At 41.1% G+C, this 72,089-nt stretch overlaps 1 protein-coding gene across 1 annotated transcript; it reads right to left on the bottom strand.

The window, feature by feature from the left end:
• Window positions 1-17,932: 17,932 nt before the first annotated feature.
• On the bottom strand, window positions 17,933-38,582 carry LOC147889284 (uncharacterized). Its single transcript, XM_087392031.1, has 12 exons — window positions 38,457-38,582; window positions 26,592-26,696; window positions 26,317-26,400; window positions 26,110-26,225; window positions 25,846-25,947; window positions 24,754-24,870; window positions 24,563-24,607; window positions 24,292-24,358; window positions 24,054-24,107; window positions 19,141-19,215; window positions 18,554-18,589; window positions 17,933-18,411 (listed from the first exon to the last, which is right to left on the bottom strand). Exons 1-12 carry the CDS (start codon window positions 38,580-38,582, stop codon window positions 18,310-18,312), a joined length of 1,029 nt encoding a protein of 342 aa, XP_087248157.1. The 3' UTR covers window positions 17,933-18,309.
• Between the last annotated feature and the right edge of the window lie 33,507 nt (window positions 38,583-72,089).

The raw sequence follows: 72,089 nt of genomic DNA on the forward strand, positions 1-72,089 counted from the left end.
TTCCAGTTTCATCACGATTTTTTATTAGGGACCCAATTTTGTATGATTTCACCACTGCTATGAGGGTCTTTTTGGATAAACTGTAATGTACCAAGGAGGCAGTATTTTGGAGTAATACGGGTCTCTAGAGTGCTAAGTTCTCCACCTTCCTATAGACAGGAATGAGAATAGATGTCAATTTCGGAACAACTAATGTTTACTTTCCAAATAGTGTGGAGCTATTTAGAAATCCATGAATTTATAAGCTGCAATAACAGTTTTATTATACATATTTTCAGAAAGTTTGAAATTATCTCTGATGGAATGAATGAGATTGAAGTTACAAGTTGTTGGAAGATTGCATACATGGAGGGATGCAGTGATTTGATTTGATAAACATGTTTATTTCTTGAATTGGATGATTATTGGACAACTCCTTAATTGAATGAGATAATGGACTCTATATGTTTCAATGTTATTGGAATGTGATGAAATAAATATAAGTAGAGATTTAGGTTGAACACACACTAGCGTAGCTGAGATAAGAAAAATCTCTTGACTAATTGTTATGCTTGGCTTTGATATAGCAGGCCTCTTTGTGGCACAAGGATCTGAGTGCCCTCGGGTATGTGGATCCATTGCCAGCTCCATCACTTGGATGCCAGGCCATAATGACAATGCTGAATAAGAGAGTCCATGAAAAGATTATAGCCCTGGATATGCAAGAAATAAAGGAACACCCCGAAACAAACAAATTGTTGGTAATGCAACTGTCCATCAATGATTGATGCAGAATTCTAGTGATCGAAAAGGGAAATACAAAAAAGTTTTGGAAGTCATCAACCAGTTATCTCTGTCTTTGGATCAATTAATGGAGGAAGATAATATTGCCTTATTGGAGTTTACTGAAAAGTCCCCTGACACAATGAGGAACCTGTTTGTGTATTCTAATCTCCCCCCTCTAGCAGGTTCTTTGTCCGCTGAAAATTTGGGTCTGAAATGTTTCTCACTGCCAGAAGGGTCTTCATCTACTACAACTCATCATAGCTTTTGTGATATGGAAGGATTGTCAAAAGATATCCAAGAGACGATATTATCAGATCAAATTAGCAGTTACCCCAAAGAAGAGTTCTATGCACACATATAATAGTCCCTTTTCCCTCCCACATGTTTTAGAAGTGGAGCTGTTGGCTTATGATAATAAAGTCTGGGAACTTCATGACATGAATCTGTTAGCACCTTTTGCACCAGATATGTGGTTCTTTCTAGCAAATCTTATGGGAGCATCTAAACCACTCAAAGTGGAAGCAAAGAGGCAAGCACAAAGCTTTAATATCAACATCACACATAATCATCCTCTATCTAATTTTTGTCCAATGTCAGCATTTGCCACAGACAGATGCCCTTCCCCCATGGGTGTATTTAGAAGTTGTAAGAGCCGCATTTCAAAAACGGAAAGGAGGACACCTAAATATCTGAATGACATCTTCAATGTGGGCAAACCTTATATAAAATGCAGATGCTTGGAGGAAAAGATTGAATGCAGAGCCCAACCATTATGGTTTGATCATGGAATTCGGTACATGTTTAATAATCTGGTAGCATTTTTTCCAAACAGACCACTAAAAGCAGCTTTCAACTCTTTCCTTTTATTTATGAAGGCAAGTCATATGTAATTTTGTCCATTTAATTATTTAAGTTATTATTATTCATTCATGAGAAATGCATTACTAATGTCTTGTGATTCTTTGATTTATGAAGGCTAGTGATATGGTAATCTTCCGCAAGGCATCCCTCACATTGCATTATATGAGGGAACTAGTCTTGTTAGCCCTGTCAAGAATTTGGAAAAGAACCCACTTGCTCCACCCTAACCTTCTCCGGGAGTGATGTCATATGGTGAGCTCATGTTGCAATCCCCTGAGACTTTACCCAACAGAGCTTACAGTTCCAGAGCGAGAAGAAGGTCAATAGGTTGCATCAGGTACACGAGAGGACAAGGACACACTTCATACTATTCACCGAGAGGGCTGTATTTCAGTAAGATGATTGGATGGTAGCCCCCTTCAGAGAGTTCCATACATTTGGATAGTCCTGAGTCATAGGTACGACCTTCGAAGATCTTAAGAGGTAATAAGACCATGTCATATACTAATACAAAAGCTAAGAACTTTCCTGTTCGACATCTGCTTTATGATGACAAGGATTGATTGGTGACAGGTATGTGATGCCCATACGAGAAGTATCTTGGTATTACCACATACTAGGAAAACTTTGTTGACTAAGAAAAAGAATTCTAATCTCTTCATTCATGCACTATAACCTCCTACTTGAAATGTTTTCAATTAAGAGGTTACTTATTGATTTTTTAATCCAATATGGATTTTCAGATTTAAGTGACACATTAAGGGAAATTAATATAGCTTGGAAGTTCTCAGACAACTTAGCATCTATACTCTATAAGCCCGGGGTAACATTTAGAGATGGGGATGAGATTGTATGCCATTGCAATATGAGTACTTTTAGGAAGTTTATTAAACAAGAATGGGGACATGTATGTACTATTGATAATGGGATCATAAATGAGAACATATTAAAGGAATATATCAGGAAAGGTTTAGGACACATCCCTAGGAAACACTTAAGTATTGAAGGGACATTGGATATGTTGGTTATGATTTGGAACCAATTATATACACTGAACCCACTATTATTTGAAATTCTAAAACCAATGGAAGAGGATCTAAAATTGTTTTGCAGAAATCACCTACAGAGATTGGCTACAAGAAAGAAATTATTAATTGAGGAGAGAGAGAATCCCATGAGAGCTCAGAGCATTGAGGGAGAAATCAGAAGATTAACAACTTCCCTCCTCATTACATCTACGGGCAAGTCTGCTTTAACTCCGGCTTATATTTGTAAGAAATTCATTGTTGACCAAGCAATACAGAGATTATCTAGCAAAGACTTCAAGCGGATAGATGACCCATACATCCTAGACCGACTGGTCAAGGACATTACAATCTTTCACTTGAATATTGCTCTTAACTCTCATTCACTACCATATCTGCTGATGGTGGCGACTTATAAAGCCCATAAAAATACTTTCAAATGGATTACTAATGCCCATCGTTGTGTGTTCTTGGAATTGGCCTCTTTAATTACTTTCACATTACAAGCTTGCATTGATCACATCATGGAATTATTGAGGGAGCTTCAAGATAAGATAAGATGTGAAGCCAATATCAATGTCAGTGCTTGTTGGCTAGTCAATTCTATTTACGAAGTTAAGCTGAATTTACCAAAAGAAATCTACTCGGTCTTCAGATTTAAGTGACACCTTAATAAGGGAAATTAATATAACTTGGAAGTTCTCAGACAACTTAGCATCTATACTCTGTAAGCCCAGGGTAACATTCAGAGATGGGGATGAGATTGTATGCCATTGCAATATGAGTACTTTTAGTAAGTTTATTAAACAAGAATGGGGACATGTATGTACTATTGATAATGGGATCATAAATGAGAACACATTAAAGGAATATATCAGGAAAGGTTTAGGACACATCCCTAGGAAACACTTAAGTATTGAAGGACATTGGATATGTTGGTTATGATTTGGAACCAATTATATACGATGAACCCACTATTATTTGAAATTTTGAAACCAATGGAAGAGGATCTAAAATTGTTTTGCAAAAATCACCTACAGAGATTGGCTACAAGAAACAAATTATTAATTGAGGAGAGAGAATTCCATAAGAGCTCAGAGCATTGAGGGAGAAATCAGAAGATTAACAACTTCCCTCCTCATTACATCTACGGGCAAGTCTGCTTCAACTTCGGCTTATATTTGTAAGAAATTTATTGTTGACCAAGCAATACAGAGATTATCTAGCAAAGACTTCAAGCGGATAGATGACCCATACATCCTAGACCAACTGGTCAAGGACATTATAGTCTTTCACTTGAATATTGCTCTTAACTCTCATTCACTACCATATCTGATGGTGGCAACTTATAAAGCCCATATAAATACTTTCAGATGGATTACTAATGCCCATCGTTGTGTGTTCTTGGAATTGGCCTCTTTAATTACTTTCGCATTACAAGCTTGCATTGATCACATCATGGAATTATCAAGGCAATGTCAGCACTTGTTGGCTAGTCAATGCTGTTTACGAAGTTAAGCTGAATTTACCAGAAGAGATCTTCTCGGTTTTCACAGTCGATATTGGTAAATGTTATGAAAACATCCCCTCAGAAGGGAAGTATGGATTGAAAGAAATTCTATCAAAAATTATCAATATGGCTTATGGAAGTAAAAAGAAATGATATCTCAATGTAAATTGGAGAAAGAGTAAAGCTTCATGGAGCAATAGGAGAAGTAAGACCTTGACATCTTGGTCCCAACAGGAATGTATTAAGCTCAATATGTGGCTCCTAGAGAACATGCACCTGAGACTAGCAGGCCAAATATTCAAACAAATCTCAGGTATACCCATGGGATTCTCTTGTTCACCCTTGTGGTGTAATCTCTATCTGCATTTGTTTGAGTTCAATTTTATTAAGAAATTATGGAGGAATAAAGATTGGATAACCTCTCGAGATTTGGGTGCCCCTTTAGATATATGGACAACATATTGTTGATCAATATTGGTTCCCCTGATGAATTCTTCAAACAACAGAAGAATATAGAGATAGACCCTCTTTGGATCGATCCCCTCCAGTTCTTGGAAATAAAAGATACCACAGTGGATAAGCAAGTTGGAGAAGATGGTGATACTATAGGTATAAAAGCTAACTTCTTGAGTATGATCATCACGATCATGAATAGAGCAAATGGAATAGCAATGACAAGCAAATATGACAAGACCGAATCCCTTGATTACCCGATATGTAAGTTTATATGGGCACAAAGCAATAGGCCTTTATCATTTGCAGAAAAGGTTATCCTTTCCCAAGCAATGCCCATATTATACGTAGAGAAGGAAGATTTCAACACTTTTATACAGATTAAGAAATTGATCCAGAATTTCAAAAAGAATGGATTCAAAGGGGGAAAGAGCAGAAAATTAATAAGAAAATTCCTATAGCAGGAGTTCCTCGGATGCAACCTGAACTATCAAAAATTGAGGAAATGGCTGGGTACATATTAATTATGGATCCATATCTCCACTAAATATATATTTTATGTGTTTGTGGGGCAGTAGTCCGACCCATTCCATAGTGATGGGCGGTCTATTACCCTCACTTGGATTGTGTGTTGGACCTGTGGGATTTACGTTGGTGGGACACACACACACACATACACACGATTATACACCCTCCCATTGAGGATGGTACTAGGAAATACCTATTGTATAGGTATTTTACCCGCATAGAGCAATATGAGTTAGAATATCCTTCATACTAAATCCCAGATATGATGAATAGTGATGGGAACTAAAAGTGTAGATGGTTAGAAGATTTGTTAATTAGAGATTTACCAATCGAGAGTCTAGATTTGTGACTAAGGGAATTGTGTGGTTATAGATTAATGCATCCATGCAAGGAATATTGGAGATATATCTATATTCACAATTATAGCTAAACAGATAGAATTAGATATATCTTGACAATAATATGAATTTCATTGTAGGGCTATAAAATTATTTTATGTCGCTATGGGTCATTCGTGATGTACCGAGATTGAGTATTTCCTACTATTGAACTAGGTATTGAACTAGGTAGTATCGACTATACTAATATTGCTAAGGACTAATAAAAGGATAGTCAGGAAGGAACTATACCATATAACTGTTGGGATTATATAGACTAGTTGATGGTAACCATGGAGGTAGTGTAAGGGAACAGTTCGAGGAACCCGCCGATTCGAACCATCGAAGGGTCAAGAAATCCTTATCTACAGGGATGGAGACTTTAATAGCTCCAGTCCAAATTATCCCTCAAACCACAGAGGCGCACCTTAACTGTATTAATAGGAATTATGATGCACAATGCTTGAGCTGAAAACTGGAAGTTTTGCCAGGGACTGGCACTGGCAACGGGACTAGAGGAGAGTCACCAGGAATTAATTCTTTGCAGTATTGAGAGGCAGCATTGCAGAGTATGCCCCATCCATTGCTTGGGAAGGGGAGCATCCAAGGCATATGTTGAGAAACGAGGCAAGAGACACGCATTGCATTGCATGTGAAGTGGGATGAGTCACAGAGTTGGGCTATCCAAGTAGCTAAGGAACACGGATAGAGCTAGAGAACTTACACACTGTTCGGTCACTTCGCCTAGTATCTCTTAGGCTGGTAAACCAGGGAGCGTGTAGCTTACTTACTTGGAAGGCAAGTGCGATGACTCTTTTGAGCTCCTTTGCAGCCTAAGTTTCACAGTCAAATTGTGTGCATGAATCGAGAATACAGATAGGTGAATACGTAAGTCCTTGTTTATACGAGGCAACCACCCTTTACAAAATGTTGGTGCCCATTGGACTAATTATCATTATCAAAGGGAGCTCCAGTGTATATACTGATACCCGGCAGCCCCACGCGATAGAAAAACGAATAAATAGTTTATTGTAGTTTATGAGGGTAGCTTTCCTTTGAGTATGATGTGAAGTTATTCTGAATAGGAACATTGTTATGAGGAGTCTCTGTAATTTTTTATGAAAAAGGAGACTTCACAGTGCTTACTTGAATAATATTTTGAGAGGTCCTGAAGGCTGAGGGTATGATATATGCCCTGTGATAGCCTAGAAGATTGCCTGTAGGAGCCCGAGCCCGTTCCGTCAATTGTGAAAAATGGTTAGCAATGATCATACATATAGTATGTGATCGTTGCACGTGAAGGATATCGATAAGGTATAACCCCCATCGTTGCTGAACTCCTTCGCATAAGAAATGAGAAAACATCCCATATCACGAATGATTTCCCTGTGTGCTACTACATAGGAGTTAAACCCATTTTTTCAATGCTCCACGATGTGTCTTCGACGTATTCTATTGCACCAATATACTAGACTACGGTGATTATGATTGCCAGGTAGTAGGAGCAAAAACATGGTTCTCAAAGGTCCGCATATGAATTATTTGGAGCTACACACAAAGCACGTTATCTAGGCTGAGCAGAAAGAAGGGATGCCCTAGTTAATGATGACTTGTCAAGAAGCTAAGTCTATAAGGCATTCCAATTTTTTATACCACCACTGCGCCATATAGCAATACGTAAGAGTAGTACCGAGGGAAACACTCACTTGAAGTTACGAGTCCTAGGTACAAGCAAATAGTTTCGAAAGCTATTATATTACAGTTAATGGAACATACGATTGATATATAAGTCTCCAAAGATCATGTCGCAGTTTTTGACTATCATGAAGACTATCATGATTAGTCTCATTTCATTGTTCATTATCCTGAAGTGAGTGAGATCTAGGTAGAAAGACTGATACCGACGAATTAATCCCTTGGCTGAAGTGGGATTAAGGAGTGTTATTTGACTTTCTACCTCATTACCATCATCAATATATTAAAAGGGAAGATTTTACTACAGTGATGAGTAGGAATATGTGTGACTAATGGAGATTGAGTCTTTGTATTTTATTCTAATTTAATATTCATGCATTATGTATGGAGAGAATGATTTTCAAATAAGTTCTACACGGACCCCGGATGGAAATCCCTATATTTGGAAGGATTTATTAGAGCAAGATAATCCATCATTAGGGGTTATTTTTGAATAGATTGCTGCTATAAAAGGATTGTTTTATGTTTTTATTACCAATATCTCACTATCTTGGAAAGATTCATTTATAAATGCATCACAACTAGCAAATCAGGATGGGTGACATGGATAACAACTTCGGGTCAGCATGGATGCCTATAGTCCCACAATTAAAGGTTTTAGTTCTAACTTACCCTTTATGTGGATGGATGCAAGTGAGTTGGCACACTTCTCAACCAGATTTGCAGTTGACTGTTTTTGAATATTACAATGATGCATGTTTTATTCTTAGCAAACTGAAGTGTCATTTTGAGTTATCCTATGATACTGATTGTGCTTCAGTATACTACCTTCCAGTTTCATCAGGATTTTTTATTAGGGACCCAATTTTGTATGATTTCACCACCGCTATGAGGGTCTTTTTGGATAAATTGCAATGTACCCACTAGGTAGTATTTTGGAGTAATATGGGTCTCTTGACTGCTAAGTTCTCCACCTTCCTATAGACAGGAATGAGAATAGATATCAATTTTGGAACAATTGATGTCTACTTTCCAAATATTGGGGAGCTATTTAGAAATCCAGGAATTTATAAGCTGCAATAATAGTTTTATTATACATATTTTCAGAAACTTTGGAATTATCTTTGATGGAATGGATGAGATTGAAGTTCCAAGTTGGAAGATTGCATATTGATTTGATAAACGTGTTTATTTCTGAATTGGATGATTATTGGAGAACTCCTTAATTGAATGAGATAATGGACTCTATATGTTTCAATGTTATTGGAATGTGATGAAATAAATATAAGAAGAGATTTAGGTTGAACACACACACACATTCTAGTCCTTACTCCCATTCCCTTTACACTTCCCTAACTATCACCTTTCTGTCTTCATCTTTCTCCAAAATTTCCCCTCTTTGTCTACCTAACCCACCTCTTTCTTCACCTCTCACTCCCACGTTACTTACCTCCCCTCTCTCTCTCTCTCTGTGTTCAATCTCTCTCTCTCTCTCTCTCTATATATATATATATATATATATATCATACATACATACATACATACATACATACATACATACACACACACACACACACACACATATATATATGCATACACACACACACACACACACACACACACACACACACATATATACATATATATATATATATATCCTCTCTGTCTCTTTCTCTCTCTCTAACAATGCCTATCTCTTCTCTCTCTACCCCCTCCCTCTTTTTACCTCTACTCTACCTTTCTCTCTCTATCTATCACCTTTTCTCTCTCTCTATCCTCTCTCTCCTTCTATGCTCTCTTTCCTAATTACACTTCAAATTACACTCCCTAACCTAACTACCCTCTGTTCTACTCTCCTTTACCTAACTATTACCCCCAATCTAACTACACCGTAAACTACATTCCCTTGCTAAACCAAACCCCACCCCCCTACCTCTCGTCCCCCTAAGACTCCTCTCTACCTCCCTGCTGATGGATCTCACGATACCTTTGTCCCAACCTGCCAACTACTTCTTCCTCCCTGACTTTCCCTCTCCCTTTGCGTCGACTCAGTTCCCTTCCCTCTCGACTAAGCCCAACTAGTTATTTAAACCCCCCTCTCTCTGCCGTGTCTTCCACCCCGCCCGCTGCTCTACCTCTGTCCTACCCATTATTGTGTGGTGTTGCTCTGCATTGTGCAGTAATCTACCAATCTCTGATGATGCTCACATCCCATCCTCGGCCGTCACTCTCAAGCCAATCTATTACTTCCATCACTGTCCCTCTTTGGTGATTCGCAGGTACTTCTTCTTTTGACTTGCCTATGTGGATTTCCTCATGCTCTCCCTTAAAATCTTGACACGTGTCACTTATCCCCACCCCCCCGACCCCTTGCCTTTTCTTTAATCCTTTACCCCCCCTTCACTAATGTTCCTCTTACTTCTGTTACCTATCTCACATCCCTTCAACCTCACAAGTTTGCTGCCTAGCCCTCCTGATGTTTTTACTATTCTTCTAACTAACTAACTTTTTCTCTACTTTTCTTTTAGCTAACTAACCCTTTTAGTCTAAATACCCCTTTAGCTAATCTAACTACCCCTCTTACCTCTTGAAAATTTTGGCTCTAATTCTCACCTTCCCACCTCTATGTTCATAAGGCCTATTCTATCCTTATGCCCCCTCTCCCCGTTACATTTAGGGTCATTAACATTCATTTGGCTCTCTACCTTCCTTACCCCTCTACCCCTTCTAATTCACTTCTCTAATGCTTACCCACCCCACCCGATGCATCATCGTGGAATTTTTCTATTTTCCCCTCCATGTTCATCTAGTCCTCAACCTTCTTTATTATATTACACCCCTGAGTATTATATGCTATTAGTAAAAACCATCTTCATTCCACTATCCCTTCCCGCTTTGTTAAAACAAAATAGTAACTTCTTCCCATAATTCTCCATCGATCTCCCCTTTTTTCCTTTTTTTACACCAAGGAATATTTTCTTTATAAAATTCCATCTATATTCCTCCAAAATTCTTTATCTTTTATACAACACGCTTCCCTTAAACACAAACCTGCCCCAATCAACTCCATAATCATAAACTTATGTTAAAGCTTTATAAGTTTGTAGTTAATTGATTAGTTTTTATTGTGGCCTCCATAACAAGGGAGGGTTGTTTATGACACCTATCTTCCCAACTAAGATTTAAGCTGGTTCTCACCATGTTTTTCTTGTTGGATGGTGACAACTCTTCAATAAAAAGCGATGCTTGCTACAACTTATCACAGCTAAATTTTTTGTACAGTTATGCATTCTACAAACCTTTTGCAAATTGCTCACCTCTTGTTCATTTTAGTAGTGTTTCACCTACATGTTGAAACTTTTTTATTAAATTTTGTCGTTTCTCTTTCGTGCTGCCCATTACCAAAATTGTTTTCATTTCATTATGAAGCTGGGTTTTGTCGAGTCTTTCACACACACACACAACACGTGTTTGCATGTGCTATAGAGATCTCTTTGAACAATACTTAAATGAGAATCTTTATTTGTGTTTATGGATTGGATTGGTATCAATCTATATAGTTATTAGATGAAAGATTCATTCTATATGTTTCGAGATCTTCAACTTATTACTACTATGTTTTCTCTTAGCAATACATATATAGGAAATTGCAAAAATCCCTAAAATACCATGCATTAATACAATAGATTCATCCATACGGCCATAGAATAGAGACACATACATGACTAAGGTATAATTCATACGAAGTATGCCATAAAAAGGATTTGCACATATGGGAAAAATATTGCCTTTGGCTTTATAAACAAGGCTTGCTAGCCCTTCATATTCATCAACTTGAAACCCTTTTAGTCCAACACTTTGTCTCCTTTCCTAGCATCTACCTCTGATCACTGAACATGGAAAATCTATATACAACAGTGCTTGAGCTCTAACACTCCTATGCTCTTGTTCCTTGAGGTATTGCTTGAATATATATTGTCTTAAGTGCCATGATAATCGTGCCCTTGTAGTTTCTATAAGCTTGCAACAACAAGCTATCTACCATGACATTACAAAGGTTGAAGTCGCCTACAGAAGAAATCTATATGAGCAACGGATCTACAAAATATTAGACAAAAATGTTGCACATTTTGAGTAAGTCTTCTACCTTAATCTAACATAGATGGCACATTGATTCATTGGTATTCTTTTAAATCAAATGTAAGATGATGCTTGAGCATGGAGTTAATCGGTAAGATATCTCCCCTGTGGTGCAAATGAATTTCTTAATAATTGCTAGTGGATCACTTTTTGTGGGAACTTCATGTTATTGCTTTAATTAATTAGATTTGCAAGTCTTGGTTACAAACTTTTGCACATACTGGCTTCTAACGACATGCAGTTAAAATGGATTAGGAACTTGGGGAGATTGTCACTGACTATTCAAAGTATGAGGATTATGAAAGATAATCTAAGGGCATCATGAAAGCTTTCTCTAGATTGCACAATGTAGCATACTCCCAAGAGGGAAATAGTGGCAAAAAATGAAATGCACCCATTTCTCATTTTAGCACTCAAATGCATTCCCTGGTTCTTTATGTTAATTTTCCTAAACCAGTAAGAATATATTAATCTAGGGCTTCCCTACTCTTGAAGAGACATTGTGGACGTAACAAGGAGGTTAATGCTAATCCTTTGATCCTAAGGAGGATCCTTGATCGGACTCTCATTTCAGGTTGATCATAAACTTTGGATGATGGGCAATCTTAGTATTGCAGCACCTATTACTTTCAAAATGTGGGCAATATTAGGTGGCATTACTAAGGATGCCAGAAAGCTTTAAAAATATCGGCTACTAACATAGCACATGCATCCCACTTGACAGAGTAGATGGCCTTACTAGTGTTATGGATACAATTTCTACATCAGGTGGCAAGACTAAAGAAATGGCACATCTGAAGGGTTTCCACAACCTCAGTTGTTTGGTACATTGATGCTATCTGTTGGATTAATGTACCTAATCGAATGGTCATTTTTATTGAAGGGGAACTATCGATTTACCCCCTCTGTTTTGTCAAAATCATTACAAACATCACCTATGTCTATCGACTTGAAAATGGATGCATACTTGGTATGATTGCAAATTTTCTCAACATCGAAATCTTAGTGACTTTTGTGATGGATGGATTGTTCATTATTAGCAAGTATGAGAAGAGGGACTTTTTACCATTTGAGGTCACTAGATTCCTAAAAATACAATGTAATTGGCCCACTAAGATATGCTACAATGGATTTTGTTCTTAGGCATACCCATCTTGTATATTTATGGAACAATTAAGCAAGCATCATAGAGCATATTCATAATAAAATTTGACATTTGGTTTCCAATGGATGTAACAGCAAGCACGTTGCAAGAGTTGTATGAAAGACACTTGGTGACAACTTGATATTAATGAGATAGTACAACTATTTTGATATAATGTCTCTACATTGGTGGGAACTGTAGGAGTGTTTTTTTTTGGGATAAATTTTGCAAATTAGGTGAATTTTTGGCACCCCCAAGGAATCTTGGGCAAATTTTAGGCCCCAAAATTAAAAAATATTACTAAAATTTTGATAAATATGAGATTTTTGAGCCATTTTATCACCTAAAATTGCACTAGATTGCACTATACTGGTCATCAAAATATGGAAAATAGCATTAAACATCATGAACTTTTTACTAAATAATATTTAGTGCACTAGATTGCAGGCATAATTTGCAGGCATAATATATGGAAACTAATTTTACATAGATGTTACACATCATGATACTTTTTCCATAAAATATGTGCCTTATTGCCAAGTGTTTGACACTTTTCCAAGGGGATGCCTTTAAAAAAATAGCACTGAACCATATCCCCTCCTCCATTGGAGGGGGCATGGTGACCTTCATCGAGTGTGTGGGGCCCATTTGGGCATGCGTACACACACACGCACGCATGCACGCATAGACACATGCATGCACGCGCATGCGCACACACACACACACATGTTGACATGTGCTATAGAGATCTCTGTGATCAATACATATTTGAGAATCTTAATGTGTTTATGGATTGTATTGGTATCACTGTATACAATTATTAGATGAAAGATATGATCTGTATATTTTGATATCTTCAACTCGTTTTGTTACTATGCTTTCTCTTATCAACACATATACGAGAAATTGCAAAAGTCCCTATACTATCATGCATAAATACAATGGATAAATCCGTCTGGTTATTAAGAATGGATACACTTCCATATCACATGGGTGTGACTAAGGCATAAGTCATATCAAGTATAGAGATAAATAAGGCTTTGGACAAATTTGGGCCTCTTGGATTAATGGATACGTGACTGTTCAAGGTCAAGAATCAGTCTTCAAATTAGTCGACTAGCCTTTGGCTTTATAACCAAGGGTTGCTGGCCCTTCATCTTCATCAGCTTGAAATACTTTTAGTGCAGCACTTTGTCTCCTTGCCTAGCATGTATCTCTGATCACCTCACATGGGAAAGTTGTATATAGCAGTGCTTGAGCTCCAACACTCATATGCTCTTGTTCCTTGAGGTATCACTTGACTATGCATTGTCTTACATGCCATGATGATTGTGCCCTTGTGGTTTCTATACGCTTGCAATCATTGGAATGATTTTTCTTAGCTATTATGCTTGGGCATGGAGACACTCAACAAGCTATCTCCCATGACATTGACAGGGTAGAAGTCACCTACGAGGGAAATCTAAAGAAATAAATCTACCTATGCTAGATAAAAATTGTTGCAATTGCCGAGTAAGTCTCCTACCTTTATTTGACACAGATGGCATATTCCTGAGAATGGAGTTCATTGAAAAAATATATGGAGTTATTCGGTAAGACATCTCCCCTGTGGTGCAACAAAATTTCTTGTTGCAACTAGATTGCTTTTTGTGGGAGAACTTCAACTTATTGTTGGAATCATCAGATTTCTAAGTCTTGGTTACAAACATCACAAGTGCTGGATTTTGACGGCATGGACTTAAAATTTGATTGGCAGCTTTAGGGAGGCGTACTGGAATCGATTGGGGAAAGATGATTTAGGTATAGTCTACAACTTGGCTAGAATACATGCAATAGTTGTCAGATTTTCAACGTGGAAGAGGATTACATGGACTAATTTACTACTATTTGGCTACCTAATCAAATTACAGGTATAGGCCTTTTGTTACAAAGATGTTGAGATTAATGTTGCCTACATAAGGGTAATCATGACTTAAGTATATTGTTCTTTGGGTAACTTTACAAAAAGGGATGGATATGAGTTCAGTTGGATTGATAAAGTATTTTTCTTGCATACCAAGAATTTTTTTAAGGATTATACTACACTTGTGGATTCTTAAAATTAATTCCTATGCCTCAGGACGTAGTGACATTCTTCCTCTAAATGGAATACCTTGAGGCGAATGAAATAATTATGGAATTGCCTTGGGATATACCGATGGCTAAGGTTTCCTAATTTGACTTTTATTATGCTGATAATTTGTATATGGGATTGTGACATCGATAACAAGTGCTGCTTTGCTTTGAAGGTTGTAGTCCCACAAATGAAGGTTTCTTGTTCTAATAGGCCTTTTTGTGGATGGATGCTAGTGAGTGAAGCTCCTTCAACACCTTATGCTTATAATCATATAAATCTTGCCATATTGTAAACCTTTGTTGTTTGGTGACCTGCTCCATCTCGGTATCTTTTATCTTGTCAATTTAAATCGATCGTCCTATGCATTATGTTAATACAGTTATATTTTTTTCATGGAAGTTAAAAGTTGGCTATGTCATTAGTCTTGCAAAGCACACACGTGCGCTCAACACACACACACACACACACACACACGCACACACACACACACACATGCGGGTGCATGCATGCACACATGCACACCCAGTCCTTTCCCTATTAAAATTTCCATTCTTGATTCGTCCCTATGGAAAATGTGACATTTTTAGGCTATCTAATTGAAATATAGTGGGTTCTAAAGGACCTTTCTTTGTGTCCAAATGGACAACTCCTTTAAGAATCTCACTTGAGGAATAGAAGGAAAATACTAAAAACTATCTATGTTAAGCTTTGGTTGAGACCACTTGAAACATGGACAAACTAAAATGAAAAAGTCAAGATAGAATGGGTTGAATCCAAAGAAGTACAAAAGTGTGGATGCAGTGCAATTTCATGTAGAAACAAGTTTTAGCCATTTCTGGTTGCAATTGGAGATAGTCATTGACCATGTTACACACCTTGTCAATGGTGTAATAAATCATATCTCCTAGTAATTCATGGTAGTTCATAAGAAATCCACCTCCTATTAACCCCAACGTAAAGGACAAGAAGAGTTCACAAATAAGATCCTCTATAGGATAATAATGAAGGCATAGTAAGCTAGTTGAGCTACTTGGGAACACAAGATGTATGCTTAACTATTGGATCATCGCATCGCAAAGAAGCTGAGTATGGCTTAGAAGTAGTGATACTGACTGAGTTCTCTCTTCTCAACCTTCAAAAATAAATGCATTCTAAAATAAATACAAGAATTCTTGGATGGAAATGCCTTAGTAGAAGGGTTGGTGGAGCTAGAGAAGCTTCAAAAAATTAATGTTATTAGTGATTCATGTCATGGCCATAGGAAAACAATGGTTTGAGAGAAGCTTTATTAGGAGGACGTCAAAGAAGCTTTATTAGGAGGATGTCAAAGAAGGCTAGCTAGTGGTCTTATTATATAGTGCATTCAAACTTAAATACAAAGGACTATATCCATTTGCCATCATGGCTCATGGGCATTTGACATTGAAAGAAGTCAATGCCTTAAACTCAAATGGTGCAAAGAGGAGGTGGAATGACCTTTAGTGGGATGAGGATTGCATGAGTAGACATACCCTGAGTAGTCCTTGGCTGCTACTAGAGAACCAAAGTGACTAGGGGGTGGTCTATATACGTAAGGTATGTAAGCTTCCCAATATTCTAGAAGGCAATGCCCACACACACTTGTGGACACTTGTTTTCTAACCTCTAAAGTTTTTAATGGTTTCTTTCTATGCTTCACATCCAAGATCTAAGTTCCATTTTGCTTGCAAGACAATTCAAGCAGATCTCTAGATCATGAGAGCTGACCTTCATTGTACATATAATGTAAGGTTTATGCATAGAGATCCCATCTTGGAAATAAATTTTCCCTCTATAAAAGACCATGGGTTAAAGTCCTCGTATGTCATTCCTGTTTCAACTCACTTTATATCTTCTCCATCATGTTGTTTTGTACTAGCCGTTTCCAATATATACTCATTGCCAGTACCCATTCTTCAACTAATCAAACCCCTCTTTGTACCATTGCATTGTTTCTAGGGCCTTTTGTGGGATTGCTCCCAAATTTGCTCTAAAGCATGCTACTATTGATCATGTTTAGTCAACATGCATCCATCAAAGCATCAAAGAAAGAAACTCATGGCATGATAAGAGCATGCTACTATTGGTCATGTTTTGTTAGCATGCATCCATCAAAGCATCAAAGAAAGAAACTTATGGCATGATAAGTTTCTCAACAACAAAAGAGAGAATTTTCAATAGAAAAATGATCTAGTTTAGTTTGACATAACCCCACTAAGCAACCTTATTTAAAAAATAAAAAGTATATGTAAGCATTCACAAAAGCATAACCCAACTCTCCACCATAGCACTTCCCCAAGGAGATAGTGCTATGGTGCCTTTCCCACAACCCTTTAGGGACAACTATATTGACCACCTTTGTCCAAAAGGACCCTGGAACATTATTACCTCTCAATGAGCTTAAACAAATCTCCACATTCTTTCCTTTTGCCATCTTGTTTTACTGGGGTGTACAAGTCAACAAATGATCTTTCATCCTAGCAACATTATTTCTTTCACGCTTGCTTTACTCATTGTTTTTATTGCCCTATGTGTAAAAAGGCTTGCTTTCTATTCTCTTTTGGTAGGCCATATATTCTCGCAACTAATGCCCTAATTTCTTAGTAAGGATTCTCATTGAATTCAATTTAAATGGACATGTGGCTCTTATTCCACTTCTCTACTCTAATGCCTCTACCTACACTCTAACCCAAGCGCCCGCCACCCCCCCCCACGCCCACTTCTCTGTCTCTCTCTCTCATTAGGACAAGCAGCCCTAGGAAGTCATTTGCAATGAAGCAAGGAGAGTACATATAAGGAAGAGGTCCAATTGAATCTTGATATGTGGCATCACTTTTTATATATTCTAAAATTTTCTATTTCAATCTTAATTTAGAAAATAGATATGTTGGATCTCTTCCTCGTCATGAATAAGTTGACAAAAAGCTTCTCTTGAGGCAGCACTTCTCCTACCAGCAACCTTGGGTATGGAGTTTGTGCTTTTACTCCTAGTTCCTCAACTAACTTCTTTTGGGACGGATTCAATTCTGTTCCATGCTTCTTGTGCTATGTAGGACCCAGAACTATCTCATTTTCCAATTCCATGTTTTGCGTCTTAAAGAGTGCCTTGTGTCCTCCTAAGACTCTTCTCTCTTTCACAAGCATCCCATTTGTAACTGTACATGACTTCAAGGCCTGAATATTTATGACACTACAATTTAAGAATGAAGGCCTTGTAGGTGCACATGCCATGACTGATCAGTACCAGAAAATACGCAGTCTTTTCCAAAAACTTGAAAGATTGGGTAGTTTCACGTTGGGAACCTGTTAATACATAAGCTATTTTCTTGTGAATTGTCAAAATCCATGCCAAACTCTATGGACAGTTTTTAAGATGAATTGCCCAAGAAAAATAAAAACAATATGCCTTGTTCTTTTGCCTATAAATGCCCTCACAAGGTTAGTGAGAATGTGATACCTCCAACTGTGGAACACCATACCAAAGTGACTGAAAACCGCTTCAGTTTTGATCAGCAACTAGCAGATTCTTAAGTTTCCTTAGTTGCATGTTCATGTCCACAGATGCAAAAATTTTTTTATCGTGGAGCTTAGATGAAGCTAAATCAAGTCCAATGATGAATTGGCTAGTAATTGAAGCCAATTTTGGGTGCACGCTAAGTACTTTTGGAGCTTCATTCTCAAGCAGATGAGTGGACCTTTTGTTCCTTCAAGGCTTCTTTATCAGCTTGTTCTAATCGTTCTTGAAACAATCTCTTTTCGTAAAAGCACCTGTTGCGCACCTGATGCAATTCAAGAAAATCACGTCATTTTTCAAGGATGTGTCCAATGGAACAAGTCGCTTGCTGGCTTTTTTCATTCATTGTAGGATCACAGAATTCATTTATTTCCTGATGCTGTACTGAAATCACTCAAAAAGTTTACCGCTTGCCATTGAGTTTTCCCATCGACGGTTTCTCCCTGCAACAATGTAATGAAATTCTTACAAATTACATATATAAGATGCAGCAATCTGAGTTTTGAATTAAACTGAGCATTTACTCTTAAGACATTCAATCTAATCAGGAACAGAATATATGTACTCGAAGCTTGTAGAATGTAACGGTTTGTAGAATGCTCTAATTTCATTTCACATGTAAAAGATTTGGTATTGTCAAGATATCAAGCACATACAAGGTTGTAATTTTTTTAAAACCGTTCAGTCATGTTTGAGGATGGTTCACAAACCTGCTCGTTTCTGGATTGGGACAATAAGGCTTAAAGACCGCACTACATGCCCAGATCCATTTTAAAAATGGAATTTGTAATTGAGTACAAAGTTAAAATATTCGTATAAACAGTGTCCCAGAAGGTGGTTTTCTAGTTCACAGTGAAAGGTATACAAGACATAAGCAGGAATCTGTCTTCCTGAATCAAGGCCCTGCAGTTCAAACTTTTTAACAAATGGCACGTTGATCGAAACTGCTCAACTAAATGAACATTTTCATTTAACAAAATAATGGAACAGCTACCTGGCCATTCAAAGTGGGGATATGCTTATGCAATATCCATTGGGCATCCACGACTCCAATCTTCTCCTCTGCAGGCTGGCCAAATACATAAAATTTAAGATGACTTAACATCATGGATTTCATCAACATTCCAACTATGTGGCTCCCACACCACCTAATTGATGATAAACTTTAAAGGTGGAAATCGACACTTGTACATATCAAATATGCGATAAAATTTGAGTTACCATGCATTTAACAAATATAACAATCTGCCTGGATACCATCATTTATCCAGATATTTTCAATACGTCCAAATCATCAAAAAGATGAACAATTTGTATTTACGACCCACTGAGATGAGCCCTTATTTACCTTTTCCCCTAAATATGAGCCCAGAATAATATCCAAACCCAAAAGGAAAAAAATGCCCTGCTTAAATATTAGTGCATATCCCTTTGACTCTCACATAATAGAGTAGTGTACTTCTGTCAAAGACTACTCAAGAAAAGGACTGTTTCTCTGTCAAAACAACTATGATAGAACGGCAAGGCTCTACTGATTCTCCAATCAATATTGCCTCTCAAGAAGCTCTAAATGATCCTTAGACATCTATATCACTCCATGCCTACAATATAATCATAAATTTCCCAATCACCAGCCTATATCTTACAGGTCTGATAACTTTCCTGTCAGAACAAAAAGCAGCTCCCTGTGGCTTTTACAAGGCAAAGTTGCATTGCAAAAATATCTGATGCAAAAAACACCTTTTAAGCAGGAAAAAGGATCGAACCCCAAAGAAACTGTGAAAGAGGCATTCAGCAATCTGTCAGTAAATTCAAATGCAACTTTTGCTAGGGCACAAAGTATGGGAAATAATAATTAGATGATCAATATTGGCACCTTCAATCATGGGGTAGCAAAGCAAGTCTATCATGGGTAGCAAAGCCTATAAGATGGCGTTAGAAGAGGTGTGGGTAAGGCATAGTCATGAGCCCCAATATGATGAGGATTGAGCACGTAGGAGTACCGTATGGGGACTCACATGTAGATCTTGGGTTGTGTTATGTTTATGGTTACCTCAGGTTTTTGGGTGCGACCAAATCATATATTAAGGTCAGCGGAAGACCTCACTGGCCTATGGGACAGAGTACAAAGTACACCAAAAAGGAAAAACTCATACAAGCCTAGTGGGCTGGAGCAAAGGCCGCGCTAGGGCCCTTGCTGCGTACTAAACTGATGTACAGAGCTCAATAGCTCGAGCAAAAATCAGATATACATCAGAAACTAGCTGAAGTAGGCTGAGAGCTGGGACTCAGAAACCGAAGCCCGGCACCATGGTTTCTTGTTTGTGGGCGACGGAAACGTCTCGGATCTGCATTTGTTGGGCTGTCTCACGCTGTGGTGGCGGGGGAGCGTGTGGTCACCTCGATCTCTAAACCCGCTAGGATTATCATCATCCAGCTTGCTAGTAATTGGACTTGGATGTGTGACTTTTCCCATTCACCTTTCGATGGAGAGAGCTCCAAAAGATGTAAAGTACCCTATGTTCTCTGGAGTAGAATCACCACAATCACAAAGTTATCTTTAATAGCAAGGAAAGATACTTTTGAGCCTTTTGTTTTAAAGCATCCAGAGTCAAAAACGGAAGGGGGGGGTTCATCAAAGAAAAGATGCTTTCAATGCAAATAAGTAGCAGTTGGTCATCCATCTTGGAAGTGCCACACAATGCTTGGACCTCTAGGACAAAATGAATTACAGAGAGAACAGGACCTATGCACCTACCTTACAAGCACCTTACCTGTCCCATCCAACCAGCATCTATGAGCTACTCTGCTCGCATCTAACTCCTCCAAATGCTTGTGCTAATCCAATCTTGGCACATCTATCTGCTGCACAGCAGTGAACAGCTATACCATGCGAAGTATGCACATGGCCTTGCCAAGTGACCAGCTCTAGCTGCTCATGACTGCCTCCATAACCAAGCACTTCAATCACAAGCTATGCATATGCAACCATAACCAAGCACTTCAACCAGAAGCTATGCACATGCAACCTCTCAACCGTTCGTCAAGACTGCAGCCCAACCAAGATACAACAAGGTACCTCAGCAATTCGACTTACACAAAACATCGAATTTCTCAAAACTCTCTCTGCATAGATTGTAACTTCACAAGGGTGCTCAAAGCAAACAAGCAGACAGGACATATGCCAAAAGATAGAGAAGCCCTGATACCAAATGAAACACCGGCCAACAGGTTAGTCTCACTAACCTGGGGCTCTAGAATTGACTCTACCTTCAAGCTAACCTAGAAGACCACCAAAGGTCAATACAAAAACACAAATGATTACATGGCATCCTGGCCATGTGGACAGCATCCCGAGGTATTGATGTAGCCGACAGGACGCGTGACACTACGAAATAGTATGGTGCTGATGTGGCATTAATTGGCGGTTGTTTGACATGGCATACAGCTATGAGGACTGTACAATGCTGATATTGTAGCAAATGTTGATGTTGATATGTGTTAGATGCACTATTATCAAGTTTGAGGGGGGCATTATGATGAGCCAACCAAGTATATTGGACAGCTCTTGCATTGCTTTCAGTTTGAGGATCGACACCTATTTGGAGCCTGGCTTCCAGTTTTCCTCACAGGATGGCATGATCCGTTTGATGACAAATTCTCACTGATCATGCATGCTTTCACAGATAGTGACTTCTCTATGATGACGAGTCCTCATTGATCATGCATGCTTTCACTGACAGTGACTTGGCTGGTTGTTATGACACTAGGGTGTCACACAATGGCAACTTTTTCATGCTTGGGACTTCATGCATTTCTTAGTCCAGCAAGAAGCGGCCCACAGCTGCTACTTCTAGTTGTGAGGCTGAGTACAAGGCAGCCTTTACAGCTACTGCTGAGTGTGTCGCTTCAGATGCTACTTACAAATCTTGATGTTGTTTAGACATCTACTACTACCATCTATACTGACAGCGAGAGTACCTGGGTTTTGCGTGCACCAAGCACATAGAGGTTCATATCATTATGTCAGGGAGCGTCTGTCAGCTGGAGACATCCAGTTGTCCTATGCAGCATAACTTGGCAGATCTCCTCATGAAGGCTTTACCGCAACCCAATTGTAAAGCTTTTTGGTAAGCTTACAATTGGTACCTCTTGTTATGTGATACCACTATCCCTGTACTAACATATATTGCTATATCCTTTACGGCTGAACATGAGCAACCATTATTTAGTTTCCAGGTATTCCTGTGACGTTTCCAGGATACTTCAGCCAGACCATGGAAGGGGGTTTGCTAGCATATCTTCCCTGGTGTGAGCCTCATAGGCTAGATTTAGTCTTTTTATGACTATTAGTACTACTAGTATTGTTAGTCCTATCTAGAGCTAGGACACTTATTCCTAAGATAGGCCATATAGCATATGGCTATACATTGTACTTTCATTCATTATCACGTCCTGCAAGTACACTTGAGGCATTTCATCCTCCTTGCTCTCCACTCAACAGGCGCTAGTACATTACATAATAAAATCTCTCCATAAGAGAGTGCAAGTGCATACATGACTTCAGATACATATATCAAAGCTGAGTCCCTTTTCCAATAAGGTGACTTTCACAAACTAGAGGGTGCATTCCCTCTCCTTCTTGCTCTCACATTTTCATGCTTGTCTACTCTCGGCAACTTTATGTTTTAATCGTTTTTTAACAAAGGCACTCTCATCCTCACCCTTTTCTACTTCTTGATGTCAGCCCTTTCAAATGGAGATCTGGAAGCCAATGTGTGCAGACATGGAAGGCCCTTTATAGGCTGAAAAAGGCCCTGATGGTGGTATGCACACATCAATGAGTACTTCAAATGAATTGTGATGTTCAAGAGTCCTTCGGATAACAACCTATGTATCTTTTGGGAGAAGGAGAAGAGAGAAAAGTATTTACTTGTTTCATAAGGATGGCACTTCTTGGATTTTTCATTTTTGTCTTGCCAGTGAGGTCCATAGTTGGTCCTAGACGCAACTTCATTTGACAGGAGAGATGTCAGTGCAATTTTTCACTCTTGCAAGATATCATCTGCCACTCTATGGAAGCAAATGCAAAATGTCCAAAGAAGACTTGTCCCCATTGCTAGAGATCACATAGCATAGGAGGTTGGTTGGAAGCCTCATTTACCTATCCAATGCTCAACAAAACATTACTTTGCAGTGTGGAGAATCACATGGGAGAATCACGAGAGGGCTGGAATCTGGGAGCTTAGATGCATCGGAGGTGCACAAACCAAAGGCATGAAATTTGGATGGCCAAATTGTGATTTCAGATTCGGCAGGCATACCAATACCAAAAGAGCTACATCAAGCTATTGCTTAATGATTACAGAAGGGTTGCATTTCTCAGAAACAAGAAGAGAGTTTCAACAATCTTTAAACAAAACGTCTCAAGATTTGGGATTTATACGCTTTTATCACTCATCTCCTTTGCGGAAAAGGAAGGGAGACAAATGACTACCCTTTGCTATTCCACGATTGTTTCAGAAAGGCCCCTAGTCTATGATTTCTTTGTATGCCAGTTGTTCTGCTTCCTCTGTAAGTGACGATCCAAAAACGAAATTGTCAAAAAACAAGAGGAGAATGCCTCAAAAATCTCTTATCCTTGTCCAACAAGTTCCACATCTAATAGTCTCAACTGTTTTAAAAAAATTATTTTGCAAATCTCCTTTCCTTTACACTGCAGTTAAAAGCAACAAATCCATATAAATTATGCAGCGAGGACAACATAGACAATCATATATGCATATGAATTGCAGTGAAATGATAAGGCATGTGCAACAAGATAGCATAAGGAAATTGATATTGGCACAAATTCTTACATAAAAAAGTCATGGAGTCTAGATTTTACAAGTACACATACTTACTTACCTTCACACATCTCCCCAATGCAAGATCCAAACCCCAACCATGAACCAGATCATTCTGAAGAGCCCACATTACCCACGTAAGTCCATCATCTAAGTAAAGAGCAGTCCTCAAAAAAGCCCTTTGAAATACTTCTTGATCAATTTTTCAATATGTGACCTATGTTTTAAAGTTCTCTAACATCTCAAAAAGCATGAGAAACAGACTAAGGCAACACTATAAGGAGTGGCTATATTTGTACCTGTATAAGGTGCCAAACACATCTCCATGCAGTCCTTGAAAATACAGGGGCCATGATCTCAATAAACCTGTCTAAGAAGAGAGATAAACTAAGAAACTCATAAAACTTTCTCTGACCTTTCTTATATCAAAGAAACTCAAAAACCTGTCTCTGATCTTTCTTAACCTTTCTTATATCAAAGAAAAACCAAGGGGGGAAGTTTACTTCAACACCAACACTTGGCTACAAAATGAAGAAATAAAGCAGCTCCATTTTTCGAGCTGTTGCATACCCTGCACATGGAGGTTTGGTCGGATCCTCGCATTCTCCACCCTTCCTGGCAAAGAGACAGTCAAATACTGAGTAAGAAATCTAACTCAAATAGTGGGCTGGTACTTCAGACTCGCTACCCTCTCCTTGAAAAGAAAAATGCGAACACTAAAGGAGGATATCCAATTGACCTAGAAAAGCTGGAGTTCCTACCTGTGCACTTCAGAGTCACGTAAATGCTGTGTTATTGGCCAGGTCAACTTTCCTCTTGATTCTTCAACACCAGGTTGAGAGATCTCTAGGCCATGTTTTTTGACAAGATAAATATACCTGAAACAGACTATAGGTTGTAAACGGAAATATAAATATGCAGCCTCCATATAGAGAATCATCCAAGTTCCCCTTTTAAAGTTAAAGGAAGATTTTCAATCTCTTTAATTCAAAAAGTTTTCAACTTTATCGATGAGACTTAAAATTTTCAAAACAACCACAGCTGACTCAATTGCATACGATAGCAATATTAGAAAAGACGACACCTCAGATGATAGATAGCAGATCACCGGTTAGTGATGCTTGTTAAAGGGCATAAACAGTGATTTGTTAATGAGACTCTTTCAATTATGACAAGCAAAAGCTTAAAAGTACACGTGATGTAGGTGATAAATCAAATGCTTAAATAAATAAGTGTGCCAAACATATTTCTTACAGCCCAGCAAAGTGTATATGCTGGCGAATTGTAAAGTGCGATGCCATTTTTACAAAAACGAGCAACAGACGTATGTAATGCTAGCAAAACACAGTTCTGCTTGAAGTCAGGTGGGCATAGATTTGGGACCAGAGTACGAACACAAAGTGAATCCCTCCTTTCAGATTATTATGATATAATATCATGTGCACAGATTACTGAATAAAGACACCACACATTGATAGAATGCGATACCTTCATCCAGTCCCTACTTCAACAAAAACATAGAGGCTGTAAAGAACACATGACCAAAATCAGATGACATGCAAAACTCTATAAAGACAGCTTCTCATTGCAGATGTGTTCCCAGTATCTCCTTGAAATGTAGCAAAAGGAAGCAATAAATAGTTAAATGAGACTTGTAAAATTGCATTCCATAGAAAAATAAAACAGGTACATAATGTTCACGCTTTGCTGCTGACATCCCGTAAATTGACGAGGAAATATTCATCATCAGCTTACCCACCTATCAGGATTCAAATGAGCGAGACTAAAGCATTTACTTGAAAAAGAAATGAGATTTCCCAGACATGACTTATTCAGCTGAACTAGAAACTCACTCTTCTGCATCGAAATTGTCCAAACCTAGGTCTTCATCCCATATAAATATGTACTCAAAAGGCGCCACCACATCAGGATGTAAGAAACGTTTTGCAAACCACCTATCCACGCAGTAGAAGCGATTGTTAATGCCGTAGCTGTGAAGTTCACATTTAAAGCTAATGGGTATTTAATTGGTATACCCACTTATGAAGCATATTTTGAACTATGTCTGTAAGTTGAAGGCTTTACACCCTTTATCATTAACATCAAGATATACTGACCACTTCGTTTGTTTTCGTGCACTAATGTGGATGACTTGCTGCGCCCACTCGTATTGCTCCCACTCACTGGTGCGCCCATCGTAATGAAAGAGAACAATTGTCCAATTCTTGGAAAACTGACAGCAACAAGGTGACATCAGAGACAAAGCGAGAAATGGGTTTCAGTTCCCGTGCGCATTTTTTTACAAAACGTAGCTGTGTTAAGACCTTGGAAATTGCAGCATTGATATTGTCTCGTAGATCAAAACTGACGGTGAAGGCCACCAAATACCTTGGCTTGAGTGGTACATCCTACAAAACATTATTCAAATCGAACGATATATACTTGTAGACGATACAAATTTAAATAAATAAATAAATATATATATATCTTGGGCTTTGCCGTGGCATTGTTTACAAAGTAAAATCTCTGTCTCTCTCTCTCTCTCTCTCTCTCTCTCTACACACTATCATTCCTCTGACAATTTTAAATTCAAACTTACCTCTTCTGGCTTACCCCATAACCTTCTCAAGTCAAGATCTGTCTCCGACACCACCATCCCTGAGGGGAGCTCCTCAGCACCTCGTGAGACAGTTTGATATATTACCTGCACACAAAAGAATACATCTTTGGAATAATATACATGTGGCAAATCTAGCGTCAATACATCGGTCTCACGGTTCAGAGTGCAGTCGGGCACTCCCTTCTAGTATAGTGGGAAAGTGGGGGCGCTTTTGGATGCAAACAAGAAAGCACATGATTTGTTAGTGAGTTGGGCTACTCAAAGGCAATTTTAGCCTTGAAGGTAAAACGGTAGTTTTGAGAAATGAAAAGCATCGATACATTAATAATTTTTTACTTCTCTTATCATGCATCCTACATGGGTTCTAAAATATCATGTGTTGGTCATTGGGATGTGGCATGGGCAAATGATAGACTAATAGGGTGCATGTGTTAGAGTCGAGGCCTGGCTAAGGGGTTTTTGTTTCGTGTTGTTTTAGAACATGACTCTCTCTCTCTCTCTCTCTCTCTCTCTCTGCTCCCTATCCAACCTCACTTTCTCTCCATTTACCTCTCTTGTAAGATGTAATGAAAACAATGTGCTTTTATGCCTACACCATTTAGACAACATACCAAATCAATCTCAATTGCTACTCTTTGCAAGTGAGGGGAAATTTAATCAATAAGACTTGTGTAATTTGCTTAGTAGGACTAAGTTAGCAGGTACCGTAGGAGCTGAACAGTTGCAAGGTGGTGGGAAAAATGTATTAGTTAAGGTTGTACTTGAAGTAGATAAAGTGTTGAAGCCATACTGCACACATTAGCATCCCAAAATGATTAGATTGCTTGTTGATATGAGTTACATATTGCAAATGTAGATATTAAAACTTGATAGCATGTATATATGAAAAATGAATAGCATACAGGTCCTTCGGTTTGCTACCCTTTTTCCTTTATGACTATGTTTCAAGGGGATTTAAAAATTATACTCTTATGAAGGTGATGCTGATAAAGATGCCGATACAAACTCCGAGGAAAATCATATAAAGAGGCTTCATTGCACCAATAGGTTCCCTAAAGGCTTTAGTAACCATAGAGAAGTAAACAATCTTCTTCACTTCACTAGGTTTCTTGAATATTTGCTGCAAAACCAAAAAACATAGCAATTTGATTAATATGCAATTCTTACATCATTCTAGTGTTTTTTTCGACAATTGCCTTCAAGGCTGCATAGGAGTTATTAGTTTGGGATTATAGCTAGCAACGCTAGGCTTCTAGCCACTACAATAGATAAGCCTATAAAATTTGTAGCAGTAGAGTGGATCATAACCTTATACTTTTGTCTCCATGAGAATTTGGAACGTCTCCCTTCATGACAATGGCTAAGAAATTCATAGAACTCAACACATTTGGAAAATAAATTACATATGAAGACTATAAGGCTGACATTTGCAAAATAAACTACACATGAATATGCTTAAAGCTATCATTTCATTGAACTATAAGGATCCACATATAAATTGACCAAGCAATTAATTACTTGTATGAGAGTGTCATAAGAAAATTACATTGAAGAGGATATCAATCTTGTTTGGAAGACCATTTTAACTTACAAAATCATTACATTGATAAATTAAACAAATACTATGTGAACTTTGGAGCCCCTAATGCACAATCAAGAAAAGATAAACATTGCATGTAAGTGTGTTATGCTAATCAAAAGATGTAAGAAGAATTATTGATTGTAATGGAAAACACATGTTGGAGTAAGGCAAAAAAGACTATATGTTTTACCTATTTATAATAAAAATGTAGTAGTATAAAACTAAAATTTTTCTTAAATGTCATGCATGTGGTAATAATGCATACAAGTCTATCTATAAAATTAAAACATTGCAATTACAAATTGTGATGCTACGAATTCTTTCAATTTAGACCTTCTAAAGATGCCAAAAAGTATTCTCCTAATTTTGATGGTATTTAAGCTATTTCATGTTACATTTTTTAGGAGCTTCAATATGTACTTCTGTGCTCCAAAACTATAGTTAATAATGCAAGATGTGTACCATGTACGCAAGGATATGTTTGACTAACACATGAAGCATGTAGAGTTAATAGAAAATTAAATTGCTACTATTACTATTACTATGCACAAGCACACACGCACACACACACACATGTGCATGCACACACACACACATGTATACTTTCCCAACTATGAATTATTCTTTTATGTAGCCCCCATGAAATCTCCCCTTTATAGTCTCTTTTTAACCACCTCACGCGTGCGCGCACACACACACACACACTACTCTCTCTCTCTCTCTCTCTCTCACACACACACACACACACACACACACACGCGCGCGCGCGCACATGCATGCATGCATGCATGCATGCACACGCACACACACACACATACAAATGCACACACATTCATAGAATTACAACTTGCATATATTATTTTTACAAACTACATTATACTATTGGCGTCTACAATATTAAAAATAAGTTGAGATGACCTACTCTTATTTGCCACTATAAAATAAAATAGCATTGGAAACTTGGAATAAATTCATGTTGGTATTCTAGACTTTACCAAATTGATCCCTGTTATTGTCCAAACTTTTATCTTGTAGTGATTTGGTAGGGTACATTGTAGGTTTCCATCTTATGGTATGACTTATAGAGTTAAAAGTTTGAAAGTCTTTGGTTGGTTACATGGTATGTTTCCATCTTATGGTATGAACTTATAGAGTTAAAAGTTTGAAAGTCTCACCATGCCTAGTGTATAATTAAAAAATGCAAAAGTATTACAAGGGCATCACATTCTACATATTAAGGTAGTATAATTAAAAAATGCAAAAGTATTACAAGGGCATCACATTCTACATATTAAGGTCAAAAAGATTAGCCTATATGTAATGAAGCACAGACTGATCATTCTTCCATTTGACCCTTCAAGCAATCCTATAATCTTGCTCTACATCATCCTTCTTCTCATGTTTATTGTCTAAAATCTAAGGCCATCAATATAATCAACCTAGTAACTCTATATTTATTATCTAAAATCCAAGGGCATTGATATTCATTGTTGGAATTGATTAACTTTTGAATTTGTGATGTGGATCGAAGAGATGAGTTATTTTTAGCTGCTTGCAGTAAGAGAGATTAAATAAGATTTAAATCGCATTCATACTGTGGTGTGTCAATCTCATGCCACATCCAGAGCCAATCACATAGCCATGACTCTCATCATCAAAGGCACTTCTCTTTTGTCATGTTCATCAAACTTGTTGCGTAGTGCAATTGATTGGGGTGATCAATAGGAAGGAATTTTAAATGGTATCTGTAAACATATTTATCCAGAGACATGAAGATTAAATGACCCGAATTACTCTACACAAAAATGATATGATGAGTTCATAAGCAGTCATGCGGCTGGGATGTTGTGCATATTCCACATTGAAACTTCCTTCTCCTTGAACATCCTCTACCCAAGCATTTAGAAAATTTGTAGCCCCATAAAGCCTTCATGAGCCATAGTAGCGAGGGTTGATAGTTTGTAATGACAATAAGCCATGTTGACCATAACATGGACTAAGAGGCAAAGGGTAAAGTCCAGATGTTAGGGCTCCTCTTTAACTCTAACCCCATCTACTCTCTATATGCTTCCAAGACATCCTTCTAGGAGAATTTGAAATGTCATTTGTGTCATAATTGTGACCACAATAAACCATAAATTGCAAATAAGAGACAGTAGAGCTTGTGTATCTTGAGTATAATGGGCATGTGTTGGCAATACCTTCCTTCACACTACTTCCCTTGCATGTATTGCCTACACCACATTGCTTGGAATTTAGGACATTGTGTCACATGCTCATACTTATTACTTCTTTTTTGGTAAGCATGAATTGATCTAGAGTCGACACCTAAGGAAGAATAAGGCCTCTTGGCTTCTTGTCTTGTACTTGGCATTGTATTACTATTTAGAAGCATTGTTCAAAGCACCCTACTATGTGAAGGGGTAGGTAGAAGGTCATATAAACGTGTGGATAGAACAGGGTGTCGAAAAGGGGCAAAATAGAGGTGGGAGTCTGCCAGGCTGGTTGGGCTACTTGGAGGCAACCAACTAGGCCTTATATAGGGTAGACCAAGGGGGCTATGACTCTGCCTTAAAAGGAGGGCTAAAGCCCTCGAAGTGTGGGCCTAAGGCCCTAGTTTGAGAGCCCTTAAAGGGATGGACCAGCAACAAACTGCCACCAGTCTGGTCGGCCAGAATGAGGCTGACAGAGTCAGCCTTTGGAGCAGGCCCTAGGCCTATTAAAGGGGGCCACTCAACCCTCATATCTCATCTTCTAGAGCAGCACTTCAGGGAGCAAGGAGGAGCAGCAAAGCAACACTAGTTGGCCTATGACCAGAAGGTAAACTGGGCTAAGGAGCTGTAGACTTAGCTCACAGAGGGCTACCTACCTATGCTGACACACATGGTAGCAAGGTTGAGAAGAACATTCTGGACAGAAAGTCTATAGATGCTTGAGGTGGAGCATGCGGGCTCGAGTCTAGAGATAGCCAGCAGATGGGAGAAGGACCTTGTGGTAAGATCAAAGGACCACACCATTGGTGGGACTCTAGATCTATCTCTTTTGTATTGTGTCCATAGCTTTGGACGAAAATATATTATTTTGGTGGTTTCTCTATGTAGCTGGTTCATTGTCTATTGATGGGTTTGCACACCTATGCTATGCACATAAGTTTAAGAAGTTTGTGATTCCACACCCCACACCACATTGTGTGAGCTCCTGGGCAATTCTATCAGTCTTCCAATGTGCATACCCTCTATTGGGTGATTTCTAACACTCATGCCTTGCATGCCCTCATCTTTGTGCATGCCCTCATGCCTTGCGTAGGTCTCATTTTTTTAATCGCTCCTTTCTCAATTCTCATGTAGGCCCAAGAGGGGTTGAGGACTCATGAGAGATGATTGTACAATGTCACTCTTTGACTTACTTCATCCAAATACCTAGGGATTCTTGCTTTTCTAGAAATTAGAAATCACATTACCACATGGCATTTATTCATATGAAAGAATACAAATGTGCTGGGTGGCCAAGTACATCAAAGCTTGGGGCTTAAAATTAAAAGTGACTTGAAAGGATCCTAAAACAAAATCACCAAGGTGTAATTTACCACATGCCCATTACTAGTCCAAGCATTTTGAATCCGCATTAACGTTGGGTAAAATGGGTCCATTTGGGTCAAGAGTGTGCAATGGGATAGGCCTTTATACTACACTAAGAAATTTTTAATGATTAGCCACTTGTAGTGGGCAACGTAGTACCAATTGGCTATGGTTGTGTCCAAGAATGCGAGTAGAGGAGGAGGGTGTCATTTGCAACCTTTGGCATCTTCTTACATATCCTTAAGATATGAGGACATGCTGATAGACACGGCTCAGCAAGAAGCAGACTACAATTGCTACTTCCGACTGTGGCTACAGTGGAGTGTGTTCCTTAGATAATTCCCATGGGAATGAGACATGATGGTAGACATAAACATGCTAGTCATGGGTGATTCCTTAATGAGAGTCTTTGCCATGTTGTTAGAGATCAAATTGTGAAAGGATCATGAGCCCTCCATTGCATAATTGATAATTCTAGGATTTGTTAGGAAGGTAATGCTTGCAAGGATGCTAGCTTTGTGCATAAAATAGTTCAAGAATGTTGTAATGCAAGTTATCAAATAACAAGAACGAACATCTTTTAATTCAAGGGGAGTCTAGACTCTTTGGAGGTGGCATTTAGTCATACACTGGTGCTAAAATCAAAATGGTTGTCATACTCAAACATTGGAAAGAAACAATTTGATAAGCTACTAGGGAGATTAAAGTAATGAAGCACCCATAATGGAGCTCCAACGTTTAGAAGAAAGCCCTCATGGAGATGAAAAAAGATTCCCAATTTAATAAGAAATAGCACAAGGTAGTCAAAATGTGGCTAACAAAAGATTTGGGCCTTCCATGTGTTAATTTTAGAGGGATAAATAAATGTCTCCTTCCCAATTTAATAAGAAATAGCTGAAGGTAGTCAAAACAAAAGATTAGGGCCTTCCATGTGTCAATTTTAGTGGGACAAGTATATCTCTCCTTCCGCGCCTAATTTTGTGGCATCTATAGCAAAAGTGTGCTTGTCTGAAAACAAAGAGGTAAGACTAGTGATCATGATTTGCACCTTCAAATGAGTATCATTATGTCTACCAAAGAGGGATGGCCAAGGGAGGATTAGAGCAAAAACTTTGGTGGGTCTTCGTGGATGTAACTACACAAACTCTCAAACATTTACTATTATTGTAAACATAAGATATTTGAACTTTAACTTGGGTGTTGGTATTCAGTATAAGAGGTGGAGAGGTACTTGCTAGATGTGCAATTATGTCTATCTTTTACATCTATGTTTAATAGCCTCTTTTTCTTTTGATATTCGCGTTACATGTTGAGGAAGCAGGAGAGAAAGTGTACATTTCTTTCCCCAAAGGGCTTAAAGAAAATAATATAACCCTTGATCTGCACACATGAGCCCTACCACTAAGCAATAAAGCAATATAATAGACTTGTTGGGAACCATACAATTTATAAATGACCCCTCTCCAATTGCATGCTAATGTCTCACTTTTATTAATGGTGCCTCCGTTATTCCCTCTTCCCCTTATTAATTGGCATGCCTACCCATTTTTTTAATAATTAATGATCTGCATGAAGATCAAGCACTAGATTTGCATCTTGAAGCATGGTTGCTAATGGCAACCCCATAGTCCTTTGAGAACTTTAATCTATTCAAGCCCATGAGACAAATAATGTTTTTTGGCTTATATAAATAGGCACAAGGGGTTGATGTAGCCCACGAAAGATAATATGAATTAAAGCTTGGGAATAAGGTCCATTATGTGGTTCTGTTAAGTCTACTTTGTAGGGGTAGATCAATGGATCATCAACTTGCAGTGAGAGATTGCACATAGTGCAAGAAGGCAGCTAAATGCATATATGTACATCTAATAGATAATTGGATGACACTTCTCCCCATCTCATGTGTATACATGGATCTCTCCATAGGACAAGGATAATTTTAATTTATTTTTAACATTAAACCAACCTAAGCCATGTCTATGCTTGAGTTTAACTATCTTTTGCATACAATTCATACTATGTCTTACTATATGACAAAATATGAAGAGGGGAGAGGAGAAGAGTGGAGATAAGGAGAGAGGGAACAACTAGAGAGCACACCACAAATGACTGACTGTACACTAGATTTAGTTGAAAATGTAGAATATATACAAACCCATTTAGGGTTAGGGATAGGGCATCTAACCCATTCCTTTATAGCACTCTATATGTGTTAGTGCTATGCACATGTAATTACATGATGTTGAGCATGATCTCTCAACACCTTCCCTCAAGATCAACATCATGAAGTAGGCCTTCCCTCAAGATGATGATTCTGGGGAATCAAAGAAGGACTGAACATTACATTCCATCTAATCCTTTCCTTTATAGCACTTTATATGTGTTAGTACTATGCACATGTAATCACATGATCTTGAGCGTGATCTCTCAACATATATAGATACCCTCATAACCCCATGCTAGCCTAGCTCAACTTTATTAAAGGAATGATTTCTCATTGCACCATTTGTGAACAGTTGCCATGCGGGATGTGTTGCATTACTACATATGGGATGGGTGATGCATTACCACCCTTGGTGTAAATGTGGGTAATAAGTGATGATCTCTTCACGATCACCACTAAGTCTATCTTACATTGACACAATGAGCCTTGAATGACATGGCCAATATCTAAATTTAGGTGAAATGGAAATCTTTAGCTAGCTCAAGCATGCATGCACATGCCTAATGACACTATGAGGCAACTATGGGTGGTTAAACTTGTGCAACACCTATAGCCTCCATGTTTGCATGTTGTAATCATGCTTGAATTTTGATTACAATATTATATATTATCAAGGAGTCACTCATAATTAATAATATGACTTCGCAAAATGTGGAAATAATGTAAAAATCACCATACTTTAAGGGAGCTCTATAGAAAAGCTAAACAATGGTTCTTAAGTCTGTGCCTTGTTTTCATGTCCATTAGAACCACTTAAAATTTGTAGTATTGACTTCATCTCTCTTGAAAAATGTTCTATACTACTAATTTGAAAGTGCTAAGTTACATGGCTAGCTTCACCATTGACTTCATCTCTCTTGAAAAATGTCCCATACTACTACTTTGAAAGTGCTAGTTGTTACGTGGCCAACTTCACCGAGGCTTCACCATGGAGCTCCACTTTATAATCAAATAAGGCTTTTGATGTTCTCAATATTAATTTAGCTATATCATGACTTGATGGCATATGAAAACTCATGTAGGTGGTGACCATCCTCTTACATGCACAAATCTCAACTTGAATGCGATAAAAGCCCTTTAAAGTCCTATGATATGTCCATATTATTTTTTGCATTTTGAAGAGCTACATGCTCTCTTCCAAAACATTCTGAGAAATGTTATCAACACTTGTTTTTCCTAGAAAACTCTATTTTAGTATTTAGATCAAAAACTCTAAAGCCTTAACCTTAAATGGTTATTCAAATTGAATTTAACCCCAAGATGATATCATGGGAAAAAGGAGATTTAAATAAGATTGCAATTCCCTTCTAGCAAAAGAGAAATACAATTGCATTGAAGAATTGGAGAATTATTATTACAATGCTCGTTTGGAGAATTATATCACAATGCTCATTTTATTATAAGAATATAATATAATTCCCCATAGGTTTAATTAGTAAGATGCATGCAAGTTGTCCTTATATAATTGGTTCTAGTACATCTACTTTGATCTGGGGTGACACAATGGATCGCTTATTTCTCGTATTTGTTTTGTCCCATAGAAACTAATTAAACCTATGTTTTTGCATAGGCTAATCTATTCTAATCATAGCTTAATCTTTTACACCTATTTCTTTTAAGAGGATTTTATTTTTTGGTTGAAATTCACATTGCATGTTGAGGGTGAGGGGAGAAGGATGCATGTTTCTTCCCCCCAAGGTTCAAGAAAAGAATCTAACCTTTGATCTTCTACTTGAGTCCTACTAATAAGCTATAAAGAACTATCTATTCTATGTATTATGTACACACACAAAAAATATAGGGATGATTTTTGAAATGTAGCTTGGAGGAGAAGAGCTTAGAAAACGGGGGGGAAATGCCCCCATGTGCCGCCCTTGGATTCTTAGATTACTACCCTTAGAACTCTTAAACTACTATGAGCGACTACCACCCTTGAACTACCACAAGCTCTTGGACTACCACCCTTGGACTCTTAAACTACCACAAGCTCTTGGACTACCACCCTTGGACTTTTAGACTACCACGAATAATTTTTGAAATGTGGTAGCTTGGAGGCAGAGAGCTTAGAAAATGGGGAGAAAATGCCCCCATGTATTGCCCTTGGATTCTTTGATTACTACCCTTGGAACTCTTAAACTACTGTGAGCTCTTAGGCTACCACCCTTGAACTACCACAAGCTCTTGGACTACCACCCTTGGACTCTTAGACTACCACAAACTCTTGGACTACCACGCTTGGATTCTTAGGCTATTATAGGCTCTTGGACTATGCCACATGCTATCCTTGTCCAATCTTGGATTATCACCCTAGGACTCTTGGACTTTTATGGACTCATGGACTACCACAAGCTCTTCAACTATCACATAGATGCACATGTGTGTAACACACTACACACGTATATATCCATGTACACAAAAACACACACATGTGCATAGTGGCCAGGTAAGAGTTTGTAGGACCTGCCATAAACTCATAATATACCTATTGGAAACCATACAATTTATAAATGTGCCATCCCCCCCCCCCTCCCCTCTTCCCCTCTAATAGCATGCCTCCTCCCTCTTTAATGCCCACCTTTATTAATGTCTCCTCCATTCTCCTTCCTTGATTGGCATGTACCTCTCCTTTGGCCTATATTTCACCTTTCCCTTAATTTAATCTTGGCAACAACTTGAAGGTAAGGTGAGAACATGGGGTTGATACATTAAATGGAGTGTCAACCTTGTTAGTGATCTCGTGGGACTCGTGATCGACTTTGGTGGCTTGTTGGGCGTATCTAAGAGCAGTGGTGGTGGTTGCAATGTGGGACCAAGATAGCTAGAGAGTGTTCAGCAAGGACATGTGTTATGGCCATAGAGAGTGCAACATCTTGTCATATTTGAAAGTTATGGTGATGGATTTTGGCTTAATGATGACCAGCAAGAAAGATTCCTTGCTTAATTCCTACTTACTTTTGTGGTTAATGCTTTACTGACAATGTCAGGGTGCATCACAATAAAAGTTGGCTTGTTTTTATTTTAAAAAAAAGAGCACAAGAGAAGTCCATTAAAAAAACTCATGCACTTGCTCTCACCCCTCTTCTTCATAAAACTAAATATTTTTTTTCATACTTTCTCAAACACTCACACCTATGGTCCACTACAAGGGACACATTTGCTCAAGACCTGTGCTGCATAGCAAAAGGAGACATCTCATAGGATTTGAACGTAGGTAGCTAGCTCAGGCAGGCAAACATCCTCTCGCCTCTCTTAAGCTGTCGTTGCTGCTGTGACTTGGCTTCAAGGCATTATTTGTTTCATAGGGGACAGAGTCCCTGAATTTGAAGGCTCCAAACGCCCTTCAAAGGGAGTTTTGCCCTTTAAAGAAGAAGTGCCATGTGTGAAAATTTTCTTGTAACTAGTGCCCTTCAAATTTGAGGCTTAGAGTTATGAAAAAGCAAAGGGGGTCTCCATGAAACAATTAATTAATGGATTTAAGATCGTCCCCCATATCCATAGTCGCTATCCACTATACTCCCAACGATGAAGGTCTAATTAAGTGAGCACGAATGCATGGCAAAGCCTCTTTGCTTGGCTTGCATTTACTATAGCTGGATTGCAGTCTCTTGGTGCGGGATCATCCGAACCAAGAAGCCGAACCAAGAAGGGCGGACAAGTTTGACTCGCTTATAAAAGAAATTGAAAAGACAATGCACCCATGTTTCCCAACGAGAACATTGCCTGGGGGTATGACGTGTGAGGTAAGTTTCATGCAACAGGGAAGGGAGGAAGGGGAGGCAAGAGGGGGAGGGGGGGGCGCGCGATGGACGAGAGAGAGAGAGAGAGGGAGAGAGGGACGAGGCACAATGGAGTTAGTTTTTCCCGCATTGCGGGTTCTGTCGAACTTCATTAAGTCTCACGAACACTATTGCATCCAACCCCCCTCTACCCAATTGCAGAGACAAACTACAATTATGAAGCATGGATGCAAATTGCGCGCTTTCTGACATGGCGGATGGATCGTCGAACTTATAGAAAGTGGTTACCGCGGGGATCTTTAGGTGCGATATGAGGTCACCAGTTATGACAGTTTGTGTTTAGGGGATGTGGGGAATGAATGTTGTTTGAGAGAAATATTTGCAGATACGATTATACGGGAGATCTCGAGGTATCAAGCCTTCAAACGTACAAACAAATGCGTGCGTAAAGATGAACAGCAGGGCGATGGAAGGGGGAGGAAGTCGAGCCTATGATCGAATTAAATTTTAATGCATCTGAATCGCATCTGAATCTATGGAGGCATGCGAAGACAGGGATGAAAGGACAGCAGACCATGTTGTTGACAAGTTCTCTGACTGATAAAAGTGGATGCGACGCAAACTTCTTGAGAAACTTACCTCCAGCACTGTTTGGGTTCTTTCCGGATGATCCTTATATCTCATGTATTCCAGAAAATTATCGTCCATTCATCGATGGATTACCCAGCTCGGAACATCTGCATGAGTCTCTGCTCGCCGTGCCTTCCGCGAGCTGTGACTGCCCCGCAGTAAACGTATCGCCTGCTTCGTAATATACAGATGCTGCCTGTTGTTTTGCCAAAACGTCATGACTGCGCTGGTTAGTACTCACCAGTGCATATTCCCACCAGCTCAAATTTGCACAGTAAGAACTCATTCGAAATTCATTAGCAGCTCAAAGTTGCACAATAAGAGCTCAAATTTGCACAAAATTTAGTTCCCCAGTATGTCCCCAAAGAAAACGATTACCGCAGATGGAAGCCAATCCAATGCTAAAATTAACGTGCGCAAACTAAGTGTCGGCAGATTGGAAAATAACTTGCTCTTTGTTGCCCGAATAACTTGTTGATCAAGTGATTGTTATCCGTGAAAACGATGACAGCGGATGGGAATTGAATCAAATATGAAAGTTCGATAAAATGTGCAAACGTCAGCTTCCTACAGCGTGAGCACGATCACAACATGCGGAGTATATTTTTTCTTTCCCGGAAAATTAAAATTGTATTAAGCCTTCTCACTCTAGTTTTGACAATAGCTGTATGAGCCTGGCGTATCAGCATGCTCTTTTCAGCAAAGAACCTCACTATTAGGCAAACAGCTTCCACAACCTCATCAAAGAGAGATTGCTTGGAGCTTGATGAGGAGCTATTCCCAGGAGGTTCACTTAGTGTGAATAGGAGCTATAGTTGGAGCTATAGTTGATGTCATCGTAGAGCATTGTCAAATTTAGCCACCATCAACAAGCAATTGTTGCCACCACACTTAGAAGTCCACCACTATCTAGGTGCTTAACGGAAAGTTGATCATCATGGGTCACTAGATCCCTTTCAAGATGCAAAATCTCAGCATGAACCATCTTTGAAAAACTGCCATAGAACTACAAGATGGGAGGGGTGATGCATTACAACCATTGGTGTCAATGTGGCTAATGAGTGATGATCCTTCATGATCACTACTTAGTCTACCTTATGCAAACACAATGCACAAGGCCAATTTCTACACGTAGATGTAATGGAAATCATTAGCTAGCTCAAGCATGCATGCACAAGCTTAATTGCAATAATTTGACCTCCAACATTTTGTGTGGTGTGAGTCTTGAGATTGGGTTAGAAGTATGGCGGACTATGTTAAACTTTGCAATGTTCACTTATAATGGTGAATTTCTGCCACGTCTGCAATGTGCATATAATTAAAAAGACTATGCTTAACTTTTGATTATCATCTCATATATAACCAAGGAGTTGCTTATAAGTAAGTAATGATATGAAGGTAACATAACCTCATAAAGTGTGAAAATCACCACTTCAATAGAGCTCTATAGAGAAGCTAAAACAATAGTTCTCAAGGTTGTGCATTGTTTTCATGTCCATTTGGATAACTTTACAATATGTAGTCTTGCCTACACTTCTCTTGAAAAACATCCTATACTACTACTTTAACAAGTGCTAAGTTATGTTCATAGCATGGAGCTCAAGTCTAGAATCAAACATGCCATGTAGGTGATGATCGTGGCCTCACGCACAAATCTCAAGTTAAATGCATCAAAAGACCTTTCAAAGCCTAGGAAGTATGCACATTATTTTTTGGGCATTAAATAAAGCACTTTACTCCCACTTTACTCAAGAGCTATGTGCTCTCTCTTAAAATATTGTGAGAGATCTTGGATTTATTTACACTTGATTTTCCTAGGAAGTTACATGTTAGTGTTGAGATTTAAAGCTCTAAAAGCTTCACCTTAAATGATTATCAAAATAGAATTTGGTCCAAACATGGTTATTCAAACTTTCTTTAAATTAATGGTTTTGTCATGCGCTTAAGGCCATGCGAAGAGAGAGATTTAAAAAATTTGCAATTACCTTCTAGCAAAGAGAAATATAGTGGACCAAAACCTATTTCTAGATATGGGAGTATAGATGCATACAAGAAGCTACATTTAAACCATAAATACACAATCTATGAATGCATTAACCCATGATAGGCGGGTATAGCATAACAAATTTTTGTGCATAGTCAGCTATGTGAATCATCTAATGAACCTTTTGCATGATACTCTAATAACACCAGAATAACACATCATGTTCATCATATGCTAAGCCTTTAATGTAGTCTACTAGATCTCCTATTTTCTAGGTCTAAGTACAGATTCGAAGAGCTATTTTGTGGATATTGTACTTATTCCCGAGGTACCACAAGTGTATCCATAATATCATCCCAAATTTTGGTTGATTCAATGGAAAAAAAAGAATATTTGAATCTTTCTCATAATTGCTTGTGGTGTCCCTCTAACACAACTATGAATCGTTTCACATCCAATATATGTTAAATTGGTGATTGGGCAAAAGTCGAAGCAAGGAAAATTGAACAGCACATTAGGGTTTCTTGCTTAAAGGCTCTAAATTCTAGACAAGTCCATCAATGATGCATTGGCATGTATGTTGGGATGGAATCATTGTTGGTCTTGGTTCGCTCCACAATAGATTGTCTGGCATCTTCATCTTGTTAGGGAGGTTTAGAGGGATCCGGATCCTGGTATCTGCCTCCGGATTCTTGAGGGCACTCCTTTAATTGTTTTTGATGAAGGTTGGGAGTGGATTTACCTCCATAGCATCAATCAACTGGAGGTGGGACCCTTCTAACCATGTCTTCTAGTGTTGGAGTGTCTCCATATCAATTGTGGCTAGAAGGGTTCGAGTATATGCTGCTGATTGGGATATGAGGGAATAGACTCTGGCAGACGTTGGTCCTCTTTGGCTACTGTAAACTATTGTTCTTTCTCAAAATATGGATCTATTATCGAAGGACCTAGAGGAGCTTAGGTGTTGAATAGGGTTGGTTGAGTATTTGTCATAGCAGAGTGTTGTCCACAGGAATATCCTTAGATGTATTTGGTGGCTCAAGCAGCACATCCCGTGTCTTAGTGTGAGTGCCAGTGGTTGCTTGTGAAGCAGATGGAAGTGCAGTGTTAGAGGCTTGAGAAGATGTGCTGAGAGGTGGTGGGCATGTGTGTGTGTGTGTGGGTGGCATGAGAGGATTGAGGTGGGTGGCCAGTGTAGGTGCCTAGAGGGGATGGGGTGTGGTGTGTGTATGTGTGTGTGTGTGAGTGGCATGAGAGGATTAAGGAGGGTGGCTGGTATAGGTGCCTAGAGGGGATGGGGATCGATGGTTAGGATTAGGCAGTGGGGTATTTTCAGAGGTGGGAGGTTGGGTACTTTTAGGGGTGGGAGGTTGGGTAGAGGCAACAATGGCGAGGGCAATATCATTTTCCTCTTTAAGAATTTCTTCGAGGTAAGCTACATGCGTTTATTAAAATTGCTCACTCTAGATTGTAACATCTGTTGCATGGATTCAAGGACATGGCTGTAGAATATTGTAGTGCCGATCGGTTGGTATTGCTAGTAGACATTATTCTAGAGGATATATTTTTGCATTCTTATGGCCTATTGGTGTCCCTAGTGTTGTAGCCATCCAAGGCCGTAGGCCAAGGAATGTGGATTGCAAGGCTAGGTATCCAAGTTATCAAGCTTATAGAGTTGCAAAATATCCTCACCCCCTGTAAAAGCAAGGATTCTTGGATTATCCTACACTAGGCTTGAAAATTGGCAATTGTAGGGTGTAGGTTGTTATAGTTGAGATTGGCAATGATGAGCTAGGCGATTGTGGTAGCATGTGCTTTGTGGCACCATTGGAAGACATTGAGCACCATCTGTTGGGATTAGATCATTGACATCATGACTCTTTCTTCCATCCTGTCCACCTGATGAAAATCCTAGCCCAACATTTAAGTGTAAGCTTCTTTACTCTCGTAGGCGGTCGAGGAACAAAATGTGAGCACTAACAGTGCTTTGATCCAGTTAACCCCATAGGAAGGGATAGAGTGAGCTGAGGGCTAGGCAGTGGTGGTATCACTTGTAGTCGATGGACCAATGTGCTATGGTTGTGGGGGCTACTACAAGATATTTTGAAGGGATCCCAAAAGTCTCAAGATTGTTTGTTGGGCCATCCTTGCTTGCTAGTAGGTGTTGTGAACCACTTCATCATGCAGCTCCATGGCATTTTGTGCTCATCATGTAGCCCACACTCATTTGGGCTCACTGAATATCCCTTATCATGTGCTTTCTTGTATTCCTTTTTATGATACCTGCCCTTGAGTCGATGTAGATGCACCCTCTCCTTTCTTTGCCTTGTTTCGCTCTTCATCGAGCAAAGCACTAATAATGCTTTCCAAATAGGGGTTGGGAAGATGCTTTAAGTTGTGACGAGGTTCTCATATGGCTCAGGCATGCTCTTCAAGAGCAGAGCAATCACATTCTTCTCTTCCACCTTAGCATCAGTAGTGGCCAATTGCATTGTGCTACTATGGAGTTCACTAATAAAGTCACTTAGCTTTTCATTTTTAGAGAAGCGTAAACCAAACAATTAGACTTTGAGTGCAATTTTGAGTGCAATATAGGATTTCTTTTCATTTGCTCCATAGAGGCGATCCAACTCTTTTCAAGCTATCTTTGATGATGGCTCCCGCCACCAAGTGACTGAGCTTGGGATGGAGGTAGAGCAATGACGGCTAACTCTTTCTCTTCAATATACTCCTCATCTACAGTGATGTTGATATGCTTCATGCCATTCGCATAGGGCCACAAAATTTTGTACATGAGGAGGTATTTTAAATGACAGTTAGCCCATAGCCTCAAAACAATCTACCTTTATGAGAAATTTAGAGTAGTCTCTCGACTGGTAAGACCTTCTAAAAGTGACGAGTATGAAAAATTTACCAACGAGACCTCTGAAATAGGCAAGATAATTGTAGCTACCAGAACTACACTTGGCAAGAGAATGAAGAGAGCAAGAAAAAGAGCCTAATGCTTTGTGTGTAGTCTCGATGGTGACTCATGTGTCATGGGGATGTTGAAGGGATGCCGTTGGAGCCTCCACTCCAAGCTACTTCCTTGTGAGATCAATGCAAGCATGAGCCATCCACTTGTGTCATGCAAGCGGCTTCTGGATTTGCAGTGTGTTTTGATGAGAGAAAGAGGGAAAGGGGAGAGGGAAGAAGAGAGGAGAGAAGGGAGGGAGAAGGAGAAGGGGAAGAGAGAGTGAAGGGGATGGAGTGGCAAACACAAAGGCACTAAAAAGGAACCCAAAGACACTCTTGAAAGAGAAGAGGGAGCTTGTATTCCAAACTTCTGCATACAACAATGAAGACCAAAGTCAACCATTTGGTCTTTTATACATGTCACCTTTTGAGGGGAGGGCCAACCCTTTTCCTTTTAGCACTCTCCCTTTCTTTACATTAAAAGGCTCTTGGTGGGCCTCTAGGGTTCCAAGGCATATTTGCTATCCTTTCCATCTCTCCCCTACTATTCCACTCCTTGTGTCAAAATTAGCACTTGTGTTAACCATATTAGAGCACTAAATAGCACTTGTGTTAGCCTCGAGCCTTGCCTCGAGCCTTCGAGGCTGAAACTATTTGGGGCTCAAACCCTCTGTATGAAGCTCGAAACCTAGAGTGGTGAGGCTGATCTTGGGCTACTTGCGGCTTTACCCCTGTGAGGCACATAACCTCACTGAACACATTTTGTGGCGATTTGTAGCTGGAATCTACAACCTATGACCGTTTGGGGTTCCTTGAGCTGGTACTATTCTCCTTCCATGGTTGCAACCATTGAAGTAAATCATGAAGCCTAATAACCTCCAATCATCGGTTACCCTACATTGCGTTACTGTACTTCGTGGATGTTAACATGCCCCCCTTCCTGTTGTTGAGCCGGCCGCGCTGGCGGAGTTGTGTGGAGAGGATGGTTTGGAGGACGGCATAGTGGTCCAACTGGCATGGAGTGAGCCAAGTTAGGTACGAGCGAAACTTCTAAAAGTGGGTGGCATGCATGTCCTCGTACATGTAGATGTGGTGACCATGGAGATTGTAGACGTGGAGGTAGAGGCGTAGGTCTTGAAACTACATGGGACCGATGTCGAGGTTGAAGACAATCTGATTGGTTAGATTGTGGAGGCGGTCCGTCGATGTGGCGACTATGGCCGAGGAGGTCGTGGGAGGAGTAAGAGGAGGAGGTGGTTGAAATGGACCGCTTCTATGATGGCTGCATCGGGTACTGTGAGCCATATGCATCGTTGAATGATTGGAGGCAGAAGCAAAATCCCTCCTGAGTCATTTCTTTTGGGAATTTGTACCTAGGAAAATTGTACAACATATGAGGGTCCCGTTGCTGGAGCTTGAGGAATTCCACCCAAGTCCATCGTCATTCCATTGGCATGTATAGGGGGCGGATCCGACGATCGACATGGGCATTGTGGTAGTACCACCAAAATTGCTCCATTTTGAGGAAGGGGATGCGCTAGCAAGATTGTAGACGAGTGTCGGCATCAGTCAGTGGAACTTGAGCATCATGGGCAAGGTGGTAACCTCCTCTTGTGTGCTTTGGATGGGCGCATTGCCAGTCATTGAAGGACTGGGTGATGAACTGCATGAGGGGATGTATCTCCAAGATTTCATAGAGGTGGAGCTGGGAGCCTTCTAGTTGCTACTTCCAATGGTGCATGAGTGCACTATCTGGCAATTCTTGGATTGACTGCAGGTCGGGATACCACAGTACATTTTCGGGCGGGGAGGAGGGAGGAGCTTGAGGAACCTCATCATCTTCAATTGGCATGGGTTCCTCCTCTGTTGTGCCTGTGGGCATTGTATCGGCGGGTGTCTACACAAAATTGGATGCCTTGAGCAGCGTCTTGAGGGGAGGTCGAACGGAACAGTAGATGAGATGGACGGGGAGGTCCCATGCTATGCAGTGGTGGTGTTAGAGGTGTTGGAAGAATATTCAGGTAGATTGGTGCGAGGAAGGGGGGGCGGGGGAGGTTGGGTGGCTTGCTTGGTGGGCTAGGCAAGATCCAAAGGAGTTGGTTGTGGAATTTTAGCAGGGGGTGGTAGAATTAAATATTGAGATGGCTTGTTGGCCTTCCTCCTCGGCTACTTCCCCGGGATATGCTACATGTGTTGTTTCAAAATTACTCACCAAGGACTTGAGTCTTGGAGAGCTTGTAGCACCTGATTAAAGAGGATTACAATGCTAAGGGGATCATAGGTGGTGGGCTAGTAAGCCGCAAGATGCCCTTGAGATTGTTTTGGAGAGGCTAGACGGTAGGTCTGCATCTAATTAATGTCAGCTTGCAGACTATCAGGGGTGCAGACCCACAGGATGAGCTCCTCGGGACTCCGTGAGATGACGCAGCACCATGCTTGGAAATTGAGCAAAATGGGATGGGCGACGAGAATTTGGAGGTCAGAGGGGCGAAGGAGAGAGAGACTAGGTGGGTGAAGATCTAATGAAAAACAGGACATGGCGAGAATGGGATGGCAGTGATCGGGATTGCAGCATAGGATGGTTTGGAGGGAGTGGAGCTGGGAGATCTAGGTGGAAAATAAGATTTTGTGCACGGAGTGCATTTGGAGTGTCTGAGGGATAGTGCGTGGTGCGAGTGTGTATGTGGCTAATTGTGCAGAGACCTCCCTGTACATCTGGAATTCTTGTTGCTCACGACCTTCCAACCCTAAGTCTTCTAGGTGGCTGGGGGTATGTTGTCACTCGTTCTACTCCTACAAGGACACCGTCAGTGCCCGTTCTTATGCCAAGAGATCCTGCAATGTCTGGATCTAGCGTTCATAATTCTCCTGAGTCTATGGGTGTTGTGCCTTTGCTTGCGCCTTTTGCTCTAATGCCGTTCTGATGCCAGACTCTTCTTTGTCAGCCTGGTCCATGAGATTTTGGACCAAGGATTTGCTGGAGGAGAGCTCATCCTTGAGCTTTGTGACTACCAACTCTAGCTCCTTAGCTTTTGTTTAGTACTCCTCTGCTCTATCTAGGCTCGTTTGCCCTATGGCTTGGGCAGCGACCATCAGGGTGTGGCTATTGCGCACAGAGAGCTGTGCCTGGAGGAGGGTTGTTGAGAGTTGTGAGGCCTATTCTTGCCTCGTCTGGAGAATTGTCTGTGCCACTTGTGGGAGCTGTGCCATTGCTTCGAATAAATTTTGCTCCATCTGGTTGGCACGAGAGAGATGTTATGATGTCATGTGGCTATAGCCACTTGGTGCCCCGATAGTGGGGCACCCTACAAAATTGTAGGGCCTCTATGAGGCGTGTCTATGGAGAGGAGGAGGTGCCGATGATGAAGGAGGTGGTCTCTTGAGGATGGGCAGTTGCTGAGGCCAAGACTTGGGGCACAGCGGGGTTGTCGGGATTGCTTGGGCTCTTGGGTGGAGGCCAATCATGACTGTCTTGTCACCTGGGAGGTCATCCACCAAGATGGGCTCCTATTGTACACTTTTGCCCTTATCTTGAGGATCTGATTGCTCGAGGCATAGTTGATGGAGCGATCCTCATACTACGCAAGCAACTGACTTGGGTTGGTTGCACAAGACGGCTAGCTGGAGTGGCACTGAACTTTGTTCTTGCTCACTTTGGCTTGATCTTAGCTTCTTCTTGCTCTGCTGGTGCCAGTCCCATGGTTGACTTTTCGGCCAACCCATAGCCAATAGGCGGATGCTGCTGTAGCATGTGGTAGAGAACTGGCATGTATAGCATCGGGTTGTCGATGACCTCTCTGTGTGTTTCGAGGTCCTCCCTCATTTGATTACAGAAGTAATTGGCCCAGTTCATGATGCGGGGTTTTGTCAGCCGCAACAAAATATTTGGCACGATTGATTGGTGGTGGTCGGTGTGATTGACTTGAGTCAACCACTGCAGGTTCCTTGCTGGTCCTTCCACTTGTAGCTTGATGATCTCTATGAAGTGGATGCGCCCTTTTCTTTTCTTGCAGTCATAATGGCATATTTTGTTGAGTGCCTCGGGCATCTTCTTCTCCATTGCATACTTGTCGCTAATAACCGACACGCTAAGGGCAGCTCGCACCACGTCTTGGTTGAGGTGGTAGAAGTGGGGATTGCCCGTTGCATCTCGAAGGATGCCCACATTTGTGTTGGAGTTGTAGGCTTGGAGGAACTCTCCCAAGAGCCTCATGTCCGAGTGGCAAGGAAGGTGATCTGCCACCATTGATTCCACTGCTAGTGCGTCTTACACTACCGTCTCCTTTAGTGCCACATAAGCCGCTGCGGTGTGGTAGTGGAGGGTATAATCATGCCCCTTGTATGAATAGCGAGAGTGAATGGTGCATGCATCTAGTTGTTGGAGCCATGCGATGAGTGTGTTTGTGAGTGCATGATTTTGTACTCCCCTTGTGTGGGAGCCAAGGTGCACTTTCTTGACATCTTTGAGAGGGACATGCCTGCTCTTGTCGGACCCTCCTGGGTGGCCTATTGCATAGATACTTCCTCCTCCACTTGTAAATATTTGACTGGAATTGGGAGGGCATGTGGATCGTGGACGAGGGCATACTTTTTTCTGCTCACCTTGAGTCTATGCTCGAACTTTTCCTAGCAGTCCCATACCAAGTTTTGAGCCTCTATTACATATTGTTTCTCTAGGACTGGGTCCAAATAGGTTTCCTTATAGGGGGCGGGGTTGCTAGGCCTTGGGTCTACACTGGCTTGTTTACACCTGAGCTCGGAGGTACTTCTGGGTCATCCTAGGTGGAAGCACGTTCTGAGGTAGAGGAGGTGGTGAGGGTGGTTGTCTCCTTATCTGCACCATCTTAAATGAGCACCTAGCCAAACCAGTCACCTACTCATATGGCTTTCTTGGACCAGGTTTGTGGATGTTGAGGAATCTCAAGGCCTTGTAGTAGGGGCCCTTTATCCTTCCTTGCTTGTTTCCTCATTGCCCTACCTATGGCTTTGGCTTTCATCCTTGTGATGACTTTTAAGGGTACTGCGGCCACCTGGCCTTGTTCGATTGAGCAAGTTAAGGCTGGTGCTCTTAGGCGGGGTGACTGGGGTTGTTGGTCTTCTCAAGGGATAGTACTTGAACAAATGCTTGATTCCGCACCCCACACACAAGGGTGTAGGTCCGATCATAAGAGGAGCGCAACTGGGGTAAGATCCCTATAGGGGTAGTCCTTCAAGAAATATGGCCCCTGACACTTGAAGCATGACACCGGAGGGTTCAAAGTACCTTTGTAGGGGAACTCATTTGCCCTATGTGGGCTCTAGTAGGAATAGCATTGGATCTGGGGCCTTTGGGCAACAAAGTTTAGGTCTCTAGCCCTTGAGTTCAAGGGAGCAGTCTAGAACACAAGGACTTGCTGGACCTCTTATAGGAGGTAGTGACTTAGGGTGCCACTAACTTGTAGGGGTAGTAGTCAAGGGGTCCGAGGTTTGGATCCATCTCCTCCCAATCATGTGTACTTCCTCCACTAGTACTTGATTAACCAGAGCTATACAGGGTAGGAGAGGTTGAGGACCTAGTATGGACAGCTGTAACAGAGCCTATTGTGCTCTGTACTAGCTTGAACTAGCCAAAGGAGCACCTTGTGCATTCATAGGATTAGACGGGGCCATCAGGGCTAATGGGGGTTTTGTTTGATACATGGGTTGGGGTAGGGACCTCGGAAATCAGCATTGGGAGGTATCATGGTTTCACCATCTATGACAATGTGCACAGTAGAGGGCTGGCCTTGCCCTAAGGTGAAGACACTCATTGGAGGGATGGTTGCCATTGCATACCCCACACCAGACGTTGTCTCTTTGTGGAAACAAGTGGGGCACCTCCTTAGAGGTTCTCGACCTCCATTGTTGGCCTAGCTGATTCAACAAATTTGAGGCCAGCTCACTCATATCCAAGCCCTCGGTCTCGTTAATCTCCTTCTTGATCGTCTCCACACTGAGGTGCTACTTCTAATGGGGTTGGGGTTTTATCTGAGTTAGCCTTGTCCATCATATTATCACTTATGCGGATAGCCACCTTGCTGCATAGGTCGAAGGATGTAGGATTCATAACCATCAGGTGGTCATGTAGCTTTAGGTCTGCCAATCCAATGAGAAAATGGGGCAACAATCGTTCGTTACTCATCCGCTCATATGGTTTGCAAATGGGAATTGAGGTGCTTGATTTTGGCTATGTAATCCCAAGGTATTCCTTTTCATTCTGGTTTAGCTTGTATAATTGGTTAATTGGGCTCCATTTATGTCCACTGGGGACAAACCCCACGATGAAGGCTTTTCTCAGTGTCTCCCAGTTGACTTTTTCTTTCGAGGTGAGAGCCTTATACCATTGGCCATCTTTGCCATCCATGCTGAGACCAAAGACATTAGCCCAAAGGCTTCACATATCTACTCAAATCGCTCCACGTGGGAGACTGGGTCCCTAAGGAATTGGGTCGTTAACTTGGAGATGGCTATGGGTCGGCTCCTTGAGGGATTTGTGATCAATGCGGCGGGAAACACCAGGATGGGTGGAGGTGTTGTGGCCCCCCTTCCTAGGGCATTCATCAAGATGCACATTGCCTCATCTGTTAGCATTGTTTGGGCAATTGTGGAGGCAGTGCCATTGTGGGCCTAACGGGATGTGGGTGGCTTGGCCTGCTGGTGCTGGTGGTGGAATCCATTGAGTTGCTGGTACCGGCATTGGGATGGATGTGCCAAGGCCTACATTCATTGGAGCAACAGGTAGGGGTGGAAACAATTGGACTCCTAGAGGGGGTGGGTCATGGGGCATTGGCGCGGAGGTTCCATGCAACGGGTGATAGTGTGGAACTTGTGGGGCCACATAGTTAGAAAAGGTCGATGGCACAAGGACGGTTGGGGTTAATAAAATGCCTTTCCCTGAGAGCCTCTCGCATCTCCTCAGCTAGGGTCTTGTCCTCAAAAGTCCCTCATCGATGGATCTTCATCATCCATGCATTCCCACTGAGGGTGCCTTGTGAAGGAGGAGGGTCCTGGGTCCACAAAGGTGGTTTCAATCCCTGTTTGCATTTTAGGGGCTGGTTGTTGCTGACCTTCCCTTGCCACTGACATGCCGGCGAATGGGTTCTCCATGTCTACTAACTCTAATTGGCCTAAACATCCAAACATGTGGGAGAATGTACATCTTAACTTGGATGCTATAGAAGGAGTAGGAGAGTTGGGAGAGGCCACACTAGTGAAGGGGGCTTCGAAAGCCCTTGGACCCGAGGGGTCTTGCATCACCTCGTCCAAGCTCTCCATCTCATTGGAGCTAGATGGATCCTCTTGTCAAGGTCCTATTACAGAGTGGGAACTAGGAAACAAGCTTCTGGATCGGATTGATCCCCAACTAGGGCAAAAGGTGGGATGAGCGTAGAAGAAAGCACTATCTTCAAGCGCAAGATCCTTGGACAAAATTCTTCCAGACTGCAAGTGTATGTATGAGAACTCTAGCAGGGCACACTCAGGCTGAACTGTAATTTTGTGTTTATTTTTTTTGGACTACCCCAGAGGTATCCCCGTGGTCATAAGGATAGTGCTATGGCAACGGTCATAGGGATAGCTTAACGCAGCGATCGATAGGATACCAATATAGCAACGGGCAGTGGGATAGTGCATAATGTGCCGGTTGGCAAGATAGGTAGTGCCATGTGTTAGAGGGATAGGACGCAAGTTGTATCCCCATAGTTATAGGGATGAGCTAAGACAATGATCGGTGGGATAACAGGGTGGGCGGGATAATGGTATAGCGATGGGCATGGGGGTAGCAAGATTGCAATGGTCATGTGGATGAGCTTAGTGCACCGGTAGGTGGGATATATGGATCAACGGGATAAAAATAGAACTCAACACAATGCCCCAAATAGTGGGTTTCATTCCATTATGGGGTATTTATACAAGTTGGAGAGCTTCTCTCTTTGCATATAGGAATTGTAAGACATTCTCTCTCTACATGTAGAACTTGCATATAGAAGTTGCAAGTTGCATGTAGGAGTTGCATGTAGAACTCACATGTTGCATGTTTCATGTAGGAGTTGCATGTAGAACTCGCATGTAGAACATGCATGTAGGAATCGCATGTAGGACTTGCATGTAGGAGTTGCAAGTAGAAGTTGCAAGTAGAACATGCATTGAGGAATTGCATGTAGGAGTTGCATGTAGAGCTCGCATGTTGCATGTTGCATGTAGGAGTTGCATGTAGAACTCGCATGTAGAACATGCATGTAGGAATTGCATGTAGGAGTTGCAAGTAGAAGTTGCAAGTAGAACATGCATGTAGGAATTGCAAGTAGAACTTGCATGTTGAGGATTCCTAAGAGAGATTATTCCTAACCTTATGCAAGTACAGTAGAGCTAGGCCTACTATACACACACATTCTATACTACCTAAGTTTATGTTAGCACAGAGACAACATACTCCTGGATCCATTTTATTAGCCATCCTTAGGTTATGGCTTATTGTTTGCGAGCACGTAGCTAGGTTGCCATGTCTTTAGTCCAGTGGCTGTGGAACTTGTGTCATGCTAGTCGATCTTGCTATAAAGCCTTGGCACAATACAATTTTTACTTAGTTTCCAAGTAGCCTATTCCACCATTTGTTCAAACAGAGATATGTGGCACGCTTCTTAGAAGATCACTCTTTGATAGAGTCGGCTTGTAATCTAAGCATCGACCCATTCATTGGGATTGAAACTGAGTGGAGGCAAATGGCCATCGAGGTAACATGGGACCTCCAGAATGTATTCCAATGTTTTGCAGAAGATAGCACTTAGGCAAAGGAAGCGATCAATGTTGCCGCACATTATTTGCTCATGCTGTTGAAGTGCTCAGATCATTGTGCCTTGGATATTCCATTGTACATCAAAGTATGGTTCGATCATTGGCCAATTAATGGTGCAACCTTCATCCAAAGTGTGTATGTTGGCTTTCCATTTTTTACATCGTGGAACTGCATGGAACTTGGGATGGGTTCTCAGACATGGAGGTGCACATAGGTACCCTTTCAAGAAGATTACATCAAAGAGCTTGGGATGGTGCCAATTAGGTTGTGGATCCAACTTGCTTATTCAAACTTCACTAATTTGATGCTGATGAAGGTTGTTAGGGAAGTTGCCCCACCTCGAGATTTCATATCGAACTATTTGCTCCAAAATTCCTTGATGGGGTTACTGGGAAGTGGTATCTCATCAAAATCATACCCGTCATTGGAGCTTGGCATGGGAGTACGAATTGGATTATCTGGATCCTGATATTCAAAATCAAATACTGTGTCATTTTCTACTGATGGAAGCACAAGTAGTGTCGGAGGTGATGATGGGGCAGGGAGAGAATCTGGGGACATGGGGGAGAAATATGGAAGAGTATTAGTTGTGGAAGAGGGAGCAGAGGGGAGGGGGGGAAGAACTGGGCAAATGGTTTGAGCAGCTTGGTAATCTTCAAGGGTAGGATTAGCAAGGGAAGGGAAAAAGCTAGGTGTGAGGGGTTTATATAAGTTTGTGACTGTTGGGTTAGTTGAAAATGGTGAGAGGCATGAGCAAAGAGATGACGAGGGAATATATGTTAGGACGGGGAAGGTTAAGAGGGTGGTAGCAGCAAGGGTCAGTGAGGTTATGAGGTTGGCAGCAGAGAGAGTGGTTAGATATGGGAAGCTGGATGTGAGATAGGCCCTATCATCTTCTGACACTTCTTTTTGCTGGTGTGATGGGATCATCAGAGCTGCATGGGTGGGATGTCACTTATGTCATGCCTTGCAAATAATAGTGATGGCCTTTGTAGCAATGGCAACAAACCAGCAATAACCCTAAGGGGAGGACTACCCATGAGGCAATGAAAGCATCCATTTTGAGTGCTATAAACCAGCATGTGCAGACATGCAGAATATATTTTTCTCATCTTCGAACAAGTCTTGGCAAATTATGCGTAGAGTTTTGGTCCCTATGGAATGTTCCCATTTGATTGTTGGATGAGTGGATATGATCCTGATTTGGAGTTGCTTCCATTGGATAAGCATGCATGCATTGAGGTGATCTTCCACTTGTAGAGTAGCCACAAGCTCTTGGTACACCACTCTTGTGCATTGTAGTGGGGCTTCATTGGTGTTGTCTTCCATTGCCTCATTGTTGTGCACTAGCAATTGGAGTTCAAGCTTGGAGATGATTATCTTTTGGGAGTGCATCTCCTTCATTTTTTCTTTGTATTTCTAGTAGATGGATGTATATGCCTCCTTAAGCTTTTTCATTTCCAAGGTGACCTTCACCTATTGAGGAATGTCTTCACTAACCCTAAACCATTGGTCCAAGACTTGTACTTGTGAAGTGATGGCCTCTTTAGCAGTAGCAAGTTGGTCCTTTAAGATTTTGCATTCTCTTGTAAGCTCCTCAATGCTGAAGGCACATACTGCCAAAAATTGTTTCATGTCTTCAAGCTTGTCTTTGCAATCCTGGAGCTCTTCTTCTTTGTGAATTAGAGTGAGTCGAGCTTGTGCCACTACCTCCGTCTGCTAAGCATGTGTGAAGGTCAAGGAGTTATAGTAGGTCTGTAGGATTATCGTTGCTTGTACTGCTGCTATCAGCTGTGTTTGACTTTGGTGGAGGTTGGAGGTCACATGCCTCATTGCCTTCTCTTGAGCTTGGAGAGCTTGGTTCATGTGCCCTTCTTCTACCTCCTTCTCATCAATCTGTGCCTGAAGTTCCTTGATCTCTATGGCAATTGCCTATAATTGGTCTTCAATGTCTATTGCAGTTTGCCTATCCAATTCTCTTGCATATTCTTCCTTGGCCAAGCTAGTGAATAGTTTTGACATTTGGATCATTTGGCTAGCTTGATGTTGGAGAATGACAGACAGTGATGAGAACTGGCAATACTACTGATACAAGTGGTGCCCATGTAGCCATCCTGATGATTTTATAGTACTTATGGGAGGTTGTTCCAATGGTATTTCAGTCACTTGTGTACAATAGTCATACTGTTGATCTGGGACTAGCTCCCCTTGTGGCTCATCGACTAGCATGGCATCGATGGGCGGTTCTAGTGCTGATGTAGCCTCAGGCTCTGGTGTTGATCTTTCCTCAGGCTCTAGTTGTTGCTGTTGTTGGAGATATATTGGTTGCAGTTGTGCACCGAGTTGTAGCATCTCGTGGGGCAATTCCTCAATTTCGACCTCCAGAATAGGTATTTCTTCTGCGGCATTTGCACTTGCCAATGTGATAGTAGGAGAAGTTGGTGACGGCTTCCATACTGGTGAGAAGGGAATGTCCAACTCCTCAATTGGTTTTGGTGACTGTGGGGCAGAGTCATTTCTCGTTCCTGTAGCTCTTTTTTGATGATTATAGCCAATACGTGTGGATTTTACATTTTTGGCCCGATGAACCATCTAGTTTTTTTTGTAAAAAAGATGACTAAGTGCTGGATCCAGTCTTGCTTTAGCTTCCTGCTCAAAAAAACACATGTGCAGAGTGGAAGGGATCGATTCTTGCTGCATTTAACCCCCAGGATTATGGATAGGAATTGTGCTGCTTCCCCGAGGCAATGGTTAAGGATAGTGCGAAGTAATATGCCGTCCCTATGGATCAGTGTGCCCTTGGCGAGGAGAGGTTGTACTTCGAGAAATTTAGCATCGATAGGCCATGTAGGGTATTTGGCACCTTGTATTGGGAGTGAGAAAGCCCTTTGAATGACTATAGTGTCGAGGATAATGCTGAGTGGGCTCTGATGTACAGTGATGGTACCGTACTTGCCAACATGTGCATTGCTGGAGTGGTAAGAATGGAGAAAATCCCTGATGTATGTGGTCATTATAGGACTGTCCTCCAAGGATTTTAGGCTCTCATGCAAACTACCTAGACCCCTTTGCTCTAAGTAAGGTGTTGCTTCCTTGGAAAGAGCATAAGTTGCTGTAGGTGGCCAAACAAGTTCTAGTGACTGGGCCCCATCAATGGTTGTGTAGGCCGGTGGTGACTAGGGTGGCATTTGTTCTTCTTGTTCATGCACTGAATCCTCCTCGGAGCTATCGCTGTGGACGGTTGTGAACTCTGAAGGGGGTCACCGTGGTTAAGAGGGGGTAGATGGTTGTGAACTCTGAAGGGGGTCTCATGGTTTAGGCGGTGGGCTCTTTCTACGCATCCTTTTAGTGGCGCGTTTTTTCTGAACCTGCATCCATGTGCATGTGGTGTACCATTGATCATTAGATTAGTTGGCATGCAGGTATGACCTTTGTGTGTGTTTGTGAGAGATCATATTTTTATACATGCTTTGAGAGTGTGGAATTTTAGTATGTGGCACAATTATTCATGCAATCATCTATGTGTCTAAGCAAAAGCGTGTGAGTGCACGTGACCTAGTATCTAGGTAGGACTAACTATATGCTTTTTTTTTGTTGCTAGGATTTCATAGGGCAGCTAGAACTCAGGCATCACTTCTAAGCCCTAGGTTAAAATCTATTGATGCTACCTATATGTGCAAAGATGTACATATGCAAGTGAGTGCTCATGATACAATATAAAGGAAGACTTGGGTTTCCCAAATCTTCATTTTTGTTGAGGATGGCTTGCGTGTTGAAGTAGTAGCGCTTCAGTCAGCTCCCGTTTATTGTTGTGTTTAATTGGGATCCATCCAATGTTTCTAGTAGCATAGCTCTGATGGGATTCATCTTTCTTACTCGGTTGGGTCCTTGACCTAGATACTTCAGTTTCCCCTTGTGTACTTTGGCATTGTATAACAGGACCAAGTCACCTTCCTTGAGTCTTTAGCTTTAAGATTTCTATCAAACCATGCCTTTCTTCTGCGTTTTTCTATTGTCATGGCATGGTAGGTGACTACTCTTGTCTTTTTATGCATCTCTAATTGATAGAGTCTTTCTTTCAAGGATTCATGGTCTCCCATGCATTCCTATACTACTATGCGTAGAATTGCTATTACAAAATTCTAGTGGGACCACAACTTCAAGGCCATACACCAATTAAAAAGGTGTGTTCCTTGTATTGACCTTGAGTGTGGTTCTATATGCCCATAAGGTTGCATTTAGTTTCTCTGCCCAATCAGAACATTGTGGTTCTACTACCTTGGTGAGGATAATGCATAATATTTTGTTGATGGATTCGGCCTATCCATTCCCTTGGGGGTAGTAGGGTGTGCTTTTTCTATGGATTACCATAAAGCCAGACAAGAGTTCTTGAATTACCTCATTGACAAAATGTGTGCCTCTATTCAACACAATTTCAATGGGGCATCCAAATTGGGTGATCACATTTTTGTATAAGAATCTTGTTGTGCTTCTGGCATCTGCCTTTATGACTACTTTAGCTTTAGCCGGTAATCAGTGGCCACAATGATGTCATATGCCTATGTTCCTTTTATTGCTGCTAAATGGATGGGACCCACATAGTCAATCTCCCATTTTTCAAATGGTTTTTATGCAACAACTATTGTTAGGGGATTAAAGTCTTTGTGTTGTGGTTTAGTAGTCTGTTGGCATACATCACAGCCTTTTACATATTCATAGGCATCTACCCACAATGTTGGCCACCAGTAGCCTACGAGGAGGACTTTTCTTACTGTGGCTTCCCCTTGGAAGTGTCCTCCTGCAATGCCTTCATGGACTTCACTCAAGATTGGCATGATCTCATGAGGCATGACACATCTTCTTAATACCTCGTCCTTGCCCATCTTGTATAGTTGTCCTACAATGAGTTGATAGGGTGTAGCCTTTAAAATTAGTTTTCTGGCAACTACTGCTTTCATTTTAGGGGGTGGTTTTCTTGCCATTAATTACCCAATGATATCTCCACACCAATCTAGAATAGCATCTATCTGAAATAGTGTGGCATCTGGCAAGTCGTCTTCTACTCCAGTGGCTTCTTCTCCTGACTTGACATGAGACATGTGATCGGCAATGTAGTGTTGGGCACATTTGTGGACCACTATTTTGAAGTTGAATTCTTGAAGCAAGAGGAGTGATCTAGTTATTCTTCTTGTTGTACACGGACGGTTCACAAGATAAAGCAATGCTTGATGGCTAGTGTAGAAGACAAAATCATTTGCTACTAGTAGATAGTATGAAATTTATTAACACTATCCACCATTGCTAGGGCTTTCTCTTTCTATGGTGGTATAGTTGATCTCTGCATCATTGAGTTGTCAACTGGCGAAGTAGAATGGGTAGCTTTCTTATGTTCACCAGGTTGACAAAGCACACTCCCAATTGCACACTTGGATCCATCAGTATGAACATGAAAATCAATATCCCAATTAGGAGATATAAGGATGGGTGCTATGATTAGGCACCACTTTAAAAGCTCAAAGGCTTGGTCGCACTCTTCTATCCATAAGAATTCCACTAATAATTTGTAAAGTGGTCTAGCTATCATGGCATACTACAATATAAATCTTCTATAATAGCCGACATGTCCCATAAAGGATGTACACCTTTGGAATTTATAGGAGGAAGCAATTTAGGGTGAGCACCTTCCCTTATAGGTATCATGTGTACTGCCATGTCTGGTGAAATTCCTTTCATCTCTTTATATGACCATGCTAGGCAGTCACAGTATTCCATTAGGAGTGCTTTGAGTTTGGTTTCATCTTCCTGTCGAAGCTGTTTCCCAATGAAAACTAGATTTTCTTCCTCCCCTTCAAGGGCGAGGTTTATTGTGCATCTTTTTGTCAGTCCCTCATAGAGCTGCTCAAGCGGGTCTATTTTTGGCTTGCAAGGCTTTTGCTGCCACTTGCTGGTCAGGTTCACTGGATCTAGGAGGTTGGAGCCACTGATCACGAGCTGCTGGACGACGAGGATGCTGGTGGTTGTTGGATACACAGAAGCATTGAAGAATTTGTTCATTGTAAGGAGGCATTGGAAGAGCATCGGCTGGCTCATTGTAGATGAGAGTGCTCTCAATGGAAGCAAGAACGGAAGAGGGAGAGAGAGCGAGAGAGAGAGATAGAGAGCCACACAAGTTTTGGTGGGTGCAGAACCACCCTAATCTTCTTTTTCATTCATTTATATATGTGTTTGAGTATTGTACATAACTGGGGTTAAGGCACAGTGATCTTTAACCCCACAACCTCCCACTTAAAGGACAATGTGCCTTTAAGGGAGAACAACCAGTGAGCATACTATCCAATGCCCATCAATACACGACAATACTCAAACCGCTGACTAGGTAGACTCTTCATCAGCATATCTGCAGGGTTATCATCTGTATGAACCTTGACAAGCTCTATGCGCTTGTCCTTAAGTACCTCCCTGATGAAATGGTACCTGACCTCAATGTGTTTGGTCTTTGCATGAAAGACCGGATTCTGTGTGCTAGCTGAATAGCACTCATGGAATCACTATGCAATGTCGGTACACCTGTATGAATCCCCAAATCTCCCACTAGCCGATCAAGCCATATAGCCTCCTTGCAACCCTCTGTGGCTGCAACATACTCAGCCTCTGTGGTAGACAAAGCAACACACTTCTGTGTGCGAGACATCCACGACACTGCACCACCTGCAAAGGTGAACACATAACTAGAAGTGGATCTCCTACTATCCACATGCCCTGCATAGTCTGAATCTGTGTACCCAAGTACACACATGTCTCCTTTACCAAAGCAAATGCACATCTCCTTGGTACCCTTCATGTACCTCATGATGCACTTAACTGCCTCCCAATGCCTCTTTCCTGGATTAGCCATATAGCGGCTAACAACTCCCACTGCAAATGCAATGTCTGGTCTAGTAGCTATCATAGCATACATAAGACTCCCAACTGCTGATGCATAAGGAACCTTGGCCATCATGGCCTTCTCCTCATCTGATTTGGGACTATCTGTATGACTCAGTTTCACATATGGAGGCAATGGAGTACTCACTGCCTTCCCCCCCTCCATATTGAAACGTTGCAATACTTTTGTAACATACTCTTTTTGTGAAAGCCAAAGGAGTTTCCTACTCCGATCACGCGTGATGCGCATACCAAGAATATGACCTGCAAGTCCCAAATCCTTCATATCAAAGGCCTCATGCAACTTGGCCTTTAATGCATCTAGCTCATAAGTATTCTTGCTAGCCAATAGCATATCATCCACATATAGTGCCAAGATTATCAGGCTATTATCCTTAGCCCTTTTAGTGTAGAGGCAGTGATCAATTTCACTCCTTCTAAAACCCTGGGACCGAATGAAAGCATCAAACTTCTGATACCATTCTCTAGGTGCTTGCTTAAGACCATAGAGACTCTTCTTTAGCTTGCAAACTAAATGCTCTTTGCCCTTTTCTTCAAAGCCTTCCGGCTGCACCATGTAAATTTCCTCATGCAAATCCCCATGCAAGAAAGCTGTCTTGACATCCATTTGCATAAGCTCCATATCCTCTACTGCCACTAGTCCAAGCATGCATTTAAGTGTGGTCATCTTCACAACGGGAGAGAATATCTCATCAAAGTCCACACCCTTCTCTTGCTTGAACCCTTTAGCAGCCAAACGGGCCTTGTACCTAGGCACATCATCACCTGTGACCTTCATTTTGTAGACCCATTTACATGGCAATGCTTTCTTTCCATGTGGCAAAGAAACCAAGTCCCAAGTCTTATTCTTCATAAGTGAACTCATCTCTGATTGCATAGCATACTCCCACTTGTGTTTATCCTCACGCATCATAGCCTCTCTGTAGCAAGAAGGCTCCCCGCAATCAGTAAGCATCACATAGTCTACCCCTGGAACAAACCTATCAGGCGGTCTAGACACTCTAGATGATATTCTCAAGGGCATTTCAGCTTGCTGTCCCACCTGCATATCAGCCACATTATTTGGCTCATCATTTTGACGAATAGATGATCCATCATCTACCCTTGATTGTATACCTGTGGGAGTACTTGGTGGTACCATTTCTTGCACATTTGGTGCATGGACAGCTTGCTGTCTATCAACATATGCAGGTGGATTCACATCCTGGAAAGTGATTCTCCTCATTTCCACATCCCTCATGGGTGCCTTATGCATCTTCTTCTCATTGAAGACCACATCATGGCTGCGTATGATCTTCTTTGCTTCTAGATCCCAGAGACGATAGCCCATCTCTCCACTTTCACTATAACTCAGAAAGATGCATTTCCTAGACTTAGGATCTAGCTTCTTTCAAAGCTCTTTTGGCACATGTGCATATGCCTCACACCCAAATATACGCAAATGAGAGTAAGAGGGCTTCTTGCAACTCCATGCCTCTTCAGGAATACCACCATCCAAACTCTTACTAGGTGATCTATTGATCACATGCACTGCAGTCTTCATTGCCTCAGCCCAAAAACCACCAGAAAGACTTGCATTGGAAAGCATGCATTGCAACCTTTCATCTTTTCTGCAACTGGATTTTGCTCTGGTGTACGAGGGGATGTGAGCTCCCTCTTAATCCCACGTGTATCACAAAAATGCTGAAAGTCATGAGAGAGATACTCTCCACCATTGTCAGTTCGTAGGCATTTAAGCATTCTACCTGACTGATTCTCAACCAAGGCCAGCCATTTCTGAAATACCTGGAACACATCACTCTTTCGAGCTATAGCATAAGCCCACACTTTCCTAGTTGCATCATCAATGAATGTCACATAGTATTCAGCCCTGCCTAATGACCGTGAAGGCATGGGACCACATACGTCTGAATGCACCAAATCAAGCATTTCAAACTCTTTCTTTCCCCTTCTTTTATGGGCTGATTTAGTCTGCTTCCCATAGAGACAATGCTCACAAAATTCAAAATCAGAGAAACTCAAATGCGGTACATAACCCAAACGGCATAAGAGCTTCATTCCATTCTGGCTCATGTGCCCCAACCTGCAATGCCACAAAGAAGTGCTTGGCTGCTCGGTTATTGCAACAACATGATCAAATACCCCTGATACATGTAAGGGATACAAAGTCCCACATTTGGCACCCCTGGCCAAAATCATAGAGCCCTTCTGAATTTTCCAACTCTGAAAGCCAAAAGTGGTGTGAAAACCAGCATCATCTAGTTGACTCACTGAAATAAGACTCTTGGTTAGCTTAGGCACATGTCTCACATGTTTCAAAACAAATGCAGACCCATTTGCAAAAGAAAACTTTGTCACCTGCTCCCACTATGTCACATGCATAGTCATTTCCAAGATGCACACAATCTATCTTTCCACTGTCATAAGTGGAGAACCATTCCCTATGGGGAGTAACATGGAATGAAGCACCAGAATCCAAAATCCAATCTTGGGAATATGCATCATCTGAAGTGGTAAGAAACTCTGCAGATAAACTAAACATGAAGAGAACATCATTGTCACTATCACGTGTGACTGCATTGATCTCCTCAATCTTCACTTTTCCTTTGTCCTCCCTTGGACTCTCTTCCTTTTGATTTGCACCCCAATTTGCATTCTTTTTCTTATCCTTTTGCTCTCTTTTCAGCTTGTAGCAATCCTTTTTTATATGGCCCTTCTTGCCACAATGGTAACACTCAATGTTCCGTGCCCTGGATTTGCTACATGACTTCACTCTTTCTTGGGACTTCCCCCTGAACTGTGATCTGCCCCTTTGCACATTTAAGGCTGCATCCTGCTTGTTGCCATCCATAGACTTCCGTCTAATCTCCTCGGCCAACAAGCTACCCACAACATCATCAAATTTTAGTACTCCACCAGGTGCAGAGTTACTGACAGCTGTACGGAAGGTATCCCATGAGGATGGCAATGAACATAAGAGAAATATTGCCTTAGTCTCTGCATCAAAATTCATTTTCTGAGCCTGAAGCTGGCTGAAAATAATATTGAATTCATTCAAGTGAGAAGCAATGGAGACCCCTTCCTTCATTTGCAGCTCAAACAACCTCTTCATGAGGTAAACTTTATTAGAGGTAGTTTCCTTCTCATAAGTGGCACATAGTTTCTTCCACAAATCTTCCGTAGTCTGCTCATTTACTACTGTGAAATAAACTGACTCTGCAAGATGAAGTCTAATAGTAGACTTTGCTAATGCATCCAACTCATTCCAATCATCCTCAGACATATTTGCAGGCTTAGCTTCAATCCCTGCCAAGGGTTTAATCTCCTTCTTTTGAATAAGCACATCTCTTATCTGTTCTTTCCACAAAGAAAAGTTTGTCCCATCAAACTTTTTAATGCTGAAAAACTCCTTTTCAGACATGGAAGAGGATGCCATGATGCAAATAAAGAAAAATCCCAAATGCTAATGCGTCAAGAGAGAATCACACCAAATACCAGGTGCACCCAAATGTGTATGCCACAATAGAGTGAAATATCACCAAAACTCAAAGCTCAAAGCATCAAAAGATGCATCTGACTCATGTGCATATACTATGCATCCATATGAGCAAATCTGACCCAAAAGAAAATGCCAATAAGTGCCAAATGACTCAAGCATAAACACCGTCCACTAGCATATGCATCAATAATATCTCATCCAAGAGAGCATAGCACTATCAGTGCATCACCAGTAATGTGTCAAAGCTGTCCCTCAGCATAAAATAGCATCCATGTGCAAAGTGTCCATAAAAAATAGCATCCCATAAGGCAATTTGGGCCTATCAGCGCATCCAACAAGGACCGCAATGCATCCAAATGGCCTATAAATCATCCATTGCAACCCAATGCATACCACAAATGAGCGCACACTGCTCAAACTCTGCAACCAGAGTGATCTGCATAAGGTATGTTCAAGAAATCATAGTCCCACGGTAATGAGCGCTACTGAAAATAGAACTTGAGATGCCTCAAAACATGGGCGCCATCGCATAATTGGACTCAGCAAGAAAATCTGCAAATATCTCTCTTCTGCCAGAACTCCAAAATCCCAACCGATGAGTGAGAAATGGGAGTCAATACTTATCCACTGCCATGCATAAATCTAAGGTTTCAAAACCTTAGATTGAAAAATGCATAACAGAGAGACGAAATCGAATACACAGAGATCTATAACTCTGAAAATCCTCCACCGAATTGTGCAAGAACTAACAGGTAGGGGTTTTTGGGCGTCTGGAACGCAATGGGATAGACGGTTTTGGAAACCGTGGTCTCAATCACTAGGTCCAACACACGGACTGAAAAACGTTTTTGGAAACAGACCTATCTGTAAACTCCACCGGAGTGCGAATGATGAGCAACATAGAAGTTTTAGGACCTCCTGAGTCCACCGGAACTGACAGATCTGCAAATGGTTGCTCCAAACTTGAGTTCCAACACCCGGGCAAAAAACGCAGGAATTGACACAGTGAGTCAGAAATCCACTGAAATGATCCCAGATTCAAGAATGAAGGTGTTTCCAAGCTCCTGAAGTAATGTGGATACCAAAAGCAAGCAATAGTTGCCTCTACAAGTCAATACGGAGTCTCTGTCATCGAACGGAACAGGAAAAAGCTCAAAAAACCACTTTTTCTTTGAAAGCTCTTAACAGGCTCTCAAAACCACTTCACAAAGCCAAAGTGACTTTTCCAAAGGTTCCTCCAAGGTCTCTGCACACTCGGATGCAAGTAAAGTCACCCACAAAGCTTCCCACAGAGCTTCTCCTTCCTCCCACAGAGCTACTGAGCTTCAAGCATTCATGCACGCTCAGCTAGATCACCCGGGTTCTAATACCAGTTGAGAGTGCTCTCAACGGAAGCAAGAACGGAAGAGGGAGAGAGAGCGACAGAGAGAGACAGAGAGCCACACAAGTTTTAGTGGGTGCAGAATCACCCTAATCTTCTTTTTCATTCATTTATATATGTGTTTGAGTATTGTACATAACTGGGGTTAAGGCACAGTGACCTTTAACCCCACAGTAGAGACTTAGTTTGTCTATTTTTGGAGCCTGGGGTATAGCCGCATGGCCTGTTGTTGCATATGGAGAGCAAGATGGCCGTAGGATATGAGGTGTACAGGAGGCACTGGAGATCGTTGGGCTGGAGCAATCACCGCTGGCAACTACTTGTGGCGTAGGAGCTAGCTATGCGTTGCTAGTGGATGGCTTGGAGAGTTTGTTGAGAGAGCCGCCATCAAATTTCTGAAGTCGTTCGTCGCTAGAGCCATGCTGTAGAGGTTGCTGGTCACCACTTTTGAAGCTTGCTATGGAGGTGCTTCTACTTGCTGTGATTTGGTCTCACCGTTTCGGCCTATCTCTTCGCCTATGTCGTTGGTCCTCGCTTAGCTTATGCACTGCTAGTTGTGTCAGTTGATAAAGGGAGTCGTGAGCTCCTTGTGCTTAGCTGCAGTCTCATATGGCAAGAGGCTGAATCTGCCTTGCTTGAGATGGTCGACAGCTTGTTGCTGCTAGGATAGGATGGACTTGTCTCTCTTTCTCTCTCCCCTTAAGGATAAAATGGACTCTAACATCTCTTTCTTACAAGAACGGAATGATGAGAACTCTCATGGATTGGATGGATGGAAAATTTCACAAGAAGAATGAATCTGGATCTCTCTTACAACTCAAGAAACACTCTAAAGAACTCTCTTGATCTAAAACTAATCTTACATTTTGAAACTAATCTAGGAATGGGAGCAATCCTAGTGAACTACTAATGAGCTAAACTAGGAGAGCTAAACCTATGCTCTGATACCATGACAAAACATGTGTGCCTCAGGATCTATGGAGCACTCTAAGGTGGATGGAACCTATGTGGAAACATGATGAAGAGAGTGCTCATGACATGTACCTCAAGTCAATTAGGTTCCAAGATAGATTAGCTTGGACTCATAAAGAGAATCTTGAGATAGTGCAAAGTGCTTGATTGATATTACTTCAAATGAACCTCCCTTTTATAGGTGAGGGTACTTACATCCATATGCTTGCTCACATGTGGGATATCTCCTCCATGCCATGTGGCAGCTTGCCCTTTACTCATACCTTTGCTCTACATGTGCTCATGGCACCACAACTCTCAACAAATGGTGGAGGGGGAGGGAGTGGTGGTAGAAGGGGGGGTGGAGGGGGAGGGTGGGAAAAACTTGACAGATGAAAAACTTTGACGAAAATCCAAAGGGAGGAAGAGATGGTCACCTAAGTCTTTCTCAATGTAACGGGATTGTTGAGGACCAATGGACGATGGGTGGATGGCTAGGTTATCACTACGAGATGGGCTCGAAGTAACTCACCGTGTGAGGATGGGAGTAGGGTGGTGGTCGATGGAGAGGGAGGAGTGTCTTGAGTAGGGCTCAGAATGGGGAAGAGGATGGAGGCAAGATGTGAAAGATGAAGAATTAGGGGGTTGAGTGGGTTTTTATAGGAATGGGTATAGGTTTAGTGTTAAACCTTAAACTCTTCCCGAGCCGTAACTTTTTATGGTTAGCTCAGATCGCTCTTCTATAAAAAGCTGAAATGATCGAAATTGCAAGCTCTACGCATTCATGTTCAGTACCTAGCCTGATTATTTATCAAGTGGCTTCTTTTTAAGAAATAAAGAAAATTTCTTAAGGTAGTAACCCAAGGTTGATGCTTGGGGTTGACATGTTTGACTAGAGTTGGAAAATTTTTTACTCTCCTTTCCCTCGAGTGTTATGTTCGTGAAAATTCATAGTAGTTTTTTTTTAACACATAGTTGCGTATGTTTACTCGTTTCTTGAGACGCTAGTCTGTCTGACAACAGCGCCAAATGTTGACTCTTTCCCACGACTTCCATAGAAAGAGTAGGGTTTTCTCAATATGCAGGGTTCTGAGGCTTTTTGTCACCTACAAATATATCGGGGTTGTCGTTTGTAGTATACGTGTAGCTTAGGACCTCGAGTCATATTCCGATGAGAGACGTACGCTTAAGTGTGGTAAGTAAACATAGTGCAGGCATGTGTAAAAGGAATGTGCATCATCATGGTTGAGGTAATGAAGGCTTTTGCCTTCATTGGGGGTTGTAGGGTTTTGGAGGAGTTTGAGGGTTAGAAGGAGGTTCCACGGTTTAGAAGGAGGTTCCAGGTTTAGAAGGAGGTTCCAAGGTTTAGAAGGAGGTTCAAAGGTTTAGAAGAAGTTCCAGGGTTAGAAGGAGGATCCAAGGTTCAAGATAGAGTACATGGTGGAGGACTCGTCTCCCTCGTAGATCATGGAGGTTAAGGGTTGAGCAACTAAGGGTTTAGGGGGAGCATAGGAGTGGAAGACGAAGAAGGTGTAAGAGTATGGGGGGAAAAAGAGAGAGGAGGGAAAAGGAGGAGGGAGGAGGAGGGAGGAGGAGGAGGAGGAGAAGGGAGGAGGAGGGAGGAAGAGGAGGAGAAGGGAGGAGGAGGAGGGAGGAGGAGAGGGAGAGAATGGGTTGCAAGGTTGGGAGAGAGGGGAGGAGTTGCAAGGTTAGGACATGCTTTTGGATGTGGAGTGCAAGGAAGCATGGACACTTGAGACAATTGCTTGGAATACCAATGTAGAACTCAACACAATGCCCCAAAGAGTGTGGGCTTCATTCCATTGTGGGGTATTTATGGAGTATTTATGCAAGTTGGAGAGCTTCTCTCTCTGCATGTAGGAATTATAAGACATTCTCTCTCTACATGTAGAACTTGCACATAGAAGTTGCAAGTTGCATGTTGCATGTAGGACTCGCATGTAGAACTCGCATGTAGAACATGCATGTAGGAATCACATGTAGGACTTGCATGTAGGAGTTGCAAGTAGAAGTTGCAAGAAGAACATGCATGTAGGAGTTGCATGTAGAACTCACATGTACAAATTGCATGTAGGACTTGCATGTAGGAGTTGCATGTAGAAGTTGTAAGTAGAAGTTGCAAGTAGAACATGCATGTAGGAATTGCAAGTAGAACTTGCATGTTGAGGATTCCTAAGAGAGATTATTCCTAGCCTTATGCAAGTACAAGCAGCGCTTTGCCGCTACTCTACACACATTCTATGCTACATAAGTTCATGTTGGCACAGAGACAACAATCATTTATCATGTCATTGTAAATATACAAACTTGAACAATGGAGTAGATCCAGACTTGGATGATATATAAAAATCACAATGTTACAAGTATTCATGATCGGTCACTCATGTTACATCCCGTCCAAGAAAGACTCAATCATTTGCTGCTCTAAGTCCTTGGTTTGGACTCAGCTGTATAATGTCCAAGATCTTTAGGATGTGATGAGACATGGCGTACACATCTTGTGCAACATCAAAAGGTGGGGGCTTGGTGCAGAGGCACTCTGGAGCAACGTGATGAAATCTAGTAATGGAACTCCATATAGTGTTGGGGTTGTCACTGAGTAATGCGGGATAGTGCTTTCTAGTGCTGCATGGGGTCATCATTCCCCAATAAAAAATGTCCAGATACACCTCCTCAGATGACTCTGAAAAGTGTAGCATAATGTTTTGCACATTCACATCATTATGCAGGACATTGTGTTGGTGCATGTAATGAATAGTGCGAACTAGTGCACTTAAAATATCAAATACATGCTGGCGGACCCGTGGAGCTCTAGCAGGCATTTCCACATCATCTCTGTCAAACACTGGAGATGGTCGCTTTGCATCACGTTTGAGGTAGGTTAGCCATCTTCCAAATGATTTCCATTCCAGAATAGAAATAGTATCATTGGCTTATCATCATGGACTACACCTATTGATCGGATGATGCCCGTATGTATGACATTGCCCAAGCACGTGGCTTCTTCCAATGCTCTAGCTTTCAATGCATCAGTTGGCACAGAAACCCTCAGCACCTTACATGCATAAATCTTGTGCGGATCAAAGAGAGCGACAAGAATATTGCACATATTGACTGTTCCTTTCGTGCCTATGCCCACAGCTGCACTAGGCATGAATCAGATGTCTCGTCGGCTGAAGCAGTATGGGCTGCATGGGTCTTGGCACTACTACACAATCATGCAAGCCATCTGATGTGCATGGTGCTTGTGCAAGTGAGAATGAAGGAGATGGAAATGTATCTACTTGTGCAGATAGATTGTACATTTGTGGTGCAAGCGAGTATGCAGGAGATGGAAACTGGTCTGCACGTGTGGTAGGAGGCACAAATGGAGAAGCAAAAGATGTGGTGAAATGTGATCATGCATGTGGTGGGGGATGTGGACTGGGAGGAGGAACTTCTTCAGGGTATGGAAGATCTTGGAAAAAAGGGATACAAGAAAAGACATGTTGTGGTCAATGCATTGGTGCATACACATGGTGTGGCTGCAGTGGTACTTGCACGGCTACATTGGGTGGAATGCAGCATGTGACCGGGGACGTGGGTGCATTGGTGCTTGTGGTTGCGGTGGTTGCAATGTGGCATCTGCTGACTAGGGACATGGGTGCATTGGTGCTTATGCTTGCGGTTGTGCTTGGGGGTGTGGGTGCATTGATGGAAGGAAGGTCGAGGCAGCTCCTTTGCCTTTGTAACCTCGCCATGCATACTTGATATACATGACCCTGGCATCTATAGCAGGACCATCCCACTTTGTGTCACATGAGTTTATGTCTCGATCTATTTGACTGAGGCATCGTCGACCCTCCATCACTAAGAGGTACAAATATTGGTCTATAGACTCTACTATGAAAACATCTAGAAATCGGTCATGCAAGGTTCTCCCTCCATGCTCTGCCATTGTCCTCACCAAATTCTATACACCGCTTTTACCATTTTGGAAAGCTGTCTCAATGATGTCCTGATCGACATTCATTAAGAAGTGTACATTCTTGTTTTTTAGCACCTTCCTCTGAAACTTAGTGAGATTAGGTTGCTGACACTTCCTCTTCTCACCTACGTGAGCCATCTCATATGCAGTAAGTTGTAACACAAAATTCAAAAAAGAATGTAGTGCCAGGTGCAATAAAAAACTCATTAAGCCATAACAATTAACAATGCAAGCAGTCTAAGAAATTACATAGATATAACCTCTCAACTCAAGCTCACATCATGTAACAGACTACAGAAAATCAACACACAAAAAATAAGCATGTAACTTGCACAAAAAATAAACTAGGTATAACCTAATCATGGACTTCACCATCTAACACTAGGCTTCAACTGCAACACACAACTATTAAGGGACAATTGAGTGCTAGACTAAGTGTCTAAGAGCACATCGCATGATATCTAACTTAGACTGTAACACACAACTATCAAGGGACAATTGAGTGCCAGACTAAGTGTCTAAGAGCACGTCGCATGATATCTAACTTAGACTGCAATACACAACTATCAAGGGACAGTTGAGTGCCAGACTAAGTGCTTGAAAACATATCTAAACTTAGATTGTAACACACAACTCTCAAGGGAGAGATGAGTGCCAAAATAAGCATCTATGAAAACATCACTAAGCTTGGATTGCAACACACAACTCTCTTAAGAGAGATGAGTGCCAGCCTAAGAGTTCCTACAAACAAACATTTTTATGCAAACTAAGACTGCAACACACAACTCTCTTAAGAGAGATGAGTGCCAGCCTCAGGTAAAAAACAATTATTTATATTATAATTAAAATTGCAACACACGACAAAGACAGACTGCAACACACAACTCTCGCAAGAGAGATGAGCACCTACTTGTCTACACATGTAAATACAATAGAGAATAGATATTAAACAATTTAAAAAGACTGCAACACACAACTCTCCTAAGAGAGATGAGTGCCAGTCCTAAAACAAAACAAAACAAAAACTAACAAAAGACTGCAACACAAGGAAGGGTGCAATAAGGTACCTATGATGAGAGCTGGTAGGTATGGAAGCAAGCAGGAGGTAGCAAGTAGGCAAGCAGGAGGTGGCAAGGCTGGTAAGCAAGTGGCTGAGGTGGCAAGGAAGACAGGTGGATGTATTCGTATGAATACCAAAAATGGCAGTGGCTACAAGTTTATACTATGTATATTCATACGAATAAATTGAGCTATTTGTACGAATAACTTTATTCGTACGAATAGGTGATTCGTATGAATAAAATATCAAAAAATGTTTGAAACGTTTTAAATCACAAAAAACGCGTATTTGGGCATTTTTTTCGAATTAAAAAAAAAACGCGTGAATTAATGCAACTTAGTTTGCCAGTGTAAAAGTTACCCCATAGTTCCCAACGTAAAAAGTTTCGAAAGTTTATGTCACATGTGCGGATGAAGCTTGATAATGAGACTTTAGAAAAATAAAGACCACAAGATCCTCAAAAACTAATTAACGTTGCTATGCCACTCAACGCCCATAGCCCATGTATGGCTAGTTCAACACCATCAAAGGCTAATCTTCATGAAGCTCCTGAGTACTTCAAAAACTACACCAGTGGTAGTGTCCCCAAAGCAATGCCAATACCATTACAAGAATTTAAAGTGCAAGAAACTAATAACATTGGAGAGACTCCAATCAATGAGGGACTAGCCAAAACTAGAACAATAAACCTCACCCTTGAAGGGGAGGAAGAGAAATTGGTATTCATTGGGAAACAACTCACACAAAAAGATGAAACAAAGTTAAAAGCACTCCTAATGGAATACCAAGACTGCCTAGCATGGTCATACAAGGAAATAAAGAAGTGGCAGTATGCATGATACCTAATAGGGAAGGTGCCCACCCTAAGGTATGTGGACCTTATTTAAAAAATCTAAAATGTGGCACCATGGTCTATGACGAATTGAAAAAACTCTTAGATGCAAAATTCATCTATGAGATAGAGCACATTGATTGGCTTTCACCCTTCATCATTATGCCTAAACACAACAAGAAGCTAAGGATATGTGTCAGCTTAAAGAATGTGAATGCCACCACAATCAAGGATCACTATCCCCTACCCTTAACAGAAACAATGTTGGAAAAGATGGTTGGATTAGAAATATATAGCTTCTTGGATGGCTTTAGTGGCTATAACCAAGTGCAAAGTCCTCTTGCCGACCAATCAAAAATTGTATTTGCTACAGAATGGGGCATATTTGCCTATAGAGTCATGCCCTTTGGCTATGTAATGCCCCAGCCACATTCCAGAGAGTTATGTTCATCGCCTTTAAGTCATTTCTAAATCAGTTCCTACAGGTATTCTTGGATGATTAATGCATCCACTCTAATAAGAAAGACCACTTAAAATGTCTTGAAGCAGTTCTAATCAAATGCAAGGAGTATGGCATCTCTCTAAATCCAACAAAATGCCAGTTCATGGTCACCCATGGAGTTGTTTTTGGACACATCATTTCTCAACATGGGATTGCAAGTTGACATGAAAATCATCATGGGATTTCCTCCTCCTACAAATTCCAAAGGTGTACATGTCTTTATGGGACATGCGGGCTACTATAGAAGATCTTGCAGTATGCCATGATAGCCAGACCACTTTACAAATGTTGGTTGGAGCAAGGACATCCACTAGGAGAGATGTGGATCAAAGGATCCCACAAGTGTTGACTATTCTAAAGGCTCTCTCTATATAAGAAGCCTTCTTGTATTGTTGAAGTATTCATACACTCAAGATTCTCTTTATGAGTCCAAGCTAGTCTATCTTGGAACCTAATTGACTTGAGGTACATGTCATAAGCACTCTCGTCATCATGTTTGCACTTAGGCTACATCCTCCTTAGATTAGTGTTTCATTAGGATGTTGTCTCATTAGTAGAGAGCTCAATCCTGCTTTTATTATCCTGGCATGGTAGGCCACCAATCTTGTCTCTATATGCTTTTATAGTCATGGCATGGTAGGCCACCGATATCCTGCTTCGAGGATTTTTCTTGATTTTGTTTCCCCTGCAAAGTGTCCTCCTACAATGCCTTTGTGTGCTTCATGGCGGATGATAAGTGGGATTTCATGTGGCATGATGCATCTACGCAGGATGTGATCTTTTCACATTTTATAGAGTTGGCCGGCTATAAGTTGAC

This window comes from Dipteris shenzhenensis, chromosome 20, assembly GCF_047967505.1.
Source record: "Dipteris shenzhenensis isolate YYH24624 ecotype China chromosome 20, Dip_SZ_1.0, whole genome shotgun sequence".
Lineage (NCBI taxonomy): Eukaryota > Viridiplantae > Streptophyta > Polypodiopsida > Gleicheniales > Dipteridaceae > Dipteris > Dipteris shenzhenensis.

Coding starts and splice junctions, on each gene's coding strand:
- LOC147889284 (XM_087392031.1), bottom strand. CDS start 38,582: ATGACGTTTTGGCAAAACAACAGGCAGCATCTGTATATTACGAAGCAG. Junction 26,226..26,316: donor TCAATGCTGCAATTTCCAAG/GTCTTAACACAG, acceptor TGTTGCTGTCAG/TTTTCCAAGAATTGGACAAT. Junction 18,590..19,140: donor TCCCCACTTTGAATGGCCAG/GTAGCTGTTCCA, acceptor ACATTGTTGCAG/GGAGAAACCGTCGATGGGAA.